General features: G+C 41.8%; 2 protein-coding genes across 6 annotated transcripts in view; one reads left to right on the top strand and one right to left on the bottom strand.

The window, feature by feature from the left end:
- CYP7A1 (cytochrome P450 family 7 subfamily A member 1) overlaps positions 1–1,630 on the top strand; it is a 7,943-nt gene extending 6,313 nt beyond the window's left edge. The window contains exons 5-6 of the mRNA XM_059043662.2: positions 538–713; positions 1,331–1,630. Of these exons, the coding sequence (XP_058899645.1) occupies positions 538–713; positions 1,331–1,630 (476 nt within the window). The remainder of the gene's footprint in view (positions 1–537; positions 714–1,330) is intronic.
- A 38,538-nt stretch (positions 1,631–40,168) lies between these two features.
- Positions 40,169–68,440, bottom strand: UBXN2B (UBX domain protein 2B). Of its 5 annotated transcripts, none has more exons than XM_059043664.2 (8): positions 68,299–68,440; positions 62,841–62,944; positions 57,448–57,598; positions 54,277–54,360; positions 52,691–52,800; positions 49,357–49,494; positions 43,418–43,579; positions 40,169–42,437 (listed from the first exon to the last, which is right to left on the bottom strand). In XM_059043664.2, exons 1-8 carry the CDS (start codon positions 68,383–68,385, stop codon positions 42,275–42,277), a joined length of 999 nt encoding a protein of 332 aa, XP_058899647.1. In that variant the 5' UTR covers positions 68,386–68,440; the 3' UTR covers positions 40,169–42,274. The 5 variants fall into 5 exon arrangements, with proteins under 5 accessions (XP_058899647.1, XP_058899650.1, XP_066873319.1 ...); XM_059043667.2 differs by lacking the exon at positions 40,169–42,437 and adding an exon at positions 47,223–47,363 and having other exon boundaries at positions 43,501–43,579; XM_067017218.1 differs by lacking the exons at positions 40,169–42,437; positions 43,418–43,579 and adding exons at positions 44,215–44,560; positions 47,223–47,363.
- Between the last annotated feature and the right edge of the window lie 3,649 nt (positions 68,441–72,089).

Genomic DNA, 72,089 nt, shown 5'->3' with positions numbered 1-72,089 from the left:
CGGGTTCGTGCCCCGGTCCGGGAAGATCCCACGCGCCGCGGAGCGGCTGGGCCCGTGAGCCGTGGCCGCTGCGCCTGCGCGTCCGGAGCCTGTGCTCCGCAACGGGAGAGGCCACAGCAGTGAGAGGCCCACGTACCACAAAGGAAAAAAAGTGATAAACTTTGAATAATTCACATGAAAGTGATTTACTGATTTTTTCCAGTTGTATTAGATGTCTAGTATCTGGTAGAAATAAGATTATTTTTCCATAAAATTATGAAAGTCTAGTTCCCTTGATGACCAAGAAGATCATTTCTTTACCAAAAGATTATTAACTCAGATTATCAGATTAGAAATACATTCAGACACAACTGAATCATTGATCACAGCACAGAAAAAGTTTGAGAAATTTTTATCTGGCCAGCTTCCCACAGTCTCTGTAGGCTTGTGTTATAGGCTGCTATAAGTGTTTCAGACTCCACATTACGTGGCCTTTATAAATACTTTGTTCTTCATTCTCCCTTCCCTCTCCTCCTTTCTTCCTTTTAAAATCTTTAGACAGTATCATCAAGGAGTCTCTGAGGCTTTCCAGTGCTTCCCTCAACATCCGGACTGCCAAAGAGGATTTCACTTTGCACCTCCAGGACGGTTCCTATAATATCCGCAAAGATGACATCATAGCTCTTTATCCGCAGTTAATGCATTTAGATCCAGAAATCTACCCAGACCCTTTGGTAAGTGACTGTTCATCAAAGTTCAGAATCCAGAAAAAAAAAAAAATCAGTATCCAGGTGATGTCTACCCAGATTGAAATAAAGAAGAAATTCACCATTGCAGAATTCATTTGATCATTGAAACCACAGGGACTGTCTCTTTTATTAATGTCAAATATTTATCTAATTTGGAGAATTTGGATGACAGCTTGAAATTTTAATTCTTATTCCTGGTATTGGTCATTACATAAACTCTACTAGATTATATCTGCAATTGTGATAATGAAGCTGCTGCCTTTCTTCTTCTTTAAAAAGTGACTGCTCCCAAATCCAGGGAATTAGGGGCTAAGATACTGTCTCCTCTAGCTCCTGATTTGAATCCTTCTTTCTAGTTCTGCCTAACAGAGAGAGGAACTAGTTGCCCAGGAGGGATAGGCGGTATAAAGGTTTCCCTTTCCCACCAGTTCTCCTTAAGTTCCAGTTTCTTATTACTTTCTGATTCAAGGTGGGGTATTTGCTAAATGACTCATAGGTTGGATTAAAAAAGAAAATTACTCTCTGGAACTTCCAGATTAAGAAAAAGATAAATTCCTTTTAAACTAGCTTATACAGTCGTTTTCTTTGTATCTTTATTGCAGGCATTTAAATATGATCGCTATCTTGATGAAAATGGCAACACGAAGAGTACCTTCTATAGTAACGGACTCAAGTTAAAGCATTACTACATGCCCTTTGGGTCAGGAGCAACTATATGTCCTGGGAGATTATTTGCTGTCCAGGAAATCAAGCAATTTTTGATTCTGATGCTTTCCTATTTTGAACTGGAGCTTGTGGAGAGCTGCGTTCAATGTCCCCCTTTGGACCAGTCCCGTGCAGGCCTGGGCGTTTTACCACCATTAAATGATATTGAGTTTAGATATAAATTCAAACATCTGTGAACCTATGCCTGGAAAAGAGGACCCCTGATGCTGTTACAGGACTGCAGAGCACCATCGTTTCCCAATCCCTTTGGACAGACATGGTTAGTGGTGGTAGAACGGATGCAGCAGGTCCAGTTCTGTTCACCGGCGCTTGCTTGTGAATCTTAACATCTTGGTGATGGTTTGCAGAGGCTATTTCAGACACTGCAAGTGAAAAAAAAAACGAGTTCCTAGAAGCACAATTATTTGTTTTCATTTCAATAAGTCAGTGAATGTTCATATAGCCATGGACTGAACTTCATTATTTTCAGAGGAAAGAGTCTTTTTTTTTTTTTTTTTCCAGAATGAAGATATTCCAATTGGCAAAATTTCTTTTTTTTTCCTAAGGAAACTGCTTTATTTTTATAAAAACCACCCAACAGTTATGCAAAACGTACATTCACGTTTTAGTGAAACTGATGACTTTTTGACCAGATATGGGGCCCTACGGGTGTAGATGTAGATTATAAAGGATATATATATATTTTTTTCCTTCGGTACACGGGCCTCTCACCGCTGTGGCCTCTCCCGTTGCGGAGCACAGGCTCCGGACGCGCAGGCTCAGCGGCCATGGCTCACGGGCCCAGCCGCTCCGCGGCACGTGGGATCCTCCCGGACCGGGGCACGAACCCGCGTCCCCTGCATCGGCAGGCGGACTCTCAACCACTGCGCCACCAGGGAAGCCCTAAAGGATATTTTAAAGGATTATATCATGCATTCTAATAAAAAGAAAATGTTTTCAGCTTTCCTTACATATAGTATTCACGGCTTTTAAAATGACGATCTTGATGTCCTGAGAACATCAAAGATGGTTTTAATATATTCTCTTTAGGTTTTAATTTATTTTTGCTGGAAATTCTAATGTCTGTGTCAGGTTTCAATGATCTTGTCTATCATTAGATTTCATATTAATTGGAAGTGTTTTTTCAGAAAAGGCAGTTTTTTTCTGATATTACTAAATATGCATCTATGGAAAGAATAATTTCTTTTAAAATATTTTAAGTGCTGGAGTTATCAGCTATAATATTTTTATTGATATTTCTCTGTATTTATATGTAAATTATATTTAACTTTTTCCTTGTACTACAAATACTAAGAACATATTATAACATTTGATAATGTTGAAATGATTCACCTTTCAGAAATAAAAGTGTGAATTTGTATGTTTTAAATTTTTAAATATTCCAAATGTTTAAAGCATTTACCTACTGATAAGTTGCAACAATTTTGTTCATTATATATTTATTTCTTAGAAAAAGCAAAATAATTATTCACTCAAAAATCTCCAGCATACTTCATAAAATTCATTAAAGATTTTTAATCTTGCTATTTATTAAATTTATTAATAATATTATCATGGAATTATCTCCTACATAGGTTATTTTTCATACCAAGAAAACTAAACTTATTTAGATGTGGCTCAAGATGAACAAAATTCTTTTACAGAAAATTTGTTTTAAGCTAAATTTCTAACGTGGTTTCCTTTCCTAATATGTTTTATATAGGCACCTCTTGGAGATATTGCAGGTTTGGTTCCAGATCTCCCCAATAAAGCAAGTCACATGAATTTTTTGGTTTCCCAGTGCATATAAAAGTTATGTTTTTACACTATATTTTAGTCTATTAAGTGTGCACTAGCATTATATCTATAAAAATGTACATACCTTAATTTAAAAATACTTTATTGCTAAAAAGTGCTAATCATCATCTGATGCTTTCAACTTCTTTGAAAATTGGAGTCAGTCCTCTCAAATCCTGCTGCTGCTATATCAACTAAGTGTATATATTCTAAATTCTTTGTTGTCACTTCAATAACCTTCACAGTACCTGTCCCAGGAGTAAATTCCATCCCAAGATACCACTTTCTTTGCTCATCCATAAGAAGAACTCATCATCCTAAAAGAAGAGGGTCAGCCTGTCCTTTGAAGCTTTGAAGCCAGGCATTGACTTCTCCCCTCTAGCTATGAAAGGCCTAGATGGCATCTTCTTCCAATTAAAGGCTGTTTCTTCTACACTGAAAATCTGTTGTTTAGTGTAGCCACCTTCATGAATATCTTAGCTAGATCTTCTGGATAACTTGCTGCAGCTTCTGCATCAGCACTTGCTGCTTCACTTTGCACTTTGATGTTATGAAGACGGCTTCTTTCCTTAAACCTCATGAACCAGCCTCTGCTGGCTCCAGACTTTTCTTCTGCAGCTTTCTTACCTCTCTCAGCCTTCATAGTATTGAAGAGAGTTAGGGCTTTGCTCTGAATCAGGCTTTAGCTTAAGGGAACGTTGTGGCTGGTTTGATCTTCTCTCCAGACCCCTGAGACTTTCTCCATATCAACAATAAGGCTGTTTCACTCTCTTTTTGCTCCTGTGTTCACGGGAGTAGCAGTTTATTTATTTATTTATTTTTGGCTGTGTGGGGTCTTCATTGCTGCACGTGGGCTAGTTGTGGCTCGCAGGCTCTACAGCACAGGCTCCGTAGTTGTGGCTCGCGGGCTGTAGAGCACAGGCCCTGTAGTTGTGGTGCACGGGCTTAGATGCTCCGCGGCATGTGGGATCTTCCCGGACCAGGGCTCGAACCTGTGTCGCCTGCATTAGCACGCGGATTCTTAACCACTGGGCCACCAGGGAAGTCCCAGGGAGTAGCACTTTTAATTTCCTTCAAGAACTTTTCCTTTGCATTTACATCTTGGCTAACTGGTATCAGAGGCCTGGCTTTTAGCGTATCTCAACTTGGACCTGCCTTCCTCACTAAGCTTCATCATTTCTAGCTTTTGATTTAAAATGAGAGACGTGGGACTCCTCCTTTCACTTGAACACTTAGAGGCCATTGTAGGGCTATTAATTGGCCTAATTTAAATACTGTTGTGTCTCGGGGAGTAGGGAGGCCCAATGAGGACAGGGAGAGAGCAGAACAGCCTGTGGGTGGAGCCGTCAGAACACACACAACATGTACTAACTTTGCCGTCTTATATGGTCATGGCTCATGATGCTCTGAAACAATTACACTAGCAACATCCAAGATCACAGATCGACCATAGCAAATATAATTATAACGAAAAAGTGTGAAAAGTGCAGGAATTACCAAAATGTGACACAGAGACACAAAGTGAGAAAATGCTGTTGGAAAAATGGTGCTGATACACTTGTTCGATGCAGGGTTGACACAAACCTTCAATCTGTAAAAAAAAATGCAACATCTGTGAAGCAGAATAAAGGGAAGTGCCTGTCACTTGCTGAATGTGTCCACACATCTTTCCACATCTTTATTCTTGTACAGGAGGGGTTACTAGTCCGTAGCACTGTGGGCCAAAGGTGTCCTGTTTTTGTATAGATTGAAAGCTAAGAGTGGTTTTTACATTTTTTTTATTGGTTGGAAAAGAATCTTTCCAACCAATCTTTCACGACATACAGAAATCACACGAAGCTCAGATCTCCATGTCCATAAGTGAAGTTTTCTTGAGACACAGTATGCCCCTTTATTTGAGCTCTTATCCCCAGCTGCTCTTACAATGCAGTTGCAGAGCTGAGTAGTTGCAACAAAGACCACGTGGTTGCAAAGCCAACAATATTTACTATCTGGGCCTTTACAGAAAACGTTTGCCAACTCCTGTCATAGTGCAATCCCACAAGCTATTTTACTCTACAATTTTATTAACTTTTAAAAATGCACTAGTATATGAGATTTTTTTTCATTTTAAAAAAGAAAGCATGTGAGGGGACTACATCAAAACAAAACCCAGATATAATTGTTTTTTGTAAAAAACCTTAATTTAGAACTTTCTTGAAGGCTAAATCATCCCATTTAGCCAAGATCTTTATCTGAAACAGGGGACTAAAATTTAAAAAAAATTTATAGTAACCAGTTGTAAGGTCAAATAAGCCTAGGAGAGACCTTCAAGATGGCGGAGGAGTGAGACGTGCAGATCACCTTCCTCCTCACAGAGACATCAGAGATACATCTACACGTGGAACTGCTCGTACAGAACACCCACCGAACGCTGGCAGAAGACCTCAGACCTCCCCAAAGGCTAGAAACTCCCCACGTACCCGGGGAGGGCAAGAGAAAAAAGAAAAAACAGAGACAAAAGTATAGGGGTGGGACCTGCGCCAGTGGGGGGGAGCCGGGAAGGAGGAAAGGTTTCCACACACTAGAAGCCCCTTCGCGGGCGGAGACTGTGGGTGGCGGAGGGGGAGGCTTCAGAGCCGCGGAGGAGAGCGCAGTAAGCGGCTGCGGAGGGCAAAGCGGAGAGATTCGCACAGAGGAGCGGTGCCGACCGGCAGTCACCAGCCCGAGAGGCTTGTCTACTCACCGGCCGGGGCGGGCGGGGCTGCGAGCTGAGGCTCGGGCTTCGGTCGGAAGCCGGGAGAGGACTGCGGTTGGCGGCGTGAACACAGCCTGAAGGGGTTAGTGCGCCACGGCTGGCCGGGAGGGAGTCCGGTTGAAGTCTGGAGCTGCCGAAGAGGCAAGAGACCTTTTCTTCCCTCTTTGCTTCCTGGGCGCGAGGAGAGGGGTTTAAGCGCGCCGCTTAAAGGAGCTCCAGAGACGGGCGCGAGCCGCGGCTGTCGGCGCGGACAGCAGAGACGGGTGTGGGACGCTAAGGCTGCTGCTGCCGCCACCAAGAGGCCTGTGTGCGAGCGCAGGTCACTCTCCACACCGCCCCTCCCGGGAGCCCGTGCAGTCCGCCACCGCCGGGGTCCCGGGATCCAGGGACAACTTCCCCGGGAAATCGCACGGCGCGCCTCGGGCCGGTGCAGCGTCACGCCGGCCTCTGACGTCACAGGCTCGCCCCGCATCCGTATCCCTTCCTCCCCCCGGCCTGAGTGAGCCAGAGACCACGAATCAGCTGCTCCTTTAACCCCGTCCTGTCTGAGCGAAGAGCAGATGCCCTCCCTCGACCTACACGCAGAGGTGGGGCCAGAACCAAAGCCGAACCCCGGGAGCTGTGCGAACAAAGAAGAGAAAGGAAGATCTCTCCCAGCAGCCTCAGGAGCAGCGGATTAAATACCCACAATCAACTTCACGTACCTTCATCTGTGGAAAACCCGCATAGACAACGAATCACCCCAAATTGAGGAGGTGGACTTTGGGAGCAAACATAGACTTGGGGTTTGCTTTCTGCACCTGATTTGTTTCTGGTTTTATGTTTGTCTTAGTTTAGTATTTAGAGTTTATTATCATTGGTAGATTTGTTTATTGATTTGGTTGCCCTCTTCCTTTTATAAAAAAAAAATATATTTTTTTTTCCTTTTTCTCTTTTTGTGTGTATGTGTATGCTTATTTGTGTGATTTCTTCTGTGTAGCTTTGCTCTTACCATTTGTCCTATGGTTCTGTCTGTCCTTTCTTTTTTTTAGTATAGTTTTTAAGCGCTTGTTATCATTGGTGGATTTATTTTTTGGTTTGGCTGCTTCTTTCTTTCTTTTTTTAATATCTTTATTGGAGTATAATTGCTTTACAATGGTGTGTTAGTTTCTGCTTTATAACAAAGTGAGTCAGCTATACATATACATATATCCCCATATCTCTTCCCTCTTGCGTCTCCCTTCCACCCTCCCTATCCCACCACTCTAGGTGGACACAAAGCACCGAGCTGATCTCCCTGTGCTATGTGGCTGCTTCCCACTATCTATTTTACATTTGGTAGTGTATATATTTCCATGCCACTCTCTCACTTCATCCCAGCTTACCCTTCCCCCTACCCGTGTTCTCAAGTACATTCTCTACATCTGCATCTTTATTCCTGTCTTGCCCCTAGGTTCTTCAGAACCTTTTTAAAAAATTTTTTTTATTATTTTTTATTTTAAATTTATTTTATTTTATTTTTTCTTTCTTTCTTTTTTGCTCCCTTTTCTTCTGAGTCGTGTGGCTGACAGGGCCTTGGTGCTCCGGCCAGGTGTCAGGCCTGTGCCTCTGAGGTGGCAGAGCTAAGATCAGGACACTGGTCCACCAGAGACCTCCCAGCTCCATGTAATATCAAATGGCAGTAGTGCTCCCAGAGATCTCCATCTCAACGCTAAGACCCAACTCCACTCAGTGACCAGCAGGTTGAAGTGCTGGACACCCCATGCCAAACAACTAGCAAGACAGGAACACAACACCACCCATCAACAGAGAGGCTGCCTAAAATCATAATAAGGTCACAGACACCCGAAAACACACCACCGGACGTGGTCCTGCCCACCAGAAAGACAAGATCCAGCCTCATCCACCAGAACACAGGCACAAGTCCTCTCCACCAGGAAGCGTACACAACCCACTGAACCAACCTGAGCCACTGGGGGCAGACACCAAAAACAACGGGAAGTACGAACCTGCAGCCTGCAAAAAGGAGACCCCAAACACAGTAAGTTCAGCAAAATGAGAAGACAGAGAAACACACAGCAGATGAAGGAGCAACGTAAAATGCCACCAGACCAAACAAATGAAGAGGACATAGGCAGTCTACCTGAAAAACAATTCAGAGTAATGATAGTAAAGATGATCCAAAATTTTGGAAATAGAATGGAGAAAATACAAGAAACATTTAACAATGACCTAGAAGAACTAAAGAGCAAACAAACAATGATGAACAACACAATAAATGAAATTTAAAATTCTCTAGAAGGAATCAATAGCAGAATAACTGAGGCAGAAGAACGGATAAGTGACCGGGAAGATAAAATAGTGGTGATAACTACCACAGAGCAGAATAAAGAAAAAGAATGAAAAGAATGGAGGACAGTCTCAGAGACCTCTGGAACAACATTAAATGTACCAACATTCAAATTATAGGGGTCCCGGAAAAAGAAGAGAAAAAGAAAGGGACTGGGAAAATATTTGAAGAGATTATAGTTGAAAACTTCCCTAATATGGGAAAGGAAATAGTCAATAAAATCCAGGAAGTACATAGAGTTCCATACAGGATAAATCCAAGGAGAAACATGCTAAGACACATATTAATCAAACTATCAAAAATTAAATACAAAGAAAAAATATTAAAAGCAGCAAGGGAAAAGCAACAAATAACATACAAGGGAAATCACATAAAGTTAACAGCTGATCTTTCAGCAGAAATGCTGCAAGCCAGAAGAGAGCGGCAGGACATATTTAAAGTGATGAAAGGGAAAAATCTACAACCAAGATTACTCTACCCAGAAAGGATCTCATTCAGATTTGATGGAGAAATTAAAACCTTTACAGACAAGCAAAAGCTAAGAGAATTCAGCACCACCAAACCAGCTTTACAACAAATGCTAAAGGAACTTCTCTCAGCAGGAAGCACAAGAGAAGGAGAAAACCTACAATAACAAACCCAAAACAATTACAAAAATGGTAAAAGGAACATACATATAGATAATTACCTTAAATGTAAATAGATTAAATGCTCCAACCAAAAGACATAGACTGGCTGAATGGATACAAAAACAAGACCCATATAGATGCTGCCTACAAGAGACCCACTTCAGACTTAGGGACACATGCAGACTGATAGTGAGGGGATGGAAAAAGATATTCCATATAAAAGGGAATCAAAGAAAGCTGGAGTAGCAATTCTCATATCACACCAAATAGACTTTAAATAAAGACTATTACAAAAGATAAACAAGGACACTACATAATGATCAAGGGATCAATCCAAGACGAAGATATAACAATTGTAAATATTTATGCACCCAACATAGGAGCACCTCAATACATAAGGCAAATGCTAACAGCCATAAAAGGGAAAATTGACAGTAACACAATCATAGTAGGGGACTTTAACACCCCACTTTCACCAATGGACAGATCATCCAAAATGAAAATAAATAAGGAAACACAAGCCTTAAATGATACATTAAACAAAATAGACTTAATTGATATTTGTAGGACATTCCATCCAAAAACAACAGAATACACTTCCTTCTCAAGGGCTCATGGAACATTCTTCAGGATAGATTATCTCTTGGGTTACAAATCAAGCCTTGGTAAATTTAAGAAAACTGAAATCATATCAAGTATCTTTTCTGACCACAATGCTATGAGACTAGATATCAATTACAGGAAAAAAAAATGTAAAAAATACAAACACATGGATGCTAAACAATACACTACCAAATAACCAAGAGATCACTGAAGAAATCAAAGAGGAGATCAAAAAAATACCTAGAAACAAATGACAATGAAAACACAAAGACCCAAAACCTATGGGATGCAGCAAAAGCAGTTCTAAGAGGGAAATTTATAGCAATACAATCCTACCTCAAGAAACAAGAAACATCTCAAATAAACAACTTAACCTTACATCTAAAGCAATAGAGAAAGAAGAACAAAAAAACCCCCAAAGTTAGCAGAAGGAAAGAAATCATAAAGATCAGATCAGAAATAAATGAAAAAGAAATGAAAGAAACAATAGCAACGATCAATATAACTAAAAGCTGGTTCTTTGAGAAGATAAACAAAATTGATAAACCATTAGCCATACTCATCAAGAAAAAAAGGGAGAAGACTCAAATCAACAGAATTAGAAATGAAAAGGAGAAGTAAAAACTGACACTGCAGAAGTACAAAGGATCATGAGAGATTAGTACAAGCAACTATATGCCAATAAAATAGACAACCTGGATGAAATGGACAAATTCTTAGAAAAGCACAACCTTCCGAGACTGAACCAGGAAGAAATAGAAAATATAAACAGACAAATCACAAGCACTGAAATTGAAACTGTGATTAAAAATCTTCCAACAAACAAAAGCCCAGGACCAGACGGCTTCACAGGCAAATTCTATCAAACATTTAGACAAGAGCTAACACTATCCTTCTCAAACTCTTCCAAAATATAGCAGAGGGAGGAACACTCCTAAACTCATTCTATGAGGCCACTATCACCCTGATACCAAAACCAGACAAAGATGTCACAAAGAGAGAAAACTACAGGCCAATATCACTGATGAACACAGATGCAAAAATCCTCAACAAAATACTAGCAAACAGAATCCAACAGCACATTAAAAGGATCATACACCATAATCAAGTGGGGTTTATCCCAGGAATGCAAGGATTCTTCAATATATGCAAATCAATCAATGTGATAAACCATATTAACAAATTGAAGGATAAAAACCATATGATCATCTCAATAGATGCTGAAATATCTTTTGACAAAATTCAACACCCACCCATGATAAAAACTCTCCAGAAAGTAGGCATAGAGAGAACTTACCTCAACATAATAAAGGCCATATATGACAAACCCACAGCCAACATCATTCTCAATGGTGAAAAACTGAAATCATTTCCTCTAAGATCAGGAACAAGACAAGGCTGTCCACTCTCACCACTATTATTCAACATAGTTTTGGAAGTTTTAGCCACAGCAATCAGAGAAGAAAAAGCAATAAAAGGAATCCAAATTGGAAAAGAAGAAGTAAAGTTGTCATTGTTTGCAGACGACATGATACTATACATAGAGAATCCAAAAGATGCTACCAGAAAACCACTGGAACTTATCAATGAATTTGGTAAAGTGGCAGGATACAAAATTAATGCACAGAAATCTCTTGCATTCCTATACACTAATGATGAAAAATCTGAAAGAGAAATTCAGGAAACACTCCCATTTACCATTGCAACAAAAAGATTAAATACCTAGGAATAAACCTACCTAAGGAGACAAAAGACCTGTATGCAGAAAACTACAAGACACTGATGATATAATTAAAGATGATACCAACAGATGGAGAGATATACTATGTTCTTGGATTGGAAGAATCAACATTGTGAAAAATGACTATAATACCAAAAGCAATCTACAGATTAAATGCAATCCCTATCAAACTACCAATGGCATTTTTCACAGAAGTAGAACAAAAAATTTCACAATTTGTATGGAAACACAAAAGACACTGAATAGCCAAAATAATATTGAGAAAGAAAAATGGAGCTGGAGGAATCAGGCTCCTGGACTTCAGACTATACTACAAAGCTACAGTATCAAGACATTATGGTACTGGCACAAAGATAAAAATATAGACCAGTGGAACAGGATAGAAAGCCCAGAGATAAACCCACACACATATGGTCACCTTATCTTTGATAAAGGAGGCAAGAATACACAATGGAGAAAAGACAGTTTCTTCAATAAGTGCTGCTGGGAAAACTGGACAGCTACATGTAAAAGAATGAAATTAGAACACTCCCTAACACCATACACAAAAATAAACTCAAAATCTGTTAAAGACCTAAATGTAAGGCCAGACACTATCAAACTCTTAGAGGAAAACATAGGCAGAACACTCTATGACATAAATCACAGAAGATCCTTTTTGACCCACCTCCTAGAGAAATGGAAATAAAAACAAAAATTAACCAATGAGACCTAATGAATCTTAAAAGCTTTTGCACAGCCAAGGAAACCATAAACAACACGAAAAGGCAACCCTCAGAATGGGAGAAAATATTTTCAAATGAAGCAACTGACAAAGGATTAATCTCCAAAATTTGCAAGCAGCTCATGCAGCTCAATATCAAAAAAACAAACACCCAATCCAAAAATGGGAAGAAGACCTAAATAGACATTTCTTCAAAGAAGATATACAGGTTGCCAACAAACATATGGAAGGATGCTCAACATTGCTAATCATTAGAGAAATGCAAATCAAAACTACAATGAGGTATCACCTCACACCAGTCAGAATGACCATCATCAAAAAATCTACAAACAGTAAATGCTGGAGAGGGTGTGGAGAAAAGGGAACCCTTTTGCCCTGTTGGTAGGAAAGTAAATTGATACAACCACTATGGAGAACAGCATGGAGGTTCCTTAAAAAACTAAAAATAGAACTATACGACCCAGCAATCCCACTATTGGGCATATACCCTGAGAAAACCATAATTCAAAAAGAGTCATGTACCAAAATGTTCATTGCAGCTCTATTTACAATAGCCAGGACATGGAAGCAACGTAAGTGCCCATCGACAGATGAATGGATAAAGAAGATGTGGTACATATATACAATGGAATATTACTCAGCCATAAAAAGAAATGAAATTGAGTTATTTGTAGTGCAGTAGATGGACCTAGTGTGTGTCATACAGAGTGAAGCAAGTCAGAAAGAGAAAAACATATACCATATGTTAACACATATATATGGAATTTAAAAAAAAAAAACGGTTCTGAAGAACCAAGGGGCAGGACAGGAACAAAGACGCAGACATAGAGAATGGACTTGAGGACAAGGTGAGGGGGAAGGGTAAGCTGGGACGAAGTGAGAGAGTGGCATGGACATATATACACGACCAAATGTAAAACAGATAGCTAGTGGGAAGCAGCCACACAGCACAGGGAGATCAGCTCGGTGCTTTGTGTCCACCTAGAGGGGTGGGATAGGGAGGGTATGAGAGAGATGCAAGAGGGAGGGGATATGGGGAAAAAGCAGGAACTAACACACCATTGTAAAGCAATTATACTCCAATAAAGATGTTAAAAAATAAATAAATAAAAGATCAAATAAGCCTAAAAGAGATATTAATGGCTAAATTTATTCAGGGTCACTGTGGTCCAGGTCCAGCCTCACACACTTCACACGTGAAGTGTCAGTTGATCCTCATAAGAGTCCTGTGAGGTGCCTGGTACTCTTGCTCCTATATTACAGGGGAGAAAGGGAACTCCAGGCAGGGTAAGTTCTGACCCAGGGTGACAGGGCTGGCAAGTGTCAGAGTAGCAGAGTATTGGGATTTGAAAGTCCTACGGCATCTTGAAAATCCTAGATGGCATCTTCTTCCAATACAAGGCTGTTTGGTTCCCACTCTGGAGCTGGCGTTCCCCATGCTGCCCACGTCCCAGTGGCAGACTGTTTTGACTTGTCTAGGTTTGAAGATAGGTCATGTGAACAATGCTGTCATTCCTGTCCTAAAATCTCCACGGGTTGGAGCATCATCTGGCCAGAGCGTGAGGACACTGCAGCTGCCGTGCTCAACTGGTCCAGGGTTGCCAGGATGCTGAGTGCCACCCCCTTACACACACACCTTGCAACAGACTCTAACCATGATCCAGTACCATATTGCAGTGTTAAACTCTGCTCCCCTTTGTACAGGAAGGTCTTCCTCCCACTCACCAACATCTTGGACTTGTTAACTGTGGAACCTCACGTTGTTCCTCTCAGGATCGGTGTGAGACATTTTCCAGGCGGTTGGGATTAAGGCCTTAGTCTCATTAAAAGAGGGTGAAATGCCAACACCATACTCACCAGCCCCTTCTCCATCCACCTTAGTTGATACCAAGTCAGAGGCTCAAACCTAGAAAGTGACATCAAAACAGCGGCACTGATGCTTCATAGAGCACCATAGGCAATTCAAAGTCACCAGTTTAAGCTCTCATTTTAGTTAGAAATTGACATCTGGTGAAGAAGTGATTTTGTGGAGAAGGTTGCACAGCAAGTTACAGGGCAGGCTTGGGTCTGAAACCTCCTGTTTGCACAGCAAATACTGCGTCCACTAAATTAACCCATTTACATTTACTATTAAGGAACCCGCCATCCAAACCAGAGACAGTGGAGTCAGTGACTTATGCGGATCGGTTCAGCCAATGCATTTCATACTTAAGTCCTTACTCTGTACTAAGCAGGTCTCCAATATCTAATCTCATTGAACGTACAGCCGGCTTGTCAAATTCTTGCCCCAACTTCACACAGAGCCCAGGGCTCCAAACTGACCTAATTGAGGTCCATGTTGGCAATCTCACCATTATTTCTTTAACTCATTCTCTCCCTAATTAGTAATAAAATTAGGAAGGACCATGGCAATAACTTAACTTCATCCTTTTGCCTTTTGCCTTACAGACCAACAGCAGTTCTACAGGCTCTGACACCCCCAAGGTCATTGACATCGATTGTTAAGTGATGGCAGAGCCATGACTAGATCTGGTCTCTCCTTTCCCCAAACTGGGCAAATTCAAGATGACTGTCATTAGCTCAAAGCATGAACCTGGAAAATAAGCTCACATAACACTCAATTATCATTTTACCATTGTTTTCTAATAAATGGTTTCCATAGTTTAAAAAATGTATATACATATAGGGAAATACGTATGGGAAACTATTTTTCTTCAGAGTTTGTCTTAGAGTGTCGCTGAGAATGTGATTAGGGACGAGGTCCAGAAAGCTTGGTGACAGCATCCTCTTGAGTATCCAGTGCTCCAGGTAACACAGCCTGTCATCAAGGGCTGTCCCTGGGAGTGAGGGACCTGGGACCTGTGTGAGGGCAGGTGCTCCTGGGAGTGCTTTGGCCATGGAAACTTGACCATCAAGCAGAGTCAGCAGTCAGTTTCTCAGAAATTTGGCCATAAGTACCTTTGCTTCGTCACTTTTTGGGAGTGATTCCAGGAAATGCCAGCCCAACATGGAGAGTAGTTCTATTTTGCTCAACTGTACAGCTCACAGAAGCTCCTAGCCAGCATCTCACGCATAGTAGGAGCACACACGTTTGCAGATGGTGACGAAGGGAAGGAATGATTTGTGTGGAGGTGGTGTGTACTCCAGTGTCTCTGTTTTTCTGAACCCAGGCACCAACAAGCTGCAAATGCTTTATTTGGCTGCTTTGAGAGCAGACCTTTCTGCTTCTCTCTATTGATCTCCCGTCTATTAAAATATTGGGAAAGAGTTACACACAGAACTGAGAACACAGCTGGCCTGTGCTCAGGCCCACGCTGTGTGATAAGGCAGTTTGATTTTTGCTAAAATCCAGTGGAGGGTCTCAGAGGGGCAGGGGGGGTCCAGCCAGCAGCATCAGAGACAGAAGTGGAACAAAGGCCAGGTGGGAATCGGACAGAACTTTTCGTCCTCCGATTCAGTCATTAATTCACTGGATGCGCCATATTAATACTCTAATTTTTTTATTCGGTGAAGTTTCAGAGTTGTTCAGCCTGCTGAGGGGCTAGGCCTATTTTGGGTTATAATTAGGCTTTTGCTCGTGGCCTGGTGCGGTAACCCACACACTGTACAGTTTTCTAGGCGGGAGGATGAAGCTGTAATGCCAGCCACCTCTTAGATTTCTACTCTTATCATAATTAGGTCAAGCTGCTTGTCTCATAATGATAAAAGCTTATTGCCAGAAAAAAGTTAAGATTTATGAGTGCTTTCATTCAACTATGTTTAGACAGTCCCAGTTTATAAGGAGTATGTTCTAAATATTCACTTGTGCATAGAATGTTTGGAGCTCTGGACATATTTTATTGAAGAAACTATGTTAGAAGTGGGACTTAAATTCCCAGAGAAATGCACAAAAGCTAATTTAATCCATCACATCACATGAGTCATTCTGTTTTGCAGAATTTTTCAATGCAAGAGAAAAGAGGGGGAAATGCTGTTGAAAGACGAATATTTCAAATCAACGGAGAAATGGCATTAATTTACCTTGAACACAGATGTCTCAAAAGAGGATGGGAGATGGAACACGACGATTCTGAGGGAGTCATCTCAGTGCTTTCGAAGGAGGTGCTTTTACAGGAGGTGGTGCAGAACCATGGCGTCTCCAAGTTATGGACACTCACTCAGCTTGTAGCTGAGGAAAACAAGAGGCAGGAGGGTGTTTCTAATTTTACCTCAAAGCTTATCCATGTTCTTTTCTTGTCGTTAGCTGTGTCACTAACGGTGGGGAGGTGGAGGGGAGAAGGCTGACGGGGCGTACAGAAGGGTTTGAGAAATGGGACAGACCAGGGTATTCATTTCTTAGAGCTACCGCAACAAAATAATACGGAACGGGGGGCTTAACATCTTGGAGGCTGGACGTCCGAGGTCGAGGCGTGGGCAGCTCTGGTTTCCCCTCAGGTCTCTTCTTGGCCTGCAGACGGCCGTCTTCTCTGTGTCCTCATGTGGCCTTTCCTCTGTGCGGTCACATCCTGTGCCTATAAGAAACCAGTCCTACTGGATTAGGTACCCCCCCCATGACCTCATTTAACCCTAATCACCTCTTGAAAATCTCCATTTCCAAATACAGTCACAATCTGAGGCACCGGGGGTTAGGGCTTCAACATGTGAATTTTGGGAGGATGAGTTCAGCTCACACAAGCAGAGAAAGAAGAAGCAAGAAGAAAGCTAGAGCGGCCCCGTACTGCTGCCCATGGCCAGATGGACCAGGGGGCCAACGGAGCCCTGGCTGGGATGGAGGGAGCTGGGGGCTTTCACCCGGCGGGGAGGGGGACAGCCTCAACCACCCTTCCTTGTGTGTGTGTGTGTGTGTGTGTGTGTGTGTGTATTAGGGGGTGACTTAGGGGCCTCGACTCTCATCGCCATGAATTTTACTGTTGCCTTCAGGGCCCTCAATGTCAACACCATCACACGCAGTCTCCATCAAGGGCACTTTCATCCCATCTTCAAGGTCTTGAACAGGACCCTGGCTGAGATAGCTGTTCAGCCCCCAAGGAGGGCTCCCCTCTCAGCGCCCGTTTCAGGCACGGTGAGCGGAGAACCATGGCCAAGGGATCCCTCTTAAACAGCGCGACCCAGGACGAGCCAAGGACCCCCTCACCCTGTGCTGGAAGGTCTTCACTGCGTCTCACGGGGGAGTTTCCCGATGTCCCCAGAGCAGTGACCGCTGTCTGTGTCCCACCACCCTTCCCCATGATGAACGGGAGCGTTTCCTTGCACTGGCCCTGCCCCTTCCCCACCCGGGTCCCTCACCAAGTGCATGGCTCTTTCGTTCATGGGTCTCCAGATCAAGAGGAAGCACCTCTGACTTGATGGGGTCTCTGCCAGAGCCCCCAGACTGATGGCTCTGTCGGGTGGGGGGGAAATCCTTCAGGAAGGGGCTGAATATGTTCTATGGAGGAGAAGAAGGGAATTGTTCTGAGGTGATCAGAAGGGCGGACTGTTGCAGACAGTGATATGGGTGCATCCAATTCCATCGCATCATCCTCTTCCTATCAAGCCCTGCTTCTCTTGCAGTTAGGTTGGGGCCACACGTCTGGGCTCTGGCCAACAGGACAAGGCCACAGTGCTGTCGGACACTCCCAGCCTGGCCTTTAAAAACTTTCTTCAAGATCCGCGGTGCCCTTTCCTCTTGCCACGGTGACCTCAGGTGGTGCGTTAGAGAAAAGCACATGATGGGGAAAAGCCACCTAGATGTTGCATCCGTGAGAAAGAGATCGGCATCATATGCCAAGTCACTGAAACGCTGGCACATCCCAGCCTTTCTAACACTGACGTTGCCTCACTATTTTTATTTTTCTTTCCTTGTTTACTTCCCTTCACATCTTCCTTGACATTTACTTTCATAAAGATTTTGCATTTGAAATTCCAGCCTGTCCCGTGAGCTAACTCACCCCTCACGGTCCCCTACGCAGCTTGCTCTTCAAAAGCCTGGACAACTTCTCAAGCGGCTGATCTGAGGTTCTGCTTCCTAGACCTCAGCCTGCTCTCCCGTGTTGTGTGCAGCTGCATCAGAATCAAAGTCAGACTAGGGGTGGCTTGGCTGAGCTCTGCCCTGGGAGCCAACCCTTGAGGGTTGCAATGCAGTTGAGGGAAGAAAGTTGTATTTACCAAAACTTCTCTCAGGAATGCTTTGATGAGCTGCTCGTGATGCAGGTACAAGGAGGGGCACGTTCCAGAAACCGGCTGGCGTCTGCTCAACTGCTTTCTAAGGAAAGAAGCTTACAGCCCTGAGCCCCAGCTGATCTGCTTGGGATGAGAAAGAAGAGGCTAAGAACCCCTGGTAACAGCCCTTTCTCGCACTTGGAGCTTAGCTCTCCTATGAGAACTTGGATTCGGTCTGACCCTGATCCTTGTTGCTGTGTGGTCAACTTATCCCTTCATTCACTCCGACCCAAGACTGAGAAACAGAGCATAAGCATCTATATACATGTAGGCCCCTCCCCACTCCCGCTTCCACTGGGTAAGCGCATGCTTGCAGGACTAAAGGGACCACAGACCAAGCCTCAGCCTCCCCTGGTACCTTGTATTTACATGCAGGCGGTGGGTCCCTTAGGTGCTAACAGATAACAAATATTGTAACTACCCAGAACCTATAGTGTTCATGCAACCAGAATGACCCCTATTGAACTGCTGGACTAACCCAAAATGATTTGAGTCTGGCACTTGAAAACAAGGCAAAGCAAAAGTATGAAGTGGGGTGTATCTTTGGTGGCCCCTTCCTCATCTCACGATATCCATCTTTCATGCATGAAAGAGTTAAGGGGCTGCTGGGCTCAGGCTGCACCACCCAGGGCATCAGGAATGGTGATTTACAGAGATGAAAGGACTCAGTTCCTGCCCGCAAGGTGTCTGGAGTCTAGTCCAATCATGTCAGAAGCCCTGATGGATCTAATTCAAACACCACACATACCTAAGGGTGGATTTAAAAAAACACAGTAATTTTTTTTTGGGGGGGGGCGTATTTAAAGTGTCACCTCTACTTGTAGAAGGAACAGACTCCAGCCTATGTTAGAGGATGAAGTGGCATATGGGTGGCCACTGTCCCAGAAGGGTGAAGATGTCTTCCCCAAATCACGCTGTCAGGCCTGGAGGCAACGCTCTTTGGCACTGGCCCTGTTTCAGGGACAATGTGTGGTTGCCTCTTCTATCTGACTGCTCACTTACAAAACACTAAGGGGTTGGTTTCTGGGAAGCTGTTTGCTTTATTCATCAAAGTTCTTTTGCCCTTATCAACCCTTGTGTGCCATTATAAATCCTGCAAAACAACCTTAGGGCTCCGTGCTCCAAACTAAAAACTCCAATTGGGTCTCTTCCAATGCTGTCTCATGGTGTTTGAAACTTTGGCAGGGGACCTACGGTCAATAGTTGTTTGCAAAGTGTTCACCTTGGTTACCTCTGGTGAAATGATGTAAACATCGCTGTGTCTTTGGTAAGTCAGGTAGCCTTTGAATCTAAAGTCATTTAAGGGCAGTGGCAAGGCTGATTGGTAAGCGTAGAAAAGCGAACTCTTGCCCAAATATGGCCTGGTTAAAATGCGCGCACACAGACACACACACACACAGAGTTAAGTAATACTTCGCATTTATATAAAATAAGGGCAGGAAAAAGTATTTTTAAATCATGAAGTAATTCAGAACCAGATGGCAAACTAAAAATGATGCAAGCCAAGGAGCTCTGAGGAGAAACAAAATAAAAACAAACAGATTCGGCGGCCTCTCAGCACTTAGAGATATATTTTTAAGACCACCTAAATTTACAAATACCACTGTAACATGTAACTCCTCCATGAACTATGCCTGCCACAAAGAGTCAAGTTAACGTGCTGATGTTGGGATGGTGATCAGGTGTCTACTCGCGACGTGAGTGTCTCAACCCTGTGCACAAATATCAGGTGTCAAAACCCACAAATCAGTAAATGGTCTGGACCTTCCTGAATGTCCCAAACTGTGATGGCTCCTCAAAGGAGGATTCTAAGGAACCCTCTCATGATGATAGGGCAAAAGCTTGAGGAAGAAAGGGTGCTGACTCACAGATCAAATACATGCTTGGCCTCTATTTTTATTGACCAATTTGTTAAAGAGGTTCTTTTTTTTTTTTTTTTTTTTTTTTTTTTTTTTTTTTTTTGCGGTATGTGGGCCTCTCACTGCTGCGGCCTCTCCCGTTGCGGAGCACAGGCTCCATGGCCATGGCTCACGGGCCCAGCCGCTCCACGGCATATGGGATCTTCCTGGACCGGGGCACGAACCCGTGTCCCCTGCATCGGCAGGCGGATTCTCAACCACTGTGCCACCAGGGAAGCCCCAAAGAGGTTCTTATGCTCAAATTTATTCATAAAATGTACAAGTTGGGTGTAGTTCCTCAGTATTTCTAAGCTAAAAATATTGGGAAAAAAATACTGAACCCGGATGAAAACAATTTCATAATTTTGTGGGAATCTAAGAAAAAAGTTTCTGGTCAGAATGTGTATTTGTGCCAGATGAGAAGATTGCCAGTGGGTTTGCTATATGCAGACACACTCACACACTGATGAAGAAGAAAGGAAGGGAGGGAGGAAGGGAGGAAAGAAGAAAGGAAGGAAGGAAGGAAGGAAGGAAGGAAGGGAGAATCTATGACAAAGGAGGCAAGAATATAAAATGGAAAAGAGTCTCTTCAGTAAGTGGTGCTGGGAAAACTGGAAAGCTACATGTAAAAGAGTGAAACTAGAACATTTTCTCATACCATATACAAAAGTAAACTCATACCTAAAGGTAAGACCAGTAACCATAAAACTCCTAGAAGAAAACATAGGCAGAACACACTTTGACATAAATTGCAGCAATATTTTTTTGGATCTGTCTCCTTGGGCAAAGGAAATAAAAGCAAAAATAAACAAATGAGACCTAATTAGACTTAAAGCTTTTGCACAGCAAAGGAAACCATCAACAAAGCGAAAAAAACAACCTACTGAATGGGAAAAAACATTTACTAATGATACGACTGATAAGGGGTTAATATCCAAAATATATAAACAGCCCATACAACTCAACATCAAAAATCAAACAACCCAATTAAAAAATGGGCGGAAGACTTCAATAGGCATTTTTCCAAAGAAGACATACAGATGGCCAACAGGCACGTGAAAAGATGCTCAACATCATTCATCTTCAGAGAAATGCAAATTAAAACCACAATGAGATATCGTCTCACACCTGTCATAATGGCCATCATCAGAAAGACCACAAATAACGAATGCTGGCGAGGATGTGGAGTAAAGGGAACCTTGTGCACTGTTGGTGGGGATGTAAATTGATGCAGCCGCAGTGGAAAACACTGTGGAGGTTTCTCAAAAAAGTAAAAATAAAACTACTATATAACCCAGCAATTCCACTCCTGGTTATATATCCATAAAAACCCCCAAAACACTAATTCAAAATGATACATGCACCCCAATGTTCATAGCGGCATTATTTACAATTGCCAAGGTATGGAAGCAACCTGTCTGTCAAGAGATGAATGGATAAAGAAGATGTAGCATATATATATATACACACACACACACACACACACACACACACACACACACACACACACTGGAATACTACTCAACCATAAAAAAGAATGAAAACTTTGCCATTTGCAGCAACATAGATAGACTTGGAGGGTATTATGCTAAGTGAAATAAGTCAGATAGAAAGAGCTCTATGAAATCACTTATATGTGGAATGTAAAAAATACAACAAACTAGTGAATATAACAAAAAGGAAACAGACTCACAGATGCAGAGAACAAACTAGTGGCTACCAGTGGGGAGAGGGAAAGGCGGAGGGCCAAGATAGGGATAGAGGATTAAGAGATACAAACTATTATGTATAAGATAAATAAGCCACAAGGAGGTATTTTACAGCACAGGGAATATAGCCAATATTTTAGAGTAACTATAAATTGGGTACAACCTTTAAAAATTGGGACTCACTATGTTGTGCACATGTAACTTACATGATATTGTACATCACCTGTATCTGAATTGAAAGAAAATTTCAGCCCCCGCACAGGGACATGAATCCCAGAAGGCAGGGCTCATCGGGCCCGTCTTAGAGGCTGCGCCTGCCACGGTTGCCAGGAGCCTGGACTCTGGAACCAGGATGCCACATTCTCTTCTCTGCTCTTCTACTTACTTGCCTTATGATCTTGATCTCTCTGTGCCTCCATTTCCTTACCTTTAAAAAGGTGATAATAAAGCGCCAACCTTATAGAGCTGCTACGAGGAGTAAATGAGTGTCTAAAACACTGCGTAGCGCTAAGGAGGCCTTACAGAAGTTTTAGTTATTATTACAAGGGTTTGCTTAATCCCTTGGTTTCAGAGTGTTCTGGGGATAAAAATGAGAACTTTCTGTATTAGTTTACATAGTAGGCAATATATTTCAGTGCATCATCCACAGAGAGATGGTGCTGAAGGAAAAATAAGATGGTTCAACATCAAGAATGGCAGACCACAGACTCCGCCTCTCATGGGAAAAGGGTCTCAGATGAAAGGCAGTGCTGGACTGGATGCAAAAGCCAACATCTCACCGTGAAAAGTCCTGGAAGCCAAAATCCTCAGAACCCGAAGAGCAGCAGCTTTAGACCTTCCTACGCCTTAGATTCTCTTTAGATTCCATGAGATTCCGGCTGAGTCCTGGCAACCAAGAGCCCTCACTCATACAGTCGTGTGATGAATCCAAGCATCACACATATTCCATTCAATGTCACACACAAGTGCTTTGGCCCAGACTAGAGTTCTAATCATTTTTGCCCCATTTTGGTTACATAACATTCAAGGCAAATAGATCAAATGTTGTGGCTGATTTATGAGCAGATGCATTTAATTAGTAGGGATCGGAAATGAAAGTGGATCATAATGAATGCCTTCTAGACATCCCGATTTTCTTCCAGAAGGTCAAGTAAGTTTGTATCAATGATGAAAACATCCAGAGCCATCAATGGGTTAAACAAAATGTGGTAGCTGCACCCAATGGGATATTATTCAGCCTTGAAAAGGAAGGAAACCAACACCTGCTACAACACACATGCACCTTGAGGACATTAAGCCAAGTGAACAAGCCAGTCACAAAGAGACAAATGCTGTATGATTCCACTTACATGAGGTACTTAGAGTAGTCTAATTTGTAGAGATGGAAGGGAGAACGGTGGTTGCCAGGGACTTGGAACAGGGGGATTGGGAAATTGTTGTTGTTTAAGGGGTACAGAATTTCAGTTTTGTCACGTGAAAAGAGTTCTGGAGATCGGCTGCACAGCAGTGTGAATGTCCTTAATGCTACTGAACTGTGCACTTAAAAATGGTTAGGATGGTAGATTTTATGTGTATTTACCACCACCAGAAAAAAATCAGCTGGTAAAATCAATGCTGTGAAACCTTGCCGTTGTTAGGGAAATTAGTCTAGATGTTAGACTAGATGACCTTTCACCCCCAATACTTAAAAATTTGTATTTATTATCCATTATTTTTCTCCCATCATGGACACATGGAAAATCATTCTATTTTGGCACAAGGGGGTAACTGGGGGGCCTGCTGGAAGCTGGGGGTCATTGGTCTAGGGATTCCAGCGGTCCCAGGACCCAACCAACTCACCAGGTGCTGGCCCTCTCTGCCCTCCAGCCGTCTGTTCACGCACACCTGCCGGGCAGCTCCCATCCACTGGGTCTGTTCTTGTGATATCCTTACCTCAGTCAATGGCTTGACTCCAAAGCTGACAAAGCAAGTGGCGTAACTTATAGCCTGAAAAGGTGGAGCAGTTTTGCTCAGGTTGTTGTTTTGTAGCTGATTTTATCCGCAAAGGCTTGAATACCACAGGCGATGTGTACTCACTAGCAGCTGATTAGCTGCTATTAGCTGGTCCTCAGATGTTAATTGAGAGATACTGGGTTGAAAATAAGAACAAGTGTTACTTGTTTATTAAGGTAGATAAAGCACAACTACGAGACCCTGAGACATTATTTTTAGGGTTCAGTATTACTTTTGAATACGAATATGAATATTAACTCCTTTTGGAAGAATGATTTCTTCTCCCTATCCCTATCCAACCAGCCACAAATTCTACTCTGAAATAACTTATCCTAGCCTGGAGTGGGTATTTTCTGAAGCCATATAACAAGGAAAATATCAATAAACCCCCCAAATAGGTCATTGGCTTTGTGCTATGTCATTACACGTTACGTTATGTGTGGGTATACTTAGTTCCAAAACAAAGAAAAAGTTCTCTGTATCTTAGGTCAAATATTGCCTCTGTCACTCTTAGAATCCATCTTGCCCTTTTGAAATGACACTTTAGGTAAAAATGTTTGAGATGGATGTTTCTGGAAAATGAAATGTGGCAGACGAAAAGTGATATTCCAGTCTTTGCGAAGTAGGGTTGATTCTCCCTCCCTTTGGTCTGGGTGGGCTCCGGGATTTGTCTGATTAGAAGCGATGCTCATTAAAAACTGCTGGGTTAGAAGAGGTTTTGCTCTCATAGAAATCCTGCTTTCTGCATACAACCAGTTAAGTCCATCTGTGAGCCTGGATATGCATAAACCAAAGTGACTTCTGGAGAATTTTGTCTAGAGTTCAAAACTAAAACAGGAAAAAAGATTTCAGACTTTTCTGACAAAGCTAGCAAAATGGGGAGAAAAGCGTGGATGGAGTTAACCTAAGCTAAATGTAAGTTAATTCATCCAAAGAAAGTTCAAATAATACTTAACTGGGGCATAAATGACTAGTATGTTACATCTATATTTTCTCTCTTTCCATTATGGTCACAATCCTCAAGAAATCTTGAAAGCACTTGAAAGCTGAAGAATCTTCCAAGAACTGACCAACACTGATTTCCTGTTTGGGGAGAAATAAGCAGGCTTCTGAGTCATCTTGCGATTATTATGATCATAAGTTGAGAGGAGTTTGGGGGATGACAATGAGATCATGACAGCTACCAGGAGTGTGACTTTATTTTTCATCAAATTCCAGATTGTTTAAAAGGCACAGAGCCCTTATGACATAAACAAATGTTAGAACAACTAAAAAGTATAATCCCTACTTTACAGGTAGTAATGAGCAAAGCAAGGAAGCCTTAAATCAATAGATGGCAGATGCAACATAACTTTATTATGTTGTATAACATTTTGCAGGAGGGAAGTGACTCGTCTAAGGTCTCACTGATGGTAAGTGGGGGATAAAGACTAGGATTCAGGTTATAGTCACTTTCTCTCCTCTAAGCCATGTTGTCTGTGTACACCACCCAGCTCCTGTGGAAACACGTAGGAGACACAGACATTTGAGAAATACACAAATTCCAACACGTAATCTGGTGAGTCCACTGCCATGACGTTAATCTACGAAAACTTAATTGGAAAGCTGGTTCAAGCATCTGAGTGAAATCAGGGGAGATGCTGTTTCTGCTGGCTGCTTAACCGCAGCGCAAAGAAAGAAAAAACTCTCTCCATGAGCCAGCCTCCAGTTCACATCGGGTTCATCTTATATGGGCCACACGCTAGGTGCTACAAGTGTTTACAAATACCTATCTCAAATAAAGCAGGAGGATGCAAAGTTGGTTCTATTGAGATGTGTTCATTAATTTAGAATTATTGTCTTCTCTGTTTTGGTTCACCTTGACATGGCCCGCTTTTCAAAGCATATAAATAATGGGTTGACACAAAGAGGTAAACTCATAACTATATCTATGAAGGACAGAGAAATCACAGTAGGGGCGAAGCGTGCATTTGTGTGTAGGTTAGAAAGCTCAGAGATGGCAAGCGTTGGCCCTGAACTGTCAAACCTCCAAAATCAACAGGAGTCGGGAGGTTATAGACGGAGACTGCTCAACTCTGAACCCAATAGCCAAGATCAAGGCCATTTACTGATAACAGGAGACCTTGAACAGTATTTACTAAGGCTTTATTTTCTCTAAGCACTACAGCTCTTTGAGAACACTGAACCCAAACGGCACTTGCACGTAGCCTTGACCATCTGTGTGCTCTACTTATGTTTACATTGAGGCAGCTCTCTATTCTTAGCTCTATGAACTCTAGGTAAATGGCATTAAAAAACAAATAAATAAACGGAGATACTATAGCCACACTTTCATAAGAGCCCAAACCGTTATGTAATGATGGGGGGACATGCTCTTCACAACTTCTAAGGAAGTCAAATCCAACTGAATAACCTGCCCACCGTTTTCTGCAGAGGACCTCCACAGGTTCAGCTGAGGGGCTAAGCTTAGCATGAGAGACAGAGAAGAGGTAACTGGCTCCACTTACGAGAGAGAGAATTGAGAGTTCCAGGGAGCACTGGCCTCCAAACAGGGAGCACGTAGCTGGCCTCATGGCCTAAGCCTGGGGGTGCAGCACGGAACAAGGTGGCCAAAGAAAAAAACCCCTAGGGATGACGGGGAAAGGAGTTTGGAAGATAGAATTGTTGAGTGTTCGACTGAAGTTGTTTGTGTTGCTGTAGTATTTCATTCTCCTTTCCCTGCAATCTCCTTTTATTAGTGTCAGCTGCCAAAAAAAGAAGGCCTTGTGTGGGGAGTTTTGTTTTTGCTGAGCTTTGCTTTTGGGGAGGTTTGGGTGGGTGAGGAAGCCACTGTCTACTCTGACATCGGTGTCAATGCAGTACAGGACAGGAACCTCACGGGAGGGGCAGTACAGTAACTCTTCATAAATTGAACCAGTTAAATGGAAGCTAGGAGCTTGGGGCAAAGGGATTCTGACGTTGTGGAATGGAAGTTAGAGCCAATTTCCTCCAGAACTCCGAAGGAAGGGAAACCATAGCTACTACTGGGAGAAGTACTTTTTTGCCTGTATTTCTCTCTCTTTGGGAAGCGGGTAGTTAACAAATAGGTAGGTATCTTGACACAACTTTTAATTTTCTCACCTTTGGGAGATGTTAAGATTAAACTGTGCATTTAATTTTTTAGATGAAGACCTGAGAGCTCTGAGTCACTTTTCCAGGGCCACTCAGGGATTAAACTGGAGATCTGGCTCCAGGGCAATGTTTATTCCACCAGGCTACACGAAGGTGACAAGGACCCCTGGAACTCCTGGGAAGCTTGCTAACTTACCCTGGGGGTGGGGAGGACCTCTGCTGACTTCTGCTCTAAAAAGCTCATTGTCTGTAGATTAGTGACTCTGTTTATTGATCCGAATATTCATATCCCTAAGGAGGAGATAGGTAGGAGATTTGAAAGCAACAAATGACCTTTGCCCTATTGTCATTTTCATTTTATCTTTCAACATCGGTTCTTCAACAGAGTCAGTCTTCTTGGGTGAATTTGCTCCAGAAAATAGAATGCTTCTGTTCTTTTTTTTACAGAAATTGTAGGAATTGGAAAGTACATATGATGAAAACATGGGAAAGAATTCATTATGTGCAAATAAGGGACAAGGAGGCTGCAATGAAATGTGAGAGTTCAATAAATTACGGGAAAAGTAAGAAAGCCAGTTCCGTGTAAATGGTTACAGGTGAGCTCAGATGCTAATGACGAGCAGCTGGAGAATGTGAGCATTAACAGTCACAAAGAGGACTTCGGATTTAGTTTCGAAAGAGGAGGTTAAGGAAGAGACCTCAGCACGGCTGCGTCTGACAAGTGAGGGTGACAGAGGTCAGAGCGGGAATTGGAGAACTGCAGGGTGGACACGGAAGCAGCTCCTCAGGGGTCAGCAGAGCACACCAGGGGCAAACTTGGCTGACCACCGAGATACAGGAGTCATGGAGACATCCAAAGTGCAGGAACATGCAGGGAGAAAAGGTGTTCTCCCTTTTATCTCTAATGAGAGAGAGAGAAAGGGAGGGAGAGGCAAAGCGGGAGAGAGTAGGAGGGAAGGAAGGAGGGAGGGAGGGAGTGTTATTTTAGGAAATAAACACTGAAGCAGATTATGAAGTGTCAATAAGAAAAACAGACACTGTCTTGAGTGAAGACTGAGTCACAAAGTGACAACGTGGCACAGATTGTTGAATTTTTTAGTGACAAAAGACCTAAGAGAGGGCTTCCCTGGTGGCGCAGTGGTTGAGAATCCGCCTGCCGATGCTGGGGACGCGGGTTCGTGCCCCGGTCCGGGAAGATCCCACGTGCCGCGGAGCTGCTGGGCCCGTGAGCCGTGGCCGCTGCGCCTGCGCGTCCGGAGACTGTGCTCCGCAACGGGAGAGGCCACAGCAGTGAGAGGCCCGCGTACCACACACACACACACACACACACACACACACACACACACACACACACAAAAGTTACTTGTGTGGGCTTCTCTGGTGGCGCAGTGGTTGATAGTCCGCCTGCCGATGCGGGGGACGCGGGTTCGTGCCCCGGTCCGGGAGGATCCCACGTGCCGCGGAGCGGCTGGGCCCGTGAGCCATGGCCGCTGCGCCTGCGCGTCCGGAGACTGTGCTCTGCAACGCGAGACGCCACAACAGTGAGAGGCCCGTGTACCACACACACACACACACACACACACACACAAAACTTACCTGTGTGGGCTTCCCTGGTGGCGCAGTGGTTGAGAGTCCGCCTGCCGATGCAGGAGACACGGGTTCGTGCCCCGGTCCGGGAGGATCCCACGTGCGCGGAGCGGCTGGGCCCGTGAGCCATGGCCTCTGCGCCTGCGCGTCCGGAGCCTGTGCTCCGCAACGGGAGAGGCCACGGCGGTGAAAGGCCCGCGTACCACACACACACACACACACACACACACACAAAGACCTAAGAGAAGTGGATAATTATGTAATCAAAGTACTCAACAGCACAGAGATAACAAGGGATAATTTCACACTGAGTGCTCCCAGTACACAGAGAGATCGAAATAATCATGGGTGGAAATAATGACATCAAGCGAAAGCTTAAAACATCGAGGAACAAAGAAGAGAGTTTTTTTAAAAATGTAGACTAGAGGAAAAACAGGTCAAGCATCAGGAGGTTAATGGGAAAAGTACAGTGGTTAGTTGTTAAACTGTGCATTACCTCATCTAATTACCTTTACCTATCAAAGGTAGGTATAGCATAAGAGGTTACTGAGGCACAGAGTTTAAATTGCCTTGAGCAGCTGGTAAATGAAGTCAGGGGTCAAACCCAGGCCTGTCTCCAAGCCAACACTTCACCAAGATTGATTTTTTTTTTTGGTATTAATGAGCATGAACATTTTTGGAAGATTTTACTTTAGCACACATTAAATATTTCCTTCTATATGGCTAAAAACGTTATCCCGTTTCACAAAATTAATTACAATTGTCAATAGACCTAGTGCACATTTCACAAGTTGTCCTCAAAATCTGATGGTCTGGTCTATCCAAATCAGGATCCAGTCCCAGTTACAGCAGCCTAGGTGTATTCCTTACCTCTCCTTTAATCTAGAAGAGTCTTTTTTTCCATGACACTGATCTGTCCCGTCAAATGTTTCATCATCTGGGTTTGTCTGATTACTTCTCTGTGGCAGCTTTTAACTTATTCTTCTACGTACTTTCTTGTAAACTGAAAGTTACATCTGAAGGCTTGACAGGTTCAAGTTAAGTGCTTTAGTTGAGAATACATCCCTGGTGATGTGTAGACACGTAGGCAGTCCACTTGGGGACGCACAGTATCCGGTGGTTCCACCGTTAGAGCTGCCAAGGTTGGACACTGAATTAGTGTGAAGATGGCCTTATTCTTCATATTGTACAATTTTAGCCTCCCTCCTCCTCCGTCGTACAGTTAAGATCTCGCCCTCGTCATGAGTGTGATCTTTTTTGATGCTATTTGGGCAAAGCACGTACAAAATTCACTTCCCCATCCATCCCTCATCTAATAACTTTAATACCAACTGATAACCCTTGTCTGAGTCAGTGATTTCATTGGGGACTCTGCAAAATGATGATTTTACATGTCTGTTTGTCACCATCTACCTCTACTAGCTGGTATTCTTTAAGTCAGCTTTCCCTTATCAACGAGGGCTACTGGTTTTGAGAAATAAAGGTCTTCCTGGAAAGGCAGAATAAAGACATAAAGTTTTCAAAGTAAGGGGTTGGTTTAATGGCTACCTCCATTGGTGACAAACTGGTTTTAGTGACTCATTTGATAATCACGAATGACTTATGGATTTTTCATGGACCCAGTGAATTTCAGTTAACTACGATCTTGATAATTTGGCACAAATGGTGTCCAATTAGGCTGGTGAGAACTACATCAACCTGGCTTTTGTGCCCTTTTGACATGTGACCCCATTGGTCTTTGAAAGCTTCTTTACTTATAGTCTCCAGACAACCTGGGCTCACCTTGTATTTCCCTTTCCTTAACCTGGAGTCAGCCATTTCTTCAAGGGGCTCTGGCTATCTTTAGTCGAGAATAATATGAAAGACCAAAATTTGGGCTAGAAATGGTAAGCAGTGCCTCCCTCCACCCCTCAACTACACTGTAATCCCATGGCAAATCTTTCCTAACAGCTTTTTACTTATCGTAAATTTTTTCACATTATTATTTTACTAGACATTTTTCAAAAGACTGAATAGTGTCCTATGAAGGAACCATAATTTTTATTAGGTCTGTGCCTTTATATTCTAACATAATTTTTTTTTAAAAGGCTATTAAACATTAGGCCCAGGAAAATTGTATTGGCCAGCAAAATTTTCACTGTCTTTAACCTGTTGCTTAATGCTACCCTGTACCAAGCTATTCCACAGATATTATTAGACTAAAATGTTTTTAATAGGATTTTCAAATTCTCTTACCAGTAGACAGTCCCAGAAAAGCAATCCAAAAGGAAGAGAATAAACAACACGTTATATTTTCTCTGGATTTACTTGTTGGTTTCCGTTTTGGGCATCATTTGTCCATCTTTTCTTCCGTCGTAACATCTGTAGGCATGTTATGTTGGTCAGTGCTTAATTTTGTGGAAAAGAATCAGAATTAAGAACTGAAGGATAGTGTTCTGATCTCCTGGTTCTGGAGATGAGAATATTGGGACTCACAGAGTTGGCGGTGGAGGCGTGATGAGGAATTTAGGACGTCCACCTCTATGCCAATTCTCTCCATTTTCATTTACAATTCTGCTGCTCACGTCTCTGCTTGTGGCCTTGCGATTGTGAACGTGCACACACAGTTTGGTAAGAGGGAAAGGCAAAGATCAAAATAGAATTTACCGTGGTGAGAGCTGGTGACTGCAGATAAAAAAGAATGAAGAATTGAAATCAGAGTAATCAGAATTTAGCTATAGAAAACGGGGGGATATGGCGTGGGTAAAAAAAAAACCCACAAAGAAACACCCTAAAAAACCCCCCCAAAAAACAACAACAACAAAAAAAACCAACACAGGAAAAGAGTTAAGAAGTCAGTTTATGGCAGTGCATTAAAACAGAGAATGTCTTATCAAGAGTTGAGACCTTAGTGGGGCATTTTAAATGCTTTCCAGGGAGAATGGTCGGTGGGTAAGGCACCAGTGATGGACATGTGGGCCATGTGTAATGGGCGATATTGCACTGGAAAACCTGAGGCCCAATACATTGACACTAGCGATGCTTTTACGATGCAACATGGTTACATTTCTAAAGATGCTAATTATATTTAGCCAAGTATTCCTTATCTATACTGCAAAAGGTCAGAAAAAACTGTGCTAAATGATATTGATGTTGGCGTAATTCCTAGTTTGTATTTTAACAACTAACTTCCATCCTCTCTTTGTTTTATTAAAATATCAAATCACTATGTTGTACACCTGAAACTAATATAATATTTTAAGGCAACTATACGTCAGTAGATAAACCAACAGACCAACCAGCAGAGGGAAAGATAATGATGAGATTCTTTGACAGGGCCCGCACGCCGTCTGGTGGAGGAATAAGTAGCCAACATCTTGCCCACGGATGTCCTAATGTTACCTCCTCAAAGGCAACTAAAAGGTTTTGTTTTACTATCAGCAACACCTTGATCTTTGTAAAGGTTAACAGGGCCTATGGCCTTAGACATTTATTGCCAGATGATGACATATGAAAAATTCTTTTTCTTCACTCACTCCTTGACCCCATGTGGCTCCTCTCCATACATACGTATTGGTGGGAAGAAATGCAGTTCTTTCTCCTCTGACATCCCGGACTGTTAATTTTAAGATTGGAGTCACCTCGTGAAAGAAGTTAAATTGTAATCAACAGCAGCATTTTTGATATCGTGAAATGCTGCCAGGCAATGACACCTGCTGTAGCAAACGCTGTCCCTCTGGCCCCGCCCCCCCCATGTTTTCATACATTAGATTTTTGAAAGGCCGCATTAAGAACTTCTCAGAGTTCTAAGTTTATTAATCTTTTTGGCTTTCTTTCAAGATATTCTGGCTTCGAGTTGTATGAGAATACTAGATTCTTGTACTAGATCAATGCAGAAAAGAATTTGATATTTATATCTCCAGTTTAAAATAAAGACATAATATTCTTTTAGAAAGTGTCAGACCCTTTCAAATAGTCTGCTTTTTCTGTTACATCAGTCTTGATGTAATAAAATTGCTAGGAAGACGGCAAACATTGAGGAAAAATGTAACAAAACATTGACCTGCATTAGAGTGTACTCCACTCCATTTAACAAGAGTTTAATGGAACCAAAATTACCAAATCGTCATAAATTAACATTTCACCTGAGGATGTTTCCGGTGGTGAAACTAAGAGTTACCATATTAGCTGACTATCCTTTAGAATATTACTTCATATGCTGAAAATTACTTAAAGTGCTGAATACTCGCACTTTTGCATACACTTAAATGCAACTATTTAGGTAAAATCTTACTCTCGATTGGACAACCATCCATTTAAAAGTAGAGTTAGGGGACCTGTTTGTAGGCATAAAATAAAAACTTGTCATAAAATAGAAAAACCTCTAGAAATGCCAACATCTCTTACAATTTTATTTTCATTAATAGATTAAGGGACATCCTCTTGTTTTAAAAAATAATTTAGAGGAAGAAAAAAATACAGTTTGTGAATCGTCCCGTGGTCCTTTGCAACTGGGGAGATGAGATCAGGTGAATCACGTGCCACACACTCACCGAGGCACGGGTGTGACTTGGAATCAAATCTAGCCTTTTTGCTGTTTTCATTACGTCTAAAACCGAAGGTTTAAGATGCCTATGGATACCATTCCTTGTGAAAAGTCATTTCTTATTTCCAGGACCGCACGTAGAGAACCTACTTCACTTACCACTATAAGCTTTAGTGCCATTTCTCATGTCAAATATAAATACTTAAGGTTTTGTACTTATGTTAAAAAAGAGAAACATGCAAATTAAATAAGTACGGGTTGAGTATTTTAACCTACATAAAAGTGTGCTATTCAGGAATATCAAAATTAAAAGAATTGTATAACATCATTCTTTCTGAGAAATAATTTTGAGAAGAACATTGAAATGCATACATGTTTGCAGAGATCATCCTTTTCTGTTTATAAAGGTTATTTGGAAATCTGTAACTCCAGGTCATTTCTGCCTTCTTTGCTTGCGTGGAAGATTGGGTAATGGAGTTAATTTGGAGAACAAGAACAATATATAATGACTAGTGAGTTTTCTTTATAAGTTCAGCCAAATTGAGAGCGTAGCCAAAGTCAACAGCTCCACAAACCTGTTTGATTTCAAAGGCACGAGCGATGGGGGGCCTTTAGTGTCATCTGAGTTTCTGCAGCTTTTCAGTTAACACGAGTGTTGCCATATATTTTAGCACACTCCCAATTTATTGTGATTAAATTTCATTAAATCAACTTTCACATTTTGGGGTATCAGTATTAAAGTAACAAATGAGGATGGGGTATTACATTCAAAAATAAAATATCAAGGGCTAAACATTTTAAATAAATTATGTGATATTAATAAATTAAATAGCTATTATAAGACTAGCGATATTTTAACTCTGACATGAAGATCAAATCTATAAGAACAACCATACTTAGAGTAAGCAAATAGAACAGAGACCACTGAGACTGGGATTGACATATATACCCAAATATATATAAAATGGATAACTAATAAGAACCTGTTGTATAAAAAAATAAATAAAATAAAATTCAAAAAAAAATTATTGGTGATGTGGCCACAAGGCCATCTTTATTCCTTTGACTTGCCCTGAGTAACAGCTAGCGGTGGCCTTCCATGGTCCCACGTTATTTTTTTCTAGGAAAAACTCACCTTCAAGAACATTTAAAAGGATTGTTTATATTTATATTCTCCTTCCTGAAAAAGTTGCAAAACGTCTTTAACCTTAGTCGATTTCATTTAAAGGGGGGTTATTTTCCCCATTCCTTTGTAACTCAGAATGCCAAAATGTAAGTCCTTTCATTGCTAATTATTAAAATATAAATATGAATTGATCAAAAATATAGTGGTGATAGTGGACATCTTTCTAGTATATGTCATTAAAAAATGCTGCTGTTGGGGTTGAAATACATTTTATCATATTAAAGAAGTAACCATCAAAAAAAGAAAAAAAAAAAAAGAACTGAGTACACTGAGGGGTTTCTACCACGTCTTTATAGAACAGTGCTCTTCCTTATCTCTAAACTAGTCACAGCCCCTGCTACTGGCTTTCAGACAATCCCAGGCATCTCACCTCCTGCAGGCTTCTCAGGAGCCCATCCTTCAGCCCTCTTCGCCCCAATTCTGCCCGGGGAAATGCCCGGACCGCCCGCTCACAGATAGAGGTGCTCGCATTTGGGGGATGAGTTGAGGCCACCACTTCTAGATCACTGTTCTCCTTCTCCTTCCTTTAAACCCAAACAAAATACACAAATGTTTTCTGTCACCAGTACGGATTCTATTGGCGCTCTTCGGAATCTCCTTTTTAAAACATGAATGCATATATTCTTCCAATGTTCAGAGGGTCCCAATCTTAATTCACTGATTTGTTACTTATGGACCACTTACTGAGTGACTCCTATGTCCAGGTTATTGTTTTAAGGCTCTAAGGACACAGCAGTAGGTTAAAAACAACCCTGCTTTCACAAACTCACATTCTGAGAATCTGGGGTGATAAAGTTAATTCGTTTAGGGAGACCCATGTAATAATGGAGGCCATCCCAGGGGCCCGCCCATGTCACAGATCCAAGTCTCAACCAGCCTGCATTTCTGGGAAACACCTGACAAGGAATGCTAACACCCACCAATCACAATCCTCCAGTTCAGTTTTAGGGAGCTCACCTCACCCTAGAAAATGGGCCCTACCAGCCTCGTAAGGAAACCCCCCGCCTCCTAGCCAGTCAGGCCCTGTTTCCAGGTTGCCTCTTCTGGGCTCTGTGAACTCCCTCTTGCCCCCAAACCTCCCTCACTGCTTGTAGGGCCCTGTACTCCACAATCCATGGATTGTTTTCTCTTGGATAAAGGATATCAAACTCATCACCAAACTGTTTTAGTTTTATAATTGTCAGGGGAAACAGGAAAGGGCGCCCGAACGTTAGGAGGTAGGCATAAAATCAAATAAACGGATGAGGAATGTGGGTATTGCGAATGCTGTAGTGAACAGAGCAGCGGGACTGAGAGTTGTGGACAAGGGAGGATTTTAGACCAAAGCATGAGTGGGGCTGGGGAGTGGCGGGCTCTCCAGAGACATCACATCCAGGCTGGGGTCAGGGTGACACTGACCGCGAGGGACGTACTGCCCGCCAAATACGGGATTCTGCTCTGAGTGAGCCCTCAATAAACCCTGAACCCAAGCAGCGATCTCCAACATATGTTATCTTTATCGCAAATGAATCACACATATGCTTCGTGTTAAAGAATGGAAATTCTGATTAGTTTGAATAGCCGTAGAACACCTTTGTACACAGTGTTTCAAACAGTAACATTTGGGACCTCCCTGGTGGCGCAGTGGTTAAGACTCCACCTACCAATGCAGGGGACACGGGTTCGAGCCCTGGTCCGGGAAGATTCCCACATGCCGTGGAGCAACTCAGCTCGTGCGCCACAACTACTGAGGCTGTGCTGTAGAGCTCGCGAACCACAGCTACTGAGCCCCCGTGCCACAACTACTGAAGCCCGCGCGCCTGGAGCCCGAGCTCCGCAACGAGAGAAGCCACCGCAGTGAGAAGCCCACGCTCTGCAACGAAGAGTAGCCCCCGTTCGCTGCAACTAGAGAAAGCCCGCATGCAGCAAAGCCCCAACGCAGCCAAAAATAAATAAATAAAAAACAAAAAAACCAAACCCCAAGACAGTAACATTTACTTCCATTACAAACATTTATAATAGGTTTTCAAGGGGAAAAAATAACCCCACCTCTCAGCCTTGGTGTTACTACCATGTATTTATAACATGCATATATGAAACTTCTATTTGCATGTAAGTTCACTACATTAATAAGAGTGACCTCTTCAGCTCAGGGAACGTTAAATCTGACATTGATTTGTAGGAAGGATGAACATTTCTTTCTAGAAGACGTTACTTCATCCTATGCCCTCCTGTGCTCAAAAGCCCAGACCCAGTTAAAAATCCCAGGCTGGGGGCAGGACCACCCACTTGTATCAGCTGTGCTCATGCTTTCACTTCCAAGCCTACTGATGTTCTGAGTATTTGTAGTATTTATTGTTGCTACTTCCTAATCAACATAGATTCTGATAGAAAACTACAACTTAGACTTTCTACCATTCTTGATCCCATGATTAAAAATGATGAAATCTGTTGACAGCAGAAGAAACAAGCCTTTCCCACAGGGACAAAAATGAAAAACAAAGCGGGAAATGTGTTAACTACAGAAACGACCATGTCGGACCTTTTATAATTAACAAGGTTCTAAAAGGACACTGAGAGGTGCCCTATGCAGACAAGGAAAATACAAACCAAAAAGCAGACACAGAGGCATAAAGTCAAAGGACATCCCCTCATTTTAAGTACTCTTCTATCCCCAGCGTTAGAGCAAGGAAAGTCACTGCTGTACATACATCTGTGTTGACATCTACACAAATGAACAGCAGCCCTAAGAGAGTTTACACTCAAGAAGGTAAAGGGCAGAAGAGCATTTTTTGGAGGAAAAAAGGCAGTTGCCTTTAATCTCATGGACCTCTTTTATTGGTGCCTAATTAACACACATAACCTCATTCAAGAGAAGTGCCGGCTAAAACTTGTCACTCGCCACGTGGCTCTACAAGGATGAAGTCAGTAGCCAGCACAGCCCCTGACCTTCAATGCCCCCTGAACGGAGTTTGGAGTGGAGATCAGGAGTGAGGCATCTGTGCTCTGGGAAAATCTGGCAGAACGGGCCTGCAGATAGTTGGATGTTTTCAGGAGAATATTTTATGAGCTCAAATCCTTGCATCTGCCCATATATAGAAGAGCGCTAAAATCACTACCGGCGACATCTGCTTCTCGTGACCAGCAGCCAGCCTCTGGCAACACGTGTGCTTGACTGCACGTCCGCCCTTCACTAAAATCCTATATAGCACTGACCTTCCCCCATCTCCTTGGAGCAGTTCCTCAGAGCTGAGACGCTGTCTCCAGGGCTATAGTCCTCATTTTGCCTCAAATAAAACTTAACTCATAACTCTCAGGTTGTGCTTTATTTTTTTCAGTCGACAGGAGCCAATTGAAAAACGATTGTATTGCTGACCGTATGACGTCTCTAAGTCCATGCTTGTAAGTTGGTAATTATCTCCAAAGAAAGCAAGAAAGGTTGTGATATACTCAACAGAATGGACGTATTTTCACCTTTCCTGCTGTAGCTTTCCTGTGAGCAGCCTAAGAAGCCCCCTAGTCAGGACTCAGGAAGTTAGTGAGGTTGCAGCTCCCCAGAATGATTCGGAAAGTCTCTTGCTTCATAGTGTGAAAAAAAAAAAAAAAATTCAAATGGAATAAATTTTAAACATCTTGCTGAATTTATTGAACAGTTCCCGAATGGGCAGCAGCCAGTCTAGCAAATAGAAACGAGCTCCCAGTAGCTGTGCAAGCTGAGACTTTTTTAGGCAGAAGAGGCTGGGAACAGGAAGATACACTGGCAGCAAAGCAGGCTGGTTACGGCAAAGGTCACTTTCCTTGAGGGGGTGGCAAGCGTTTATCAGACAGATGACCTAATTAGTGCTGATCAGATTATCGATTGACTGGTTTAAGATTCCATTTCCAGGAGAGCCCACGCTGTAATTAAGTCAGGGTTTGGTGACATGGGCCTTGGCATTTAGGGGCCCCATTTTGGGCTACAGTCTTGTTTTTAGCAATACAGAAACATTTATCTAAGAGAAAATAAATCATCAAGTTCAAACTTTCTAGAAAAAGCTCCCCGCCCTCCTATGTTTTCAGAGACTTAGGTCATGGCTCTAAATTCTAAAGAGGCCAAATTGTTAAGTATTAAGCTAAGTAGACTATAGCTAGTTGTTAGTTCTGGGCCACATGAGTAATTTATACGTGCCGTACAAACACCACGCACGCTGTTACACATACGCAATGGGGCTCCTTTTACAAAACATTTACTTGGAATTAAAGGACGCTTTAAAATTAGACAGAGGATTATAGAAAGTGTTTCTTAGCCTTTATGGCAACCCTCCCTGGACACACAGGGATTTATGCACATTTTGCTGATGCCGGACAAAAACCCTGAAGTGGAAAACTCGAGGCACTTTATCAACAACACATGTCGTGACACGGTGTTCAAGAGATCCAGTGTGGCCAGAGTGAAGAAAAATTTGCACCTTTATTTTGGTGGAATAAAAACAGAATCGGTAAAATGGGGAACAGGTAACGTGGCTACAGCTCAGGCCCCTCTGCCCCCACCGAAAAGACGTGCCACGGGAAACGTCACCCTTCCAGTACTCCGCTAGGCCGCGCAAATAAAGCTGCAAATCACAGGAAGTGTGAAAAGGATTTTCAATCACTTGCAGTGAAAACATTCTTTATTGGTAAGTGAAAACGTCCTTACACACATCATGCAAAACAACTGACGTCACGCGATCTCTGCTGAGAGGATTATAAATTTTAAAAGTTACAGCGACTGCAGCAGGACAAAGAATTCAGGAAAACTCTAAAGGAAGCAGAACACTTTGCAGAACACCCGAGAGTACTGTTCAGCCCTCTGGGTGTTTGACCCTCCCTCCCGATGTGAATCTGTTTGGGAGCCATTATCTACAGAGATGGCAGTCGTTTTTGTACGTGCGCCTGCGGGCACTCCATCTAACTGACTGAAAAGAAACTACAAGAAGAACGTTTCAAATAATTTTACAGGGTTTGGTTAATTGTTGTCTCCGTTTTGTTAATCCCAAACAGGGCGACGCCCTTATTTAAAATGTTAATCTGTTTCAATAGATGATTCCTGCAGGAATACGCTTTTGCTCCTTGAGAAAGGCGTGTATCCCTGGAAACCTTTCTGAACAGAGGCTGACCTTTTGAACGGCCATCTCTGTGCCCCCCAGGTTGTTTTCAATGGGCGGAAAGGAGCAGGGCGTCCCATTCTGAGGGGCGGACTCAGGGCTGCACTTCTTCCTCCGGATCACGACACCGAGAACAAGGCTTCTCCGCGGCGCTGAGACCAACACTTGCGCGGTATCCGCCCCTCACACAGGTAAGCTCAGCTCCTGGAAGCGAGGGGGGGCCCGGAGAAAGGTCACGTCCAGACCTCCTGCTGGCACACACTGCAGGCAGGCGGCAGCGAGGAGGCACGGCGGGCTCCGCCAGACACCCTGCGGCGGGCGCTGCTGGAACAAAGACCTGCGAGCGCAGAGGTGGCCTTGCGCCCGGGCAGCGGGCAGAGGGCGCCGAGGCCGCCTCGAGCCCTGCGGACGGCGGGCAGCGCGGGCTCCGTCCGAGAAGGCAAGGCAGGACACGCCTCCCGGCGACAAGGACCTGAAAGGCGCCGCCAGCGAGGGCTCCGGGGGGGATGCGGAACGTGCTGCGGGAAGCGGAAGGAAAAGAGGCGCCGGCGACACGGCGGCAGGAGGCCTGGCTGCAGCCGCGGGGAGAGCAAGAGGCGCGACGGAGACGCTCAGGACACCGAGCTGGAAAGACTTGCAAGCAAGGCGGGGAAGGCGCGGCCTGCTCTCTCCCTCCTGACTATGGCGGAACGTGAGAGGGAGCACATAAATTGAGGGAAGGACTGTTCACAAAGCGGGACACAGGACTTGATGACTTGGAAATTCTTAGTCTACCCGAACGGCAAAGACGTTAAGAGATTCACTGTCAGGAAAGAGATGAGATTGTGGCCTATAGGTTTTTGCTAATACCTGAGAAAGATTAAAAAAAAAAAAGGTCACATCAAAGGCTCTTTAAAGAGATTAAGAGTGTGACTCACAGAGCCCCTCAGCCGTCTCAGCCAAGGCCAAAAGGAGAGCTAGATTATCTAGGAAAGCTCCGGGGAGGAGCCTCCGGCCTAATGGAGCAACTTCTGTAACAGGCACCGAAGACCCACAGACACTGCCCGCTTAAACTAAAAGGGACAGACACAGAACGAGGCGAGGATTCCACAGGCAAGCAGCAAGCTGACAAAACGACGCAGCCGCAAACACCCGCTGCCTTTCCCGTGTAAGGAAGGGCCCCGAGGGAAAGGCTCGCGTCTCCGGAACGAACGCGCGCCTGGCTGCACGTCTACGTTGCTCGACACGGCTGGCTCCTTATTCCCTTTTCCAGTTTCTACTTTTCCGAACGGGAGGGTTTGTCACGGTTATTCTATGCCTGTCTCAGCCTTATATTTGGGAGCAGATACCTGGGTTTCCAGGTTCACGGATGGAGAGAAACTGTGTCCCAGGATGCACACCCAGATTCTCACTCATACGTCAGATGACGAGATCATTCCGGATTATCTGTGTGAACCGAATGTAAGCACTAGGGTGCTTGTAAGAAGACAGCGGGAGAATCAAGGTCGGAAGTAAATGACGTAAGGGCAGAAGCAGAGACGTGGAGGCCTCTACAAGTTGGAAGAGGCAGAGAAGAGACCACCCCTGGCGCCTGCAGAAGGAACCTGTGATATGTCACCTTACAGGACAAAAGGGATTTCAAGGATTTGCTTCAGGTTACTGTGGACCTTATGATGGGGAGGTCATCCTGGATTCTCTGGCAGACCAATCTAATCACAGGAGTCCTTAGAAGCAGAGACTCTTTCCCGGCTGTTCTCAAAGAGATGTGATGACCCTGGAGCCAGAGACAAACAGTATTGCTGGTTGTGAAGATGGAAGAGGGCCACAGGCCAAGGAACGCGGGTGGCCTCTCCAAGTTGGGAAGGCGAGGAAACGTGTCTCCGCTAGAGCCTCCCCGACGAATGCTGCCCTGCTGACACCGGACTTCAGCCCAGCGAGACCCACGTGAGACATCTCACCTAGAGAAGAAACCTAGGCTATCTTAAGCCACTAAATTTGTAGTAATTTGTTACAGCGGCAATAAAAGACTAACCAGGAGGGGTGACCAAAGATGAAATGGTGTCTGGGAAGAAGGAAAAGCTTTTCTCTCATCCCGCTGTAGCCTCCCTTACTCAGGAAATACGTGGCATCAGCAGAAACGCAGACATTTACGCTGGTTAACTCTTCAGATCCAGTCTGGCCGACAGAACGTACATTCCTGTATTTCACACTCATTTTGTCTTGCAGTAGACTACATTCTGGGTTGAACACTTAGAACAGTGTTTAGTGTTATGTAGTGGGTCCTCTAGAACAACATGCTGAATGAATAAGTGAACGTGACAACGGCAGGCTCCGCGAGGGACTGGAGTTACTCTGAAGTGCTGGTGGACACATCTCCCTCAGGAACTGCTGACCTTTGCCTTTGTTTCTAGTTTAGGATGGTCAGAGTCCTGTGAAATACAAGGCTAAACTGTATTTTCTGACATAAGTTAACAGCTAAATCAGCAAGGAAAAAGGATGTCTAAAATCTTAATAGGAGAAATAAATATCGTATGATCAAAGTATTTCAAAATCAGATACGGATACTTTTCAGTATACATTACAGAAAAATTTTCAAAGTATTTGATCAGAAGATTTCTTAATGGCTGTTGATCAATGCAGCATCAAGAAACTTCAGTGCAGAATTTAGCAAATGCATTTATCACAATGGGGTTTTGTTCACTTTCTCTGCAAACAAATGTTGTTGCATTAACTCTGATCGTGTATCAAATTGGTTTGCCTGAATATTTAAAAGCTATCAACAGAAGCCAGCCCTTGCAGCTAAAATCTCAAACATATTTCTCAAGATCTATTCCTAGTCCAAATTTGTCTAGACGAAAGCTGGAAGATAGAATAAGAATAAAACCACAATTTATCTGTATAAATAATAAAAATAACTTTTTACGCTCTAAGTGTTTTCCTCACTAATATGGCACATTGTCATTCCTACATGCTACTGCATAGGTAGGAGCAATATCATTTTAGTTGCTGCAGTATCACAGTGTTAAGAATATCTGCTTCTTGTAGTGTCAGGCTTTCATCTGTTAGCTCTTTGTTTGGAAATGAAGTCACAAGAATAAAGTCAAGAGTTGCAAATTCAGGACGGGACTGTACAATAAAGTCCCGAACATCCAGGATCCTGAAGAAATAAGATAAAAATAATTTGTGATACAAAAGTTTTATTGTCAATTAAGCTTTTAGCTAAAACTAGATAATTAAAAAAATCACACAATTCTTATCCTTATTTAAATGTGTTGTAACCTTCTTTAATTTAATTTCAATGGATGGATTTACCTTGGCTTTACGGTAAAATGTGAGGATTAACTTTGGAGCGCACCTGACATTTACTCTCACTGTAAACAGACACAGTCTTTAGGTGAGTTATCCATCAAAGAAATGTCAACAATGTTATTACACTACAGGGCCTATTTTTTCAGAGTATAAAATATCTTAGCAGCACGTGACCCAGAAAAAGGTACCTCAGATGAGCCTGTGTCAGTGTGAGTCTATAACTATGAAAAGTGTAAGTTATAAAAATAATTTTAAAGAATTACTCTCACATATATACAGTAGCTCAACTAACATCATAAATGTATCTCTCAGTGGGATACAATGAACAAATAAAAATAATATCTTATTAGCACAACAAATGTACAATGAATGTTAAAATGGCATTTAAGACTGTTTATTTGAAGTACTTGATAAGAGCACAATTAAACTTTATTTACACTATAAATTTATGTTACAAAGAATTTGCTATGTAGAAAGTTAATCCTAATCAGGGTTATCATAAATTTTTAAAGGAGTAAAGTCCAAATCAGGTTTTACTAAAGCAAATCAAATCTGATTCAACTTCTCATGTTTTTAGCAACGGTGCAAAACTACAGCTTTTAAAAATTTTCTTTACTTTTGAGTGGTATCTGCATTTGCACTAGTATTTGGACAGTTTACAGAGGATGTTTAAGTACTAAGTGTTTCACATCTTACACACAGCTATTGTTCTTTTAAAATTTTTGTTTTCTGTCAAAAACTTACTTCAAAAGTAAATGTAAAGAATTTCATATTCTTCATGACTCAAGCTGCATCCAGTTTTACAAAGATAAGTCACCCCAAGCTTACCTGTGTGTACTATTGAATCTTTGTATCAAACGGCTCCCGTCTGCTAACCTGATCTGAATTTTGGTCGTTGGCACGGAATCATCAATAAGAACAACTGCATTAAGTAGTGACTTCTCCTCTTCTTCTGGGGAGGAAGGCGTACTGACTATTTCAGGTGTGAGGCTAAGAAAGAAGAACTAAAGAATCAGAATGTGAATCTGAATACATAAGATGCACGACAACCTGAAGACAGCAGAACAGCCACTTAGACTTCCACCTGACCTCCAGTCAGCCCGCCGTGGCTTCTGCCCCAGTGAGGACACAGCCTCCTTGGGGTCTCCGATTCTTCTTCCACCTTCCTTCATTATATTAAAATTACCTTGGGTCCTATGATTCTGATTTCGTTTATCCAGCCTCTTTTGAAAGCCTAACTCTGGATTCCTTCCTCCCCAATCCCTCTGAAATTTCATGAGATTGTTCAGCACCACGGTCTTCGGTCAGAAACCTGAGCAACTTGGAGTTCACGTCCAGGACTGACCATGAGCACAGACAGACTTGGTTTCAGATCCCAGCCTTGTCAGCTGTGTGAGCTCGAGGACCTAAATTAATCTCTCTGAATCCCAGTTCTATCATTTATGAAATGGGGGGGAAATAATAATATGTCATGTAGGTCTGTTATAGTAAGTCCTTCATATAGTGCTTGGAACAGTGTTTTAAGAGGTATCAGCTATATTTGTACGTATCATCAGCATTAAGCTATTAACTTAAACTTAGTTGATATTACTTAAAAAATCTGATTTAAGTAGTTACTGCTTTACAAAAGAGTAGTTCCTAAGTGTGCGTGAGAAATGAAATTTAATATATGGGGATGAATTTATAATGAACCTTGTGTGATACAATCTCTACCACTGGACCTTGGTTACTAGTGACCACAGTGCCTTCTAACGCTAGCAGGATGACCCATCATTGTAAGCCGAAAGCGAATCTCAAAAATTGAGTGCTCTTTTGATTAAGTAATTAAAACAAATTAAAAAGAAATTTAGAAATTCTTCATAGACATCAAATCTTAATCCTTTTTCAGTCATCCTGTGGGATTCTTTGATAGTCTTGATGTTGATTCCCGCAAATACTGGGACTCTGATGGCTCCCTATAAATGACTGTCTCTTGAAAAAAATAAAATAAATATATATTTATTAGTATAAAAGTCCTATGAGCATTTGTGCTTTAGTCTAGTGTAAACCTAGCTCATCATGACTCCAATTCCCACCCAAAGACTTTCTCAGCATATCTGGCAAAGTGGGAAAATTAACTGGTACTGCTAACACTTCACCCCTCCTTAGCTACTTCCTGACACATATTTTATTTTATTTTTAAATTTTTTATTTTTTTTTGCGTTACGCAGGCCTCCCACCGCTGTGGCCCCTCCCGCCGCGGAGCACAGGCTCCGGACACACAGGACCAGCGGCCATGGCCCACGGGCCTAGCCGCTCCGCGGCACGTGGGATCTTCCCGGACCGGGGCGGGAACCCGCGTCCCCTGCACTGGCAGGCGGACTCCCAACCACCGCGCCACCAGGGAAGCCCGTGACACATATTTTAGAACTAATTTCAGAATGTATATGATAAAGAAATGGAAGAGGAGAAAATGATGATCTGCAGTCACTGTTCAGGTAGTATTAAGGAATTTCCTTTCAAGTTTGGAATTGAGGACTGAAATAGCTGCACCGCCAAGGTGGGTTACTCTGCAACAGTCCAGTGTCCCTTACACAGCGAGGGGGACGAAACCCAAGGAGGGGACGGGAGTCAGTGAGCACAAAGGGCCTCTTCCCTCTCCCTTTGCATCCTTATAACCAGGTCTACACACTGTCATCACCACCACCAGCACAGCCTCTGTGGCATTTGCCGTTTCATTTAGATCCTGGAGTGAGGGAGGCGCTGTTGCTTAGTGGGCAACAGCACAGATGCAGGGCCCCGACTCCGGGATTGACTGCCACTTATTAGACGTGTGTGTGACCCTGGGCAAGTCACTTAACCTCTTTGTGCCCAAGGGCTGGAATGGCCTTTCGAGATAATTAAGGCCAACCACATCATTTGATAGGAAAGGAAAACTGAGTCACAGAGATTGAAAGGTACCCTCAGAGTCACAGAGACAGGCAGTGAACAAGCTGGTTAGTGTGTTGACAAAAGCGAGGAAGGAAGAAAGACCATTCTATAGCTGTTAGATCTGCCTCTCAGGAAAAAGTACTTAACCTGTTCTTTTTGTCCCTGGCTTTTGTGAGATCACTCCATTTTTTAAAATATAATTTTATTTCTTTCAATGAAGTTGAAATAAAAAAAATTTGGAATAATGAAAAAAAGAAGTCATATTAACTTTAACATTTAGCTCTCAAAGTCACGGCTGCATGTTATTTCAAACTTTCTCCTCATCATTCAATTTATCAAGCCATAGTGACATTTTTAATATATTGTATGTATGTTTCAAGAATTAACATTAAAAAGAAACATTTTTTTAAAAGGAAAAGAAGAAACTTAATTGATAAAACAAGCTTTCTAGGCAAACTGGAGGAAAGGATGTAGCTTGTAAGCGGAGTGATTCCCTCAGACCCATCTTCTTCAGACTTAAAAGAGGGTGGTGAGGATGGATGTAATAAACTCAGAGGCTAAGAGGAATGTATTAAGAAAGCTAATTCTTGTCAGGCTCTGTTTTGCCAGCAGAGCTGCTGTGAGTGAGGGGCAGGGGTAGAACAGGTGCTGTGGGAAAGCCGGGAACGTCCGGGCTCAGCCGCCGGGGGCGGGAGAGGGGCAGCCCGCCTGCCCAGCACGGGTGCGCGGCCGTGCCCAGAAGCACTGACTGCACAGGGCAGACAGATCCAGTGGCTGTGCAGTCAGGCGAGGGGCTGCAGAACCGCTGGTCAGAGAATGAAGCAGAGGCAGGAAGGAAGGGGCTGTGAGATGTTAGAGAAGAGGGCCCTCCAGGATCCAGGGACCAAGGCGAAGGCACACCTCAGGTGTAGTGGCTGGACTCGGGGCAAATGGCAAATGGAACCTTTTGGATGCACAGTGTGCCAGACAGGCAGTGACTGTCCTGGAGCAGACAGAGATTGACTTCAAATAGTGATCTATAGCATCATACACGCCAGCTCAAAAGCCTACCGTGAATGTCTATCAGAAATGCTAGCCCTGCCCGTCAAAAATGATTCTGAGGTTTTCTAGCTCTACCTGGCTCACAATTATTAAATAATTGTATTGTTCTACTATTAAAAATTTGTAGTTTTACATCTACGGTTTGCTTGCTCCTATAATATTACGTGAAGGTACTGGGTACTATTTCTATCTCATTTAGGTTTACCCCATTTTATTGTGGTCTACAAATAATTAAGTCAATTTCCATACATGTAAAGTTCTGTTTGCAATTAGACTGCCAACTACGGAAGACAATGGAATCATTTCTCATTCTGTTTTGTTTGCTTCTTTTTAATTACTTCTCTGTTCAGTAAATAGTTGTCTGGAACTCTTGGGAAATAAGCCATTTTAGATAGTTACTTTCTGAATAGAAAAAGTTAGGACTTTTATGTTTTAATGTATTTCTTAACGTGAAGCCCTCTAAAATGCTCTATGCAATCCTTCACCTTCTTGGAATATACATAGCCAACTATTCCGCATCTGGATCCACGTACATCACACAGGCTCACACCACCACGCTAATCTCCTGTGTAAATTTCCCGTGCACCAGAAGCTGGAAATTCTAAAGACTACATTTCTCAGACTCCCTTGCAGCTAGGATTTTGTAGGATCTCACCCTTCCATCAAGCAAATAAATACATACTTGTGCGGTGAAAGTTAAGACCGTGGCGTGGAGATGATGCAGCTCTTCTGGTCCCCAAGGTCCTGGAGGCATCTGACTCTCCCAGTGCGGTCATGATGGGGTGTTCTAGCTCTGGGCCCCAGCTCCACAGGCTCTGAGCAACTGATGGGGCACAGGAGGTGTTTTCTCTAGAAAGTTGTTTGCTTCTCCTGTCTAAGGAAAGCTTGGTTTGCTATCTCTTCCAGAAATTCTATAAATTATTCAAGGCTCTGTAAGAAAACCCTTACTATTTAATCTAGCAAATGGATTCTGTTTTCTATAATCAAAAACCCTGACCAGTATTGCTAATGATTAACACAGCATTATCACCACTTATCTTTGCCATTCTTCCTTCATCATTTTCTCCTTTTTAAATTTTCATTTTCTCTAGTTATTTCCCTTATAAGTAAAAAGGCTGGCCTTTGTAAGATACTATAATCAATCAGATAATAAATCATTATTTTCATGAGTTCAAACTGCCAATTATAATCACTGGGTCTTCTTAGCTATCTTCCCTTTAGGCAACCTTCTTCAATTTCAGTTCTAGGTTTACTATACAACTGACCCTTGAAAAACCCAGGTCTGAACTGGGCAGGTCCACTTACGTGTGGATTTTCAACAGCAAACACTATTACATGATCTATAATATAGAGGACTACATGATCCGAGGATAGGGAATTGTGGATACAGAGAGCCAATTATAAGAGGAGTTTTGACTGCTTGGACGGTCAGCGCCCCAAACCCCCGTGTTGTTCAAGGGTCAACTGTACTTCTACTAACAAAGATATGCATTCTAACTTTAATTCTTAGTCATACACTTAAATAATAGAAAAAGAAAGCGTATGAAACAAAGAGATGACTGGGCATTTAACCTGTGTTTTCATTAAAAATCATAATCTCAATAAATATTAAGTAAAAAATGAGAAGTGCTAGAAAATATTAAAGAACTATCTGGGGGTCGTAGTTATAAAACAAAGGAGGGAAGAAATAGGACAATTCAGTAGAAGCCTGACTGTGTTGAAAGTTAAGAGAGATGAGGGAGAAAATTTTCAAGTAGACCTGTCCTTAAAAAAGCCAGGTCAACACATGTTCCTGTATTCTCTACATGTCTCAGACATTAGCCTCTAATCGGAGAAAAGGATGCAGAAAGGGAGACTTGAGAAATGAAAGACAGGTGCAGAGAGCTGATACTGAATTCTTTCCTATGTTGAGAAATGAGAGGGGAAGAGAGAACCGGTGTGCACAAGGCAACTGAAAAGAACTCGGAAGGGAAGGAATGACGTGAAAAGGAACAAAGGGTGCACAAAAGGGTACGTTGGAAACATGGCCAAGGCCGCAATTCAACATGCCACCTGCAGTAACGTGTGGACAAATGGAGGGTCATGTTTACCAGCACACGTAACAAGCTTTATGAAGAGGCAAGCCGTGGCTATTAAAAAGGCGTCCACTCCTACATTACACCATGCGCACTGGTTTCTAAATTGTGCTTGGCAAAGTCCTAGGGTTCTTTGGAAATGTCTGAGACAATTCCCTCTTCCTGCAATAAGAGGAGTTCTCTATGTGTTTCCATAACTTGAAGAAATAGAGTTTGGCTGCTTAAAATAGATCGAAAATAACCATCTTAAGCACTTCGCTTTGGCTTCAAGAGCTTAACAATTACCTGCGGCAGACGGGGTGCTTACAGCTGTGATCTCAGATACCTACTGTTTTACCTAGTCAACAACCCCCCTGTGAACGCACATAATCATATCAGAAAGAGGCTCGGGGGCCAGGGAGCCCAGTTTGAAGCTCACCCACTAACCACTTCCTCGCTCAGTCACCCTGGGCAAACTGCTGCATCTGCAAATGGAGTGATAACAGGGTGTAGGTCAAGGAGCTGTTGTAAAGATGAAATGAGGTAATGACTGTAAAAGTGCTCTGAGGGTCAGGAATGTGGTAACCGCTATCTAAGTATCACCTATTAATATTATCACCAGATTGGCACATCTAATTCCATCAGCAAGGTCTTCACAGTTTATATTTTAGTTTTTACTTTCCAGGTTATTTTGCTTTTCTTATTCTCAAAGAAAATTAATGTTGAACAAAGACAAGTATTTTTCTCATTTTAGGGTTTTACCTTCCAAGTTTTTGTCCTTCTCCACTAAACGCCTTGAACCTCAATCTAGGTTTTATGTATTCTTGATCCTGATGATCCTCCATATCCAGATTCACGTGGCCTCTGTGAACCAGTCGCTGAAGCTCCAGGGGAATCTCTCTTAAAAAAAGAAAAACCACCTTTGGAGATACCACCTCACACCTGTCAGAATGGCATTAATCAAAAAGAACACAAATAACAAACGTTGGCGAGGATGTGAAGAAAAGAGAACCGTTGTGCACTGTTGGTGGGGATGTAAATTGGTGCTGCCACTGTGGAAAACAGTATGGAGGTTTCTCAAAAAACTAAAAATAGAACTACCAAATGACCCAGCAATTCCACTCTTGAGTATATATCCAAAAAAACACAAAAGCACTAATTCCAAAAGATGCATCCACCCCAAGGTTCATAGCAGCATTATTTACAATTGCCAAGATATGGAAGCAACCTAAGTGTCCATCAACAGATGAATGGATAAAGAAGATGTGGTATATATATATATATATACAATGGAATACGACTCAGCCATAAAAAAGAATAAAATTTTGCCATTTGCAGGAATACGCATGGACTTAGGGGGCATTATGATAAATGAAATAAGTCAGAGAAAGACAAATACTGTATGATATCACTTACATGTGTAATCTAAAAAAATACAACAATCTAGTGAATATAACAACAAAAAAAGAAGCAGACTCACAGATATAGAGAACAAACTAGTAGTTACCAGTGGGGTTGGGGGGAATATTGAGCTAGGGGAATGGGAGGTACAAACTATTAGATGTAAGACAGGCTACAAGGATGTATTGTACAACACAGGGAATATAGCCAATATTTTGGAGTAACTGTGAATGGAAGGTAACCTTTAAAAATTGTATAAAAATACAATAAAAATTTTAAAAAAGGAAAAAGGTTTTAGTAAACTTTTTGAAAAATGAGTCTACACTGTTGAGATTGTGATAGTTAAGTTGTGAACTTGAAAACAGCAATTTTTGCTTAATTTATAATTTAAACATTTCTGTAATGATTGACTGGTTCTCGTAGATCTTTCTTTCTTAAAGGTGCATCATATTGTTCCTTAGTGATTCTCAACATAGGGATTTTGTTGTCACGGGGAGGCTGGAGTGCTTCTGAGAGAAGGCCAAATTGTAGGGAAGCAATGTACACCTAAGTCGGCATTAGAAAATCCCGATGAGGATGTAACAGTTAATGTGAATATTTATTTCTAAACACCCTGGAGGAAGTTTGGAAATTTGACAGGGGTGATTTTGATTGTCATGTGATTCATGCGTGCTGCCCTCCTTTAGGGTCAGGATCAGGGCAGGAGATGCTCTGTCTCGGGGTCTCAACTTACGCAATGAAGACTTGTCGGGGGTTACACAGAACCACTGAGGGTCCCACCAGGGGGTCACATGGATGACAAGGCTGTTTATAACGCCTGAGCCTAAAACCTAAGGCTTAGGCTCTATCTTACATATAAGCAAAAAAAAAAATTTTTGTTTTTGGTATTGTATAAATATGCTTTGAACTTTTCAGGAACTCATCTGCCATATAAACAGAAGGAACATTGCACTTCGTTTTGCTTGGAACTGTACCAAGTGCCTGACTGCAATGCCACTTATAGTAATTAAGTTGCCAAAGTCACCCACCTCATTATTCTGTTTTTTGTGTGTCGCATCTACATGAAAAGTGCTAGACTGCACAAAGGTGCAGTCTAGGTCAGTCTATCTGTCTACTTTGTTATGTCTTCTGGTGTAATCACACCTAGGCATTAGACGTTGAAATATGTTTAATTTTATGATAAATTACCTTCCTTTACTTCTTCACCATATTTAAGATAAATTTTATATGAATGTTTTTAGAAATAATATGCATAGATTATCTTATCTATAAATTCTTCTTTGAGGATAGTGAAGATAGTGTTACAAAGTATTTGTTATAAAAAAGGGACAATGATTATACAGCTGACAACCGCTATCTGACAATCATTTTTTTCAAGAAGTCTTTTCTAAAATTGTTCTTGATCATAACTTGTACTTGAGGATATGGTGTAGCTCAAATGAAAAAAATTCTCTTAGTATACTATGACTGACCACTAGCCTACAACGTCCGTTGAATATTTTCTTTTAATAATAAATTAGTTTTGATCCATATTATAGCACAGTCATCATCATGTTCTTTTCTTCCATCTGGAAGAAACGTCATTTCAGCAGTCATGTTGACCTTTACTGAGCAGATGAGCACTTCCCCCACCCAGGGGCTCCCAAGCTCTGCCCAGTGACTCTGCAGGTTTCCAAGTCCACAGCACTAACTTCAACTCTTGCCCTTCTATTTATCACCAGCATGCACTGCTTCCCGGGTCAGCTTCCCACCTTCCTCAATGACCTCCCTCCCGCTTACAGCATTTCTTGCTTTTCTTTGGTATTCTGACATTACCTTTGTAGAATTCAAATACAAAATCCGTGCTCATTAGTTCTAAAATGCCTTTAGAGTTCCTTGACCACCTCAACTCCGATGAGTTCCCATCTCCACTCCACTTCGGCCACTCTCCTTGGACAGATTTCATCACTTGGAAAAGCCCCACCTTCAATTCCCGGATGGAGTGTAACCTCCTGCTCCAGCCCCTTCACTGCTACTTACATCTCCCAGTTCATGACCAGCCTGACACTTTTCTTCAGTTGTATTTCTACTTAGGGATGATCACACTGTCAGCTAGTGAAAGCACAATGCAGAAAAGCTTTTATAATCGTAGCAAAATCATGTGATTCCTCATCCTTTAGCCAGAAGGCCTGCTGAGTTATGATGTTCTTTAGATGGGTCAGAGCACTGTAAATCTGGTTTACTTTCACAAAGTATAACTTCAAACTAACTAACCTTTTGAAATCTTCTGCCAGCAGTAATGCCACTTTAAACGCTTTCTAATATAAGGTGCTGAAATTCAGGCATACATGCAATGAGTCACCCTGTCAATAGTAAGCAGGACAGTGGCTTAGTGGAGGAGCAGCTACCTGCTAATCAACTCCCTAATTTATGACATGACAATACCTCTGCTCAGAATTGGGACCATAGCTTCACTGGATTTTGAAAGGGACCAATGACCACTGCTCTCCCCCACCAAGTTAAGAACCAGTGACTTACAGATAGCAACATATCCTTTATATACTTAAAAATACCCTTCCCCCCAGCAACCACTTACAGAATATATTCCAGTATCTCACCCTTAAAAACCAGTAGAGCACTACTGAATGGCGTTCTGTTTACAAGAAAAAGAAGTTCCACCCTCAGTAACAAATAGAATCCAAGTAACACATCTTACCCTCTCTTAACGGACTCCAGAAACTGAGCATTTGTTGGGTCACTGTAAGGTCTCAATTCTCCATCGTCTAAGCTGAAACCATTGCTCCACAGTTTAAGCAAAATCTGAACCTTTCGGGCATACGAAAAAAGAAATACAAGAACGCGTCTGTATTAAACAATTTTAATTTTCAAATGTGATATTTACGATTTACTTTATTTAAAATATAGAGTTATTTGTACTATTCTTTATTCAGCTGAAATAAAGATCTAAACGAAGCCACGTGTGAGATCTATACTTAGCTTAATGAACGGACAATGGCTGAAATAGGAAAGGTCCGATCGCTGGACCCTGGCCTTGAAGTACAATTATTTCCGGTTCACTGAGAAGACCTAAGTCCTGAGAGCATCCAGCTACCACAAGACACCCACCCTTCTCCATCATCTCCACCTGTCTTCTTTCTTCTTCACATCTTTATCCGAGTATAACTGCTCTACAATGGTGTGTTAGTTTCTGCTTTACAACAAAGTGAATCAGCTATACATATACATATATCCCCATATCTCCTCCCTCTTGTGTCTCCCTCCCTATCCCATTCCTCTAGGTAGTCACAAAGCACCGAGCTGATCTCCCTGTGCTACGCGGCTGCTTCCCACTAGCTATCTATTTTACATTTGGTAGTGTATCTATGTCCATGCCACTCTCTCAATTCGTCCCAGCTTACCCCTCCCCCTCCCTATGTCCTCAAGTCCATCCTCTACGTCTGCGTCTTTATTCCTGTCCTGACCCTAGGTTCTTCAGAACCTTTTTCTTGTTTTGTTTTAGATTCCATATATATGTGTTAGCATACAGTATATGCTTTTCTCTTTCTGACTTACTTCACTCTGTATGACAGACTCTAGGTCCATCCACCTCACTACAGATAACTCAATTTCGTTTCTTTTTATGGCTGAGTAATATTCCATTATATACACGTGCCACATCTTCTTTATCCATTCATCTGTCGATGGACACTTAGGTTGCTTCCATGTCCTGGCTATTGTAAATAGAGCTGCAATGAACATTGTGGTCCATGACTCTTTTTGAATTATGGTTTTCTCAGGGTATATGCCCAGTAGTGGGATTGCTGGTCTACCCGTCTTCTTCTCTGCTGCAGAGCTTAACTATTTATGCCAGGGGGCCAGACAGAACCTCCAGAGACCCTCCAAGGCTAAACTATACATGTTTTAAATGAAACATAACTCCAAAATGTCTAAAGGCGAAAACAAAGAATGACTTTAGACATTTCTATGTTTATAACTCAGATAATTCTATATCATAATGGTATGTCATTTATAATAATTATTATAACATATATGTAAGCTCATTTTGACAGCGAGTCATACATTCTTTCAACAAATAGTTACGTATCTCTAAGTGCAAGGCACAATTGAGATATAAAATACAAAATTTAATTATGAAAACTTACACATAATTGTAAGTCCTTTTAATCCATGCTTCAAAAAATAACAGAACAAAAAGATTATATTATCAATTTTTAACTTTATCACAAGCTGTAGTAACTAGAGGCAAAAATCTACAATTTTTCATTTTCTTTCTGTACGTACATCTTGCAACTGATTTTCTCCATAGATGTATTCAGACCGCTTACAAAAGGAATTACCCAATCTGTATCCTCCACCTGTAAAAGACTAAAACACACACATCGCAAATGAGCTAAAAATGCACTGAGGCTTATCAAGCAAAATGGTATGATAATGTGTGATAATATATTTTAAAACTATATCAATTATAGTTAGCCAAACTGGTTTATACTTTCCAGGAAATTTTTATATTAAAATAAAGGTCTTATATTACAGAGAGGTATACTCTAGTAAGAAATTATGTTTCTTCCCACAAAAACATTAGTGACTCAGAAGCTGAAATAACTTAGGCCAATCTTAAACAAAGAAATGCATTTATACACTGAAATAATATTTTCAAGTAGAAACAGACTTTAAAAACCCACCTTTAATATTTTATGACAATCTTATAATAATTATAATTCTTGAATCATATTTCACAAAGTAAATAAGAGTTTCATAGAGAAAGGAAGAATTTTATAAATGAGTATGAGTATAAATTACCCTGAAGAAAAGCTCCATACTTATAAGCTGCTTTGATTCAACTGTAACAAATCAACTAGACTGTACTTTTTGTTTTGTTATACTAATTACAAGCTCTTCTATTTTTCAGGTAAGATAGCTTATGAGGTAAAACTGCTATTTCTTTTAATCACCATTCATATCATAAATGAGCTATTAATCTTCACGTTGCTTTCCTTTCTATAGACTAAATTATATCAATCCTATATTTTTCCTACAGAATTGGAGAACTTGAGAGAACCAAAATTACCTGAGACTTAACTGAAACAGAATTTCAAACTGTGGGTAAAGAACGAAATGAGAACTAAAATTTAAGTTTCATTAACAGAAGAGGTTCTGAGCAGTGGCTGACTCTCACAGTGACCAGACAGGCCCCCCAGGCCCACTGGACACCTACTGAGCCATAATCCCTGAGGCCACATGGTGGTTTAGAATACCTCCCAAATGATTTTGATGAGGGAACTCGGGTTGGGAAATGATAATTATAAGAATATATGACAATTATACACAAAAAGATACTTGAAGTCTTCTTTGATATACCAGTACTCTGCCAGCTGACATAGTTATAAAAGCTGTATAAAAGTTTTAGAGGAATTTAAGGCACAAAAACAACTCAATGGAGAAAGGAGAGCCTTTCAACATGCAATGGTGAAGCAACTGGACCTCCATAAGGAGAATAATGAACCTCGATGTAAACCTTATAGAAAATTAACTCAAAATGAATCATAAGTTTAAATGTAAAAAGGAAAACGATAAAAAATGTTCTAGATAACATGAAAGAAAATCTTCCGGACCTATAGTTAGATGAAGAGTTCTTGGACAAGATACCAAATACATAAAAGAAAAGAGAAGGATAAACTGGACTTTATCAAATTGAAAACTTTTGCTCCGTGACAAATCCTGGTAAGAGGATGAAAAGACAAGCTACAGACCAGGAGAAACTATCTGCAGACCATATATCTGACCAAGGACTCATACCTATTAAAATATATACAGAACTCTCAAAAGTCAACAGTAACAAAACAAACAATCCAATTAGAAAATGGGCAAAAGTCATTTTACTGAAGAGGGTAATAAAGATAATGGCAAAGAAACACATGAAAAGATGTTCAATATCACTAGCCATTAGGAAAATGCAAATGAACATGATTAGCCATTAAGAAAATGCAAATCAAAACCACAGTGAGTTATCACTACACATCTATCAAAATGGCTAAAATTATAAACAGTGATATCACCAGATGCTGGCAAGGATACGGAATAACCAGATCCCTCATACATGGTGGAGAACAGTTTGGCAGTTTCTGAAAAACCTAAACATACACATACCCTTCGACCAGGCAGCTGCACTCCTGGGTGTTTATCCCAAAGAAATAAAAACTAATTTACATACAAAAACACGACTGCTCACAGTAGCTATATGTCTGCTTTCCTTCCTTCCTTCCTTTCTTCCTTCCTTCCTTTTCTCTCTCTCTCACTCTCTCTCTCTTTCTTTCTATCCATTTTGTTAGTTAGCTGTGCCGGGTCTTAGTTGTGGCAGATGGGCTCCTTAGTTGCAGCTTGCCAGCTCCTTAGCTGAGGCATGCGATCTCTTAGTTGTGGCATGCATGTGGGATCTAGTTCCTAGCCAGGGATTGAACCCAGGCCCCCTGCATTGAGAGCACAGAGTCCTAACCACTGCACCACCAGGGAAGTCCCAGTAACTATATTTCTAATGGCCAAAAACTAGAAGCACCTAAAATTTCCCTCAATAAGTGAAGAGTTAACAAACGGTGGTACATCCACACCATGAGCACTAGTCAGGAATAAAAAAGAAGGATCTACCGATACATTCAATAACTGATGGATCTCAAGGGCTTAAGCAGAGTGGAAAAAAAGCTACTCCTAGAAGGTCACATACTGTACAATTCCATTTGTATAACATTCTCGATATTACAAAATTACAGAGATGGAGAACAGATTAGTGGTGGCCAGAGGTCTATTGAGGGCGGGGACGGTGGCAGTGACTCAAGGGGGCCACCAAGAGGAGACCGTCGTGAAGATGGACAGCATCCAGATCGAGGAGGTCACCACACAAAGCTACACCTGTGATAACACGACACAGACCTACACACAAACCCTGCACCAAGGTTAAATTCCTGCCTTTGTGACTGAACTATAATTATGTAACAACCGTTGGGGGAAACTGGGTGAAAGGCGCATAAGACCTCTCTGCATTCTTTGGCAAATTACTGTGACTCTATAATTATTTCAAGATAAAAAGGTAAACAGAGAAGTTTCACAGAAATGTTAAGAAACTGCCTCAACTTTTGACCATTAGTAGAAAGATTATATAGACTTATAAAAATAAAGCAAATATTTGAAACAAATATACAGTTAGAAAAACAATGTTTGCAAGTAATATAAAAATCTTTAGGAGATCAAATATATAAACAGCAAATTTAGTTTTTTTTTAAACTTTAATGTTACATTGCTTTTATATTTTATTTATTTATTTTATCCCTTGGCCACGCTGGGTGGCGTGTGGGAACTTAGTTCCCTGACCATGCCCCCTGCAGTGGAAGCTTGGAGTCAACCACTGGGCCACCAGGGAAGTCCCAATAGCATATTTAGTTTTAAAAATTCAGCCCTTACCTTAGATTTGTCATCACCCGAAGCTCTTGTGGCTTCATTCAGAGGGACAGCTCCATGTTCCCTTGCCTCTTTGAAAAGTTCATTCACAATTTTCCCAGTTGAAGGTTGAACTATATGTAATCCACTGCATTCATGTTCACTTGAATAGAACCTTTAAACATTACAGTTCATGAATAAAGACAGAATACAAGCATAAACTACTTTAAGGCAAAAAGCTACACAGTCTTAGGAAATAACTTTTATTTAAAGAAAGCCATTTCTAAGGCCTTGGTGGAAATATTTAATTTTAAAAATGGGATTAAGGAATTAAGTAGTATCAATAGTTTGCAGAGATTCTGGTAGCAAGTTCAGCATCCTGCCTGAGAACTAACTAGTTTGTTTCTTCCTCACTTACCCTCTGTAAGTGCTTCTCTATCACATGAATCTCTTTGACAGCTGACAACCAGAAGCTAAGCCTCTTCCCCAGAGGAATCCACATTCAGGAGGACCTGGTCAGTGAAGAGACTTCTATATTTAGATGCTGTAAATATCTAAATCCAGAGCACAGGGCTACACATAGAGTTTACTCCTCAGAGAGTTCTGATTGAAAAATTATAAGCTCCCTGTGTTAAAGGTAAACAACTTAGACCACAAACAATTTTCTCAGTGTTAACTATGTAGTGAAAAATTTCTCCTTTCTTTTCTATTTCATAATGGTCCTAGGGAATATAAACATTTCCTTCACATAAATTAGTACCCTATTTTATCTTTCAAGATTTTTTACAATCAAGAATATCAGAAAATATAACCAATGAAATATCAACAGGGAGACTTCCAGAATAAGGTGACAATCAAATCTCATATCCTTGACTACCGATACCCTCCAATTCAGTTCCTAATTTGCACTGAACTGACTCACAAAACAAAGGGGGAAAATTATATCAGCACTGGAGACTAGGGACAGAAGTCACCTTCAAGACTTTCCTAAAATTAGTACATGCAAAACTAAACAGGAAAGGGAAAGGCAGCTCAGCTCTCACGTCACTGTGAGTAGAAGAAAGATCTACACGGAAACACCAGCAGAACCCCACTACCAAGGCCAGCTCACAACCACTGAGGGTGGGGTGGGGTGGGCTCCAAGCTGCCAGCGCTCTGGTCAAGCACCCTGAGGACTAAGCTCGCCCAGCGCAGCCGCCCACGGAAGCCTTCCTGCCCAGCTGATCCTCAGAGGGCCCAGTACACACAAGCAAGGCCGAACACTGCCATGGCTGGCTCTTACGACAGCGGTCAGTGTAAGGAGGCCCTTGGTAGCAGATGCCTTAAATGGCAGCACTGAGAAGGGAAGGGGAGGGGAGGGGAGCAGGGAAGGGAAGGGGAGGGGAGGGGAAAGGGAAGCAAAGCTTCCTGCTGCAGCTACTCCTGTTGGAGCCCCTTCCCTCCTGTCTCCTGTACCTAATCTGGCAAAGTACAACGACAGACTTCCCTTTTCTCAGCCTTGGTGAGAAAGATCTTAAAGGAAAAACTTGACGTAGGAAAAGATTTACTAACTTCTTTATGGTCGCTGATTTTTTATTACCGGTATAGGAAATCTTTGCCTACCTCAGGGTCTATTTTCTTCTAGAAGTTTTCTTGTTCTCCACAGTCCATCCTTCTCCTCTTTCGTAAGTAAGTCTATACATCTGACTCTCCTTCTCGATTTCAGTGCATCTGATCATCAACGCTTGCCCACTCCCAGAGAGAGCAGCCCCCTCTATACAGAGGACTCTCAGATATATGTCTTTAGACCTCCTTACTTACGGCCCGGTGCTGAACTGAAAAGCACCTACTTGAATCCAGTTCATCTCTTCCCATTAACGATCACATTTTCTCTGGATACCAGATTAAGAAGCTTTCAGTCTTCCCCCTTTCCCGTTCACTTACTCTCTATATTCCACGTCATCACGTTTCTACAATTAATTCTTTGAAAGTATCCCACACCAATTTCACCCCTTTCTGCTCCATTCCACGGACCCCATCCTAACCTCAAATTTTAGGACCACAATTCTTTGGATTACTGCAGCTGTCTTCTTCTTGATCTGTCTCCTTATCTTGTTCTTCCCATTACTATTTATCTTACATGGTACCGCCAGACCTACTTTACCAAAAATATAATAATAATAACTAACATTTATCAACTGCTCATTTAATCCTCATAACAATGGCATTATCCCCACTTTCCACATAAGAAAACTGAAGCTTAGGGAATTAAAAAAACTTGTCCACGGGCAAAACCTTAACAGAACAGAGAGAAAAAAGTGATAGAAAGCTGAGGTGTGTCTATGTCTAGAATCAAAGCTTTATCGCTCTACTATAGTTTTTATGGCAGAAGCTACAGTGAAGAACATATACTGGCTTTCCCGGGCCTTGTGCACAAGAGCAGCTCTCCCTGGCTGTCAAGGCCGGCCGTGACGTGGCTGCATCCAGGACCGGACGCATCATGTGTGGGCCGGCGGCAAAGTGAGAGTAGGAGTAGCCTTGCTCAAAGTGCATTGAGAATTTCAAGGCAGTAATACAAAGCATTAACCCAAGCTCGCGGCCCTTCCCGGGGAGGGGCTCTGGGTGAGCGCTGAGGCTCCACGTCCACGAAGCACACCCCGCAGCACCTGCCACGAGTCTACTCAAGTTCTGCTGTTCCTTTCTGGCTTGCTCTTGGCATTTTTATTATTTTTTCTTCTGGGCCTATTTTGTTCCTTGTCTTCTGTGCTTATCCACATCCTAATAATCCTTTCAGGCCCAGCTAGGTACCAACACTGTGCTAGACATCTCATAGACTTATTGAATTCTCAAAACCATACTAGTGTCTCATGACTTGTAGGGGACATTTGTTTTAAGTTCTTACATTTTTGAACAACAAGACTCACACGTTTAAAGTCCTGTTTGTGACAGAGAAGCTTTTGAGGATGAATATGTAAAAGCAGGTGTCAGGCTAACTTCTGTGAGTTTTGCTGTAGCTCCTGCCCCTCCTCTTGTAAATTAAAAATAGATCACACTACGTGTAGAGTACTTAAGTTTCACATGATGTACACAGTGAAAATATACTGGCTTAAAATGACAATGAACAGATGAATGTTTTGATATCTAATGTTGTCCAAGAAGGGTGACCATTAATTAAGACTGTTTTCTGTACCAGATAAAGCGGTAGACATGCAATGAAACCCGGCAGATGTCAATGCTGAATATGGAGTCAAGAGAACTGCATACTTAGCATTTGAAAATATCATGCTTTGCAAGAAGAAAACATTGCCAATAATTTGCTTCACATTGTATTTTAAGCAGATTAAACATAGTATAAGCATCAACCAATATATTTAAGGCAGCTCCTCTTTTTGGATATGTAAATAATTCTAGAAATCAAATCTGAGGCACAAAGTCCTTAAAAATTGCATTATCAAATTATAACTGTTAAGGGCAACACTGTTTCAGATAGTATAAAAGAGAAAAAACCACTCATTGAAATATCTTAAGGATTATATTTGAATAGCAAGGAAAATATTAATATACTAATCTTATTTTAAGAAGTCAAATATTTTGATTTGTTATACCAACAAATTAAGTCATTCAAAATCTGTTCAAACTAGGGAACAGTGGCCAAATAGTTAATGAGTAAAACTTTGGTACATTAATATTTTGAGTGCTTTCAAAATTTCAGGGACTGTATAGATTAAGGAAGCAGTTAAAATATACAATATTATATATATATATATTTTATATATATATGTGTCTATGTATGTGTGTACAGGCACACACACACACACAAACATACATATTAAATAAGAAGTAACTGAAAGGGAGGGATATGCAAACAGTGCCAAGATACCAACCTGCAGATTCTAAAGGAAACACTGTACCTTCCGATGGAGTGGTGCGGCGGTCAGCACCTCACCCAAGTGAGCACAGAGCACCAATAGTGGGAAACCCTGAAACCATACGGCTCCTGATGTGATGTGATACACGGCAGAAAACATCACTCACTAGCGTTCTTAACAAATACGCGTAACAAGAATCTAATCGTGAGGAAACAACGACCTTGAACGTGGGACATTTTAAAAGACATCTGGCCCCGGCTCTTCAAAGTCAATGTAATAAACTTTAGATTATATAGAGGAGCTAAAAGCAGACAACAGAAAGGTTGGGGAAAATGCTCTGGATTCAGATACCAAACAGGCATTGTGAGTGGAATGCATGGCCCTTGGCTGGATCCTAAACCTGAAAGGCTCTAAGAGTATCTGACTATAGACTACGGATTAAATGATTTATGCAACTAGTGTTCATTTTCTAAGGTGTGATATGTTATCAAGGTTATAAAGGAGTGTGGGCTTCCTCTTAGGGGGTGCAGGCTGAAGCCTCTAGGGATGAAGTGCTATGATGGCTGTAATTTACTTCCATACGGTTGAGTAAAAGACAGCGTGTGCACCAATGTACCGCTGTACATAGCATGTTAACAACTGGTGAATAGCGGAGCAGACACCGCGTATATTCATTGTCCTTATCTTTGATTATCTGTGGATTTTAAAGTTTGTAAAATAAAAAGGTGGGGTGAGAATTATAAATATTATTCTTTCTTTCCATTCACGTCCAGAAAGGGATGTCATTTTACGTCCCCTATAGAAAGAAAGAAGGTAGACTAGTGACAAACAAAAAAAAGAAAGAATAACTTCCAGTGAATTTTTCAACTTCCGATAAAAGAACAGACTTTCTGAAAATGAGATATAATGGGAAAATTCAAGTTTCTCCCCAGTAATGAGATTTGCAGTACTAAAAGGACATTGAGGAAAACATTCCTGGAAAGAAGAAAACTCATGACAATAAAATATACCTGGTTCTCATCTCTTAAAACTTCACTGTTGGTTGTTTTTATAGTTCAGGGATTTTAACAACAGCAAATACTATCTAGAAGATCACTATTAGATGGGTCATCACCCAACAGAAGGAAAGACAGATTCCTGAAGTTATAGATTCTTAACTGAAGGACAGAAGACACAGAGGGGCTCCATGGATGGGCTTGAAGAAACACACAAACCCTTAAAAACGAGTGACAAAATTGTACATAAGTCTTGCTCTGGGGCAGAGGGGGTATAACTTTCATCAGATCCTCAATGAGTCCAATGACTCAAAAAAGAACCACAGTGCCCAAGAAAAATACTATTCAGTATATTATGCTATGGGATGTCTATCAAAATATTAAGTATTTAAGATAATTTTCCCATAAGTTTCTTCTGGCTTTTTGACTATTAAATAAAGTTTCAGAAATAGTATCTAAAAAACACTTATTTTAAGAAGTTATAGTTAAAAATAAATTCCCAGGGCCATTTAAAATAATGTGGGATTAGTGAACTAAAAAGGCATACAAGTTTAAAAACCAAAACAAAACTTACCTTTGAGGTGGTGTTCGTGGGTTTTTAAAGGCTGTAGCGTGAGGTCTATCAGATTTGGAAGCTTTGCATTTCACTTCATCTTCATATAATTCTGCCAAGGCCAACTATAGAATAACAGATTTGTTATAAAGTATAAAAACACTAGAAATAAACCCTTCTACACAATGACAAGTTATGAGTAGAAAATTAACTTGTAATTGAGCAGTAAAGATGTCTAATGAAAAATGAAGGCTGCTGTTTCAGAAGATGACTCCCTTCCAAAATAAAACCACTGCATCTCTTATTTATAAAATGAACCAAAATGCCACATATAGTAGAATAAATTAAAGTTACAATAATTGTTTAATTACTTTCAATGAACTATTCAACAGTTTCAAAAACTATTTGGTAACAGATCATTTTCAAAGTTGGACCTACAATTCTTTTGAAAATACTTGAGGATGTTTCACACTAATGTCAGTTTGCTCTCATCAGATCCCATAAAAATATTTCACTTAGCTGTTCAAGTTTTTAAAATCTGAGTACATAAAACAATTCCAAAATTATTCTACTTGAAAGTTTACCAGACATATAAATGTCATCAAGTTTAGGAAAATGAGCTTCTTTTCAATGAATGATATATACAGTTTATATAACTTTTAGAAAGCAATATTACCAAATTATGCTTTATAGATATATGGCTGGATATCTTCAAAGTGAAATAAACAAAGCATGGTTTTTGAAACTGGAATTTTAAGAAATTATCAAAATATTTCATTATCATATAAGTTATTTTGTTCCCACTTCTGACTTCCTTGGACAACTCAAAAACTTTCCTTTATGCCCCTTGTGGCTATTTAATTATAATTGGCATGACCATAATCTCTGGAAAATTAAAAAAAAAAAAAGACAAAAAAAAAGCCCAAATCCCCCCAAAACCCAGATGAAGTGCTCCTTCTAGAAACATGAGCAATATGAAAACTACCTCCAGGGATTCTTTCCTCAGTAGGAAAAGAAAAATAGGGAACTGGGGCAAAGTTAATTCTCTGAAGATTCCATTAATCGACCTTTAAAATATGTACACAAGAAAACGAAAATGAAAGTCTTTATTTTTCCCACCTAATTTTTTACCACCACCCCATACACATATGTCAACTTTCATATTTCTAACATGGCAATTTTGCAGGAAATCCTAATTATCAAAGTGCTGTGTAGCCTAAAAGAACTTATTAAAATCCTAACTTAGGCTCTCACTGTGTGAGCTTGGCAAATTATTTAACTTCTCTGAGCCTTAGTTCCCTCATCTTTTAATGCCTATTAAAAAAATACCTTAGAGGTATGTATGTGAAGCACAAGGCAAGTGCTCCATTACGAGAAGATATTATTAAAAAATGCTCAGCAATGATTGTGTCAGTGTTTCATTTTCCCCAAGGTTTCTTTGCTTCCTGCAGTGTTATCTATCTATCTCCTATGGTCTTTTCCTACTTATCCTCTCCAAAAGGAGAAAACAAAACAAAACAAAAAACCCACCACAAAACAAATGAGAGAGACAGAGATGGAGACAGACAGACACTCTGACTACTTGGGCCCAAAGTTTCCAGAAATTTTTACCTCCCTGAAATTTCTTCAAAACCGTGTTCCTTTATGGATTTCCTCATGAGCTGATAATATTGCTCTATGAATTACTTTTAAGCTATTCCTATTCCCATCAACGAAAATGTTATCTGTATGTCAAAGGGCCATTTCAGCCATCCTTCACGAAGCCTTTTCTAATTTTCTTAACTAAAGTGGTAGTTCTTTTCCAAATCCTCATACGCATTTATATTAAACATTACATTTGTCATCACTTGTGTACTTCTCTTACTATTTCATCCCCCCTACTATAACTTAGGTTTCCCAAATTGTTTCTAACATAGCACATGACAGGCACCCAACAAATTCTTGTTGAATTATGTAGACTACAACTCAACATGAATCATAAAGAGACACATAATGTTATAGATTTAAAAACGGAGATTATATTTGCTATAGTTTTGTACCTTGTTTTTTGCTTTAAGAAGATTTGAATAAACCCTGTAAATCAAACAATCTTCTTCTATAAAATAAATGAATAATGCAAACAATGCCTTTTGACTCCATGGAATGTGGAATATATATTAACAAAATAGGAATATGGAGAAAATTACATTACAGCAGGGAGTCCACCTAGCTGAAAGGGCCAAGTTATCACCAGTACATCATTAACTTAGAGGAAAATGAATGATATTTAGAGGGAATTAATGCCAGGATCCATGATGTACCTGAAGCGTCATATGGCATAAGTTCATAAGCAAATATTTTAAACAAAGTTATTCTATATTATTTGACATAGCAAATGACACCACAACAGAAGAGGAAATTAACTGATGCACTGGTTAAAACCAGTAGAAAACACCAACAAAATCTCAGTCAAATAGAGATAAAAATGTGTGCCCTGTGAAGTAAAGATGCACTGTGAATTGTCAGGACAGACTTCCGTGAGCTAAACAACTAGACTATGAAGAGATTTCAATTATACAGAGCGAATAAAGTACGTAAGCCCTGATAATCTTTCCTCCAGAATTTGAAATGTGAAGAATGTGAGAAAAGAACCTGACATTGCGGGTGAAAACATCAAGTAAAGAGCAAAAGATTAAAAGTACGGGAATTCCCAGTCTTAGAGCGACAACTGCCAGAAGGCATTACACGGACGTTTCAATCTAGAAGAGTGACATCAGCATCGCCTGCGGACGATGCCCAAACCCCAACTTAGACCAAGTGATTTAGAAAATCGGGGTGGGGTCTGGTGTCCGTGCTCAAACAAGCCTTCCAGGTGACTCTGATGTACGTTAAAACGGAGAACCAGCGATATGGGACACTGACATCAATAGGACGAGGGTACTTGTGACACGTGCAACACAATGCCAGACGTCTGTACCCTTTTCTTACTGATAGAACTCCCCTCTTTGCCCCATCCAAAGCCCACTCTGAACCCTAGGAAGTACTGAAGTTATTAGCCCCAATTCTCCTCAACTCCAACCTATATGGAAATAAAGAAATAAAAACAGAAATCTTTTTCTTTTGATATCATTCTGGAGGAAACCTGGGACAGAAGCATACGATCAAATACCTTACTGAGGTTTTGGGGGTGAGTACTGTCACTGACAATCCTATCCCAAACTTTCCCACTGAACGTTCCCAATTTTGGAGGAGGAAAGGACCCAAGATCTACTCTCGGTTTGAGATCCACGGGAGATTTCTGAATTTGTGAGTCAGAGGCTCACGGTGCTGGGAGGCTTTTTGGGAGACGACGATCCATCTTTCCTCTTGTGATGAATGAGGAAATCTCTCTTAACACAGATGCCGACAAACCCTACACTGCATGGCAGCTAAGAAATAGGTACTTAGTTGTACTTTTGCTATTTCCAATTATACTGTGAAAGACTCTTAGAGCGAGTTGTCAGGAAAGTTAAGGAGTATCTACTGAAAACTGAACCAAATGGGTAACTCTTAAAATAAGCATGGCTAGATTAAACAATAAAATAATCCCCCAATAATCAATATCCAAGAAACCAGCTGGGAGACAACATTATCCAATTCTTTTAAATCTTTGATACATACTCTATTTCTTCATATGCCATCACTTGATTGTTTTCAGGTTTCTTTGCAAATTCTTCACATTCTTATTAAATTCTAAGGGAAACACTATGAATACTTAGTGTATTTGATATTCCAAATAACATTCATTAAAAAAAAAATCAGTTATCTACTTGAACCTACCTACCAGGAAGTAGATAGGGGATGGAAATAAAAAAACCCCAAAAACCCTATTTTCTAATTGATGGTGAAAAGGAAGGAATTCTCACAATTGGCGACATCTACCACAGTATCTCCAACAATTTATCCTATCTTAATACAGTGGATGAAGTATAAATTTGTCAAGTATCAGGTGATCATTAACCAAGCTGTTCTCATTTTTCACATAAAAAGAAAAAAGATTTAAATTAGAGAAAGGATATTAAGTCACACAGTTTTAAGTTTAATAGCATTAGCATGGACTAACCAATGAAAGTTTTAGTATTTTTCTCCTTTAAGGGAAAAAGAACCGAATATTCACTAAGCAAGTCTGATCCAGGATAATACGGGATCGCACGGACACTTTACAGACATTTCTTTATTTCATCCTGGACACCACCATCACCTCTAGTTTACAGATAAAGAGACAGAGGATCAGAGAGGTTAAGACATTTTTCTGATATTCACATAACTACTAAGTGTCAGGGTCAAGATGCAAACCGAAGTTGTTCTGACCGGAAACTCCATTTTTTCCCCTGACAGTCCATGCTGCCTCTTACTGCTGTTCTACATTGAGTTCATCTCCTAACCTGACACCGATCTCTCCAATTCTCCAAATTTGTCATTTTATACACTGCTTATTTTGGCACTAATTCATACTCCATCTCAAAATGTTCTGTTAAATATATGCGTATCTTATTTCTGCAAAAAATAGGTAGAAATGTCTTTTATACTTCTATGCCCTTTAACAGTATCCCAGCACCAACTGTGGATTTGAGATCCTATTTATCTCTGCATTCCCGAGCTTAGCAGTATGTTACATGGCGGGTGGTCAATATGTTTGTTCAAAGAAATAGAATGAAGGTGTAACAATGAAGTAATAGAACTTTTCTACCAAGGCTTGTGGATTGAAAGTCACTTATTTTTAATTATAGCTCCCTACAGATGTTTACTTTTTGAATTTTATCAATGATCTTACAAAGAGACAGTTAAAAAAACCAACCACCTCTAAAATGAGTAGTGTGAAGCATCTGACGGAGCAAGATTTGGTGCGCTGGTATTTAGTAACTACTGTCAATGTCCTGTAACATTACAAAGTTTTATTTCTCCGTTTCTTATGTGCAATGTTTTCTAGACTGTAAGCTGTTACAACTAGGCTGGGAAGTCGTAGGATGAAATACTTTTTAGTTCACCCCTTTAAAAGCGAAAAGCTATCTGATTAAAAAGGAACCCTTTTTACACGTAAGTAATCGAGCCACAAACAGCATCCAAGACAAACAAGATCAAACCAGCCCAAGCCGTGACTCGATTTCCCCACGGCCACCGCAGCGCTTTCTTCTGCAGTGAGTCTGACCGGGGCATCAACCGGTGAAGCACTCAACTGACCCCTAACCCCCCAAACGCCATTTGACATCAGCAGCTGCTTCTTAAGCTGCAAGTGGGGTGGAGGGGAAACGAGGCTGGGGCACCACTAACAGCCGGGCTCGGACACTTGTTTCCACAGACGCCGCTCCCCGGCGCGCCACCTGGGGCGGACCCGCGGCGCCGGAATCACAGTTCGGTCCCCGGGCCGGTCTGGGGAAGGTCGGCCGCGGCCAGGGCGGTTCCTTACGTCCCCGGCCGCGCTGTCCCCGACGCCGCGCCCCCGCCCCGCCGCTCGCCGCACCTGCAAGTCCCGCGCGCTCGGGGGCCGCGGCCCCACCGCCCTCGGCCCCTCCTCGCCCGCCTCGTTGCCGCAGCCGCCCTCCGCCATCTTTCACCCGCTCCCGGCACCGCCGCCGCCGCCGAAGCGTCTCCCGCGACTTCCGGGGCCGGTTGCCTGGCAACCGAGGGGCGGGGAGGCCCCTGCGCGCCCCCGCCTCCCCAGTCCGCAGTGCGCGCTTCTTCCGGCGCCCGCCCACCTGTGCGCTCCCGCTTCTTTCCTTGAAGGAAGTTGGCTCAGAATTTCCCCGCCAAGAAGCCTCTGCGTAAACCCGGAGGCTGCTGGGCGCCTCCCTGGAGGGCAGCAAGGACTTGCGTGTTCTTTTAACCCCACAGTGAAAAACGTCCTCTGGATGTTTCATCTGATGAAAAGTGCCACCGTCCTTTTCCAGTCTCGGTCACATTCTCTCATTTCCCTGCCAAGGACTGGGTGGCACGTCGCCCCCAAAGCGTGAATTGATGCTGAGGAGGAAGAACCCTGTAAACTTTCTTTGCGATCAGAACTAGAGACTTCTAAATTCATCTGAGATTTATTCAAACTCCTGTCTTATCCCAAGCACTTTTATGCCCCCGGATGCAAAGGTAAAAAGAAGTAGTCCTGGTCATTATAAAACTCACAATCTGTGGCTTCCCTGGTGTCGCGGTGGTTGGGAGTGCGCCTGCCGATGCGGGGGGCGCGGGTTCGTGTCCCGGTCTGGGAGGACGGAGCGGCTGGGCCCGTGGGCCATGGCCACTGGGCCTGTGCGTCCGGAGCCTGTGCTCCGCGGCGGGAGAGGCCGCAACCGTGAGAGGCCCGGGTACCGCAAAAAAAAAAAAAAAAAAAAAAAAAAAAAAGAGAAAAACTCACAATCTGTTGGGAGAGGGAGAGGTATACACAGATAATAAAGTGCCATTTGCAGTAGAGCTTTGCAGGAAACGTTATGAGTGGAATGTGGGGTGTGAAGGGGAGTATTCTGTTGGCACCTGCTATGTGCACCATTGCTAGGTGCGTTCGATTGTATGTGTAATCTCGTCTGTTCCTCTGCCAGGTAAGTATTGTTATTACCGTGTTATACCTGAGGAAAGCAGATGACTAAACTCACCCTGTTATAAATGGCGGTACCAGATCCTAAGCCTCGCATTTGTTGGTTGTCCAGATATTCTTTTGAGTACAACGTTCTGCCCTAGAAATCCCGGGCTTTTCTTTATAACCCATAAAGCCAAAGGCATTTTGGCCGAATCTTGAAGGATAAGTACCCCTGGTAAACTTTGGACCAAAAGGGACCACCGGGAAAGGCATGGGTTTGAAATACCATGTTTATCCTGATAAAGTACTGCATGGCTGAACCTTAGGAGAAATGACAGAAGATGGTTGGGGGTTGGAGAGTGTGGGTGTGGATCTAGACTGGAGATGTAGGCTTAGGACAGATGCTGAACGGTCTTGCCTTAGTGAAGAGATTGAATATTATGCTCCGGGCCAGTGATTCTCAAGGCTGATGCACATTAGAACTCCCCTCCCATCCTCTCACTGCAGGAACTCAGATTTAATGAGTATGGGGTTGCACTCAAGCATCATGTTTTTATAAGCCACTCGCCAAGTGGACTTTGCTTCTGGCCGTGACAGTGTACCTGGTACTGGATTTGCCCTTCCACATGAAAAAACTAAACAAAATATATGAAACGATTATTTTCAGACATTGAACTCTAGGCGGTACAGATCTGTGCTATGCCAGAGAAGGGAAACAAGCAAAATGAGCTATGTTTGTCCTGGCTTTCTGCCTGGAACTCTCCTGCAATGCTGGTGGGAATGGAGAATGGTACAGCTGCTTTGGAAAATAGACAGTTTCTTCTAAAGTTAAATATTCAGTTATCATAAGATCCAGCAATAACACTCCTAAATACTGACCCAAGAGGAATGAAAACATATGTTTACAAAAATATTTGTACCCAAATGTCCATAGAAGTTTTATTCATAATAGCCCCAAACTGGAAACAGTCCAGATGTCCATCAACAAATGAGTGGATAACATTTCGAGAAATTCATGCCACAGAATACTACTCAACAGTAAAAAGGAAGAAATTACTGATTCACACACCATGGCTGAATCTCAAAGACATTACCTTGGGTAAAAGAAGCCAGATGTCAAAGAGCAAATATTGTCCGATTCAATTTATATGAGATTCTAGAGCAGGCAAAACTTATCTTTACCGACAGCGGTTGCTTAGGGTCAACTCTTTGGGGAAAGGATAAGCTTGGGGAAAAAGGATATGTGGGAACTTTTTGAAGTGATGAAAATGTTTTATATCGTTATTGATGGTGATAATTACACACTCGTGTGTATATGTATGTGTTAAAAACACATTGAGCTATATACTTAAAATGGGTGTACTTTATTATATGTAAATCATACATTTATAAAATTAGTTGAAAAAAACCTCCCCAGTTAATTCTGTTGTACAGCCAAGGTTGAGAACCACTGGTCTAAGGCAATTGGGAGCCATTAAGTGATTTGTGATTTAGAAAGATAATAGCGGCTTCAGTGTGTAGGATGAATCGGAGTTACAAAATTAGAAGGTTATTACAACAATGTGGGGTGATTAGGATTAAAGTGTTTTTTTTTTTTGCCTTTGCTGTGCAGCTTGCGGAATCTTAGTTCCCCAGCCAGGGATTGAACCTAGGCCCATGGCAGTGAAAGCACCAGGTCCTAACCAGTGGACCGCCAGGGAATTCCCAGGAGTAAAGTTTTATCAGTGACAGGGAGTAAAGAGAGACGCGATAATTGGTAGAGATATTAGGACCAGAGCCAATCGGTGCTGAAGTCTTACATGGGGAATATATGAAAGAAGGAGGAATAAAGAATGACATTCAGGGCTTTGGTTAGGTGATTTGGCAAATGGTGCCTCCTGTAAATGATTGAGTTGAAAGGGAGAAGCAGACTTGAAAAGACAGAAACGAGTTTGTTGTGGACGTTTTGTGGTTTCGTTTTGCTTTATTTCCTTCCAGTTTTATTGAGCTGTAACTGACATACAGCACTATGTAAGTTTAAGGGGTACAGCATAATGATTAGACTCACATACACCATGAAATGTTTACCCCAGCAGGTTTAGTGACCACCCATCAAATGGTATAGATACAAAATATAATAAAAGCGGTCATTTAGGAGATCATCAACTTAAAATAATCCTGTATATTTATAGGTTGCTGTATATAAACCTCATGGGAACCAACACTCTGCAATAGATAAACACACACACACAGAGAGAGAAAGGACTCCAAACGTAACACTAAACACAGTCATCAAATCACAAGGGAAGAGAGTGTTATGACATTTTGAATTCAAAATTGATGCGGGACACTAGAGGGAAAATACATCACAGAGCAATTGCAAATGTGGGTCTAGATATTAGGAGGTAAGAGAATCTTGCTCGGGAGATAATAGGTTTGGAGATGACTGCGCATGTGCGATAGCAGGGGCGCTGAGGCTCCTGGGGCAGTGTGAGATGTGATAAGATGTGAGGACCGGGAATACTCAGAAACACCAGCACCGAAGGGCTCCGTGGGGAAAGGAGAACGTGCAGACTAGACCTAGGGAATAGTCAGAGAGGGAGGGTGAAGGCAAGAGACTGGACAAGCCAGCAACGTGGCGGTTTCAAGCGGGAGACCAACGGTGCCGTTTCCTATGGATAATCAAGATTAGGATTCCCTGGTGGGCTAGTGGTTAGGATTCAGCGTTTTCACTGCCGTGGGCCTGAGTTCAATCCCTGGTTGGGGAGCTA

This window comes from Kogia breviceps, chromosome 17 (assembly GCF_026419965.1).
Source record: "Kogia breviceps isolate mKogBre1 chromosome 17, mKogBre1 haplotype 1, whole genome shotgun sequence".
Classification (NCBI taxonomy): Eukaryota; Metazoa; Chordata; class Mammalia; order Artiodactyla; family Physeteridae; genus Kogia; species Kogia breviceps.
This window is presented reverse-complemented; position numbering and strand designations above follow the sequence as displayed.

Excerpts from the sequence above, each read along its gene's own strand:
- UBXN2B (XM_059043668.2), bottom strand. The coding sequence starts at position 68,385 with ATGGCGGAGGGCGGCTGCGGCAACGAGGCGGGCGAGGAGGGGCCGAGG. Across the intron at positions 57,599-62,840 it reads CCACGAACACCACCTCAAAG|GTTCTATTCAAGTGAACATG; the intron begins GTAAGTTTTGTT and ends TAATGTTTAAAG. Across the intron at positions 49,495-52,690 it reads CTGGAGTCCGTTAAGAGAGG|AGAGATTCCCCTGGAGCTTC; the intron begins GTAAGATGTGTT and ends TCTTTTTTTAAG.